The sequence below is a fragment of the Phyllostomus discolor genome, chromosome 2 (genome assembly GCF_004126475.2).
Source record: "Phyllostomus discolor isolate MPI-MPIP mPhyDis1 chromosome 2, mPhyDis1.pri.v3, whole genome shotgun sequence".
NCBI classification, from domain to species: Eukaryota; Metazoa; Chordata; class Mammalia; order Chiroptera; family Phyllostomidae; genus Phyllostomus; species Phyllostomus discolor.
In genome coordinates, this window is record NC_040904.2 from 152,019,480 (window position 1) to 152,091,568 (window position 72,089).

General features: G+C 41.1%; 1 protein-coding gene across 1 annotated transcript; it reads right to left on the reverse strand.

The window, feature by feature from the left end:
* Window positions 1–14,280: 14,280 nt before the first annotated feature.
* Window positions 14,281–26,258, reverse strand: DYRK2 (dual specificity tyrosine phosphorylation regulated kinase 2). The gene is given in 4 exon segments (XM_028532969.2): window positions 14,281–16,490; window positions 16,492–17,550; window positions 25,112–25,260; window positions 25,829–26,258. Coding segments are annotated over 4 exon segments (1,806 nt in total). The 5' UTR covers window positions 25,878–26,258; the 3' UTR covers window positions 14,281–15,941.
* Window positions 26,259–72,089: the final 45,831 nt, after the last annotated feature.

Sequence of the window (72,089 nt, forward strand, 5' to 3'; positions counted from 1 at the left end):
AACTCCGAGCTAGACCAAGAACACAGGACATTGATAACAAAGGTTTCCAAAAAAAACAACATTATGAGAGCAATAATTATTTTATTTAAGAACTTAATTTCTTTCAAGTTTTCACCCATGCCTTAAACATACTACAAACATTCATTAACCCCTCCCGACACCCTCTGTGGCAGGTCGGTGGTGCTAGCATGACTCAGTTGTCCCAGTTTCCAGGGCTGTGTGCAGAAGTCCTTCAACATCAGTGTAGTACCATGACGCTGGCTGTGTTTCTGATAGGAGGAAGTAGATGAGAAATATGAGGTACTCATAAACAGTCCAGAAAGTTTCATATTTTGGTCTAGTTTTCACTGTTTTGAGAAATTTTGGAACTGCTCATGCCTTACTCAATCAACTATTTGTAAACATTGTGGTTAAAAGCATAGAATCTGGAGTGTGAAACCTGGGTACAAATTCCAGCTCTGCCACTTACTGGCTCTGAGGCCTTGGGTGAGTCATTTCCTCTGTCTGTGCTTTAACTTCCCCATCTGTAAAATGGGGACAATGAGTAGTGACCATAGGGTTGCTATAGGGAGCAGTGCCCTGCGCATAATTATTGTTCCTAATTATTGGTAACTGTTAGTGTTAACTTTTATTCCTATGCTGGACACTGAGACACAGTGGTGAACAGGGCACTCAATAAATATTTAGTGGATGAATATGCAAAGCCATAATAGAGTGAAGCTATAAATATAATTTCAGATACCCAGGTGGTTTCCATGAATGGCTGATGTCAGAAAATAAAAACTTAAACATTCGCATGATTAAGTCTCAGCAACATGCTCATTTGCCCAAGAGCAGAAATAGCTCATGAAATAGAAATGAAATTATACACCTGATGTCACAAAAGACAGGCAAATGAGAATAAGCCTGCAGCTCTGTGCACAAGTGTTTCTTTTTTAAGTTGGCTATAATATGAATATTTTTAAATAAGCCTATAAACCTTGTTTAATTGCTAGCCAAAACACTGACTCTCCAATGAGGTCATGTTTGGAAATATATGTACCAACATTTAAACAACTCAAAACCATAAGAAAATCTTAATTACTTGAGCCAAAGTTGGTCTCAATATTGAAATGTGAGATGTAAAAATTAGGGGATGGCATATTCTCAATTGGATCTTTGTTTTATGCTACCCTTTATATATGAGTACGGAGTGGAGGCATTTCAGGATGTCATTATTAAATCTGTTTGCAGCGTGAACCAGTTCTAACCACTGCTAAAATTTCTAGTGCTGCTTAAAATGTTCAACAGAGCAGAACTACAATATTTACATCAGCCTACAAGCACATAGTCATTTTAAGTCTCAATTTTAAATACTGATATTTTCTTTCAAAATTCTTCAAAATGTATGTCCTGTGAAAAGGGGAATCTAAGAAGCATGATCTAAAGCTGCAGGGGAGATTGAGCTATTAATGAAGGTGCTGAAGGAGTGAATGCAAGCAATTGACACAAATCAAAATGGAACAGAGGGCCAAAACCAGGGGGGCGGGGGGGGGGGGGGGGGGGGGGGGAGGGGCGGGGCAGAATTACCACCTTCCCACTGAGAGGGGCATGTGCGTTTACATGACTAAGTACTTTCTTTTCTTATTTTCCAAGAGATGATCAAACAATAGGGACCGTGAGTACTGAGAAAGTTGACCTTTTTGGGAATCAGCGTAGATATAAGGGTTGGTTTCTTTGACAACTAATAAAAATGACAAAAGAGAATAGAAAACCAGAAAGAATGGTGAAGCCATTCTTCAAAATACAGTAATGGGAAGCCACCTTCATTGCTGGGCATCCTGAAACCACAAATAATCCCCAAAAATCTCTCTCTCTCACACACACACTGAAAAGTAATGATTGATAAAGGAGAGAATTAATTATTATTTAAAAACTCCTTTTCAGGCAGGCATTATGTCTCCTAAAATTTTGCTCCATTTAAATAGTGAATTACATTTAAATACAGAGTCCTTAAATATTTTGACCTATTATGAGTCTTAGTTTGGGCCAGGCAAACAAAATAAAGTGGAAGTTAGATACTCTTTGGTTCCATTTACCTAGTGTTCTCCTAGCAGCCGCTTTTTGGGGGTATAGACAGAACACGTTTTGTCATCTTATGCTGCTCTACAGTTTTTCTTTTAGGGGATAATGAATTCCAAATATATGTGTATATCCAAAATATAATTTTAAAAGTACACAGATATTATGCCTTAACATGCTTGTATTGATCTTTTCTTGGTATTATAACAAATTACCATGAACTCTATGGCTTAAAACAACAGGAATTTATTATCTTACAGTTCGGTAGGTTGAACATTTGACATAGGCCTCACTGGGGCTAAAGTCAAAGTGCTGGCAGGGCTGTGTTACTTGTTGGAGGTTCTAGAAGAGAATGCATTTCTCTGCCTTTTCCAGTTTCTAGAGGCTGCCTGCATTGCTTGGCTCATGGATCCCTTCCTCCGACTTCAAAGCCAGCCACCCTTGTCTCTCTCTAAACCAAAAGACAATGATTATAGTATCTCACTCCGAATCTCTATTCCTGCCTCCCTCTCTGGTGTTTGAGGACCCCTGAGGTTACACACAGAGTGTCTGGAAAATCCACAATAATCTCTCCATCTCAAAATCAGTTAACAGGCTTCATTCCAACTGCAAATTTAATCCTCTTTTGTCATGGGTATTAGTTTGTTAGAGCTGCCATAACAAACTACCACAGTCTGGGTGGCTTAAACAACAGAAATTCATTTTCTCACAGTTCTGGAAGTTCAAGGCTGGAAGTCCAAGCTCAAGTTACCAGCCAGGTTAGTGTCTGGTGATACCTCTCTCCTTGGTTTGCAAACAGCTGCCTTCCCGCTGGGTCCTCACGTGGCCTTCCCTCCCAGTGAGCAGAGAGAGGCAACTCTGGTATCACTTCCTTTTCTTATAAGGACAGCCGCCTTATGGGATTAGGACTCCTCCTTATGACCTCATTTGATCTTCATTACTTCCTTCAAAGCCCTGTCTCCAAATTCAGTCACATTAGGGTTTACTAGAGGAAAGTGTTTCTGCACTTACAACACTTCTCACACCAAAAGTTGGGGGTTTTCCTCACCGACAATCAATCCTTGTACTTTCCAGATACCAACTAGCTGTCCTACAATTTAATTTAATTCTGATCACATAGGTTAAGGGCTGAGTCCCACAAGACTGCTCCCATTTCTGACACCTGTCGTAAGTCCCAGGTTGTTGTCTGTACTTGTGACTAACCAGCTATAAATCAAATGTTCCCACAGTGCCCCTCCTCCAATTCAATAATTAGTTATAAAGGCTTACAGAACTCAGGGAAACTCTTTACTTAAATTTATCAGTTTATTATAAAGAATATGGTAAAGAACACAAATGGACACCAGGTGAAGAGATCCAGAGGGTAAGGTCCAGAAGGGTCCTGAGCACAGAAGCTTCTGTTCCTATAGAGTAAAGGCACTCCAAGCATCCTATACATGGATGTACGTACTGCCCCAGAAGCACTCTGAACCCTGTAGTTTAGGGATTTTAATGGAGGCTTCATCATGTAGGCATGATTGATTGCTAACTTAATCTCCAGCCCCTCTCTCCTCCCCTGAGGTCAAAGGGATAAAACCTGAAAGTTCATGTCTTGGTCTTCCCATGGACCAGCCTCTATCCTGACACTCAGTCAGGGGCCCTTAGTCACCATCCACTTCATCAACATACAAAAAGACATTTTTATCACTATGGGGATTCCACAGGTCTTAGAAGCTCTTGTGTCAGGAACTGGGGACTAAGACCAAATATTACAACAAAAGATGTTACTGTCACCCCTATCACTCAGGAAATTACAGCAGCTTTAGGAGCTCTGTGCCAGGAACCAGGGACAAGTATCAAGCATATATTTCTTATTATATCATAAGGTCACAAGCTTCAACATTTGAATTATAGGGGGAATACAATTCAGCCCACACATCGTGTGACCTATCAGTCTGAGGTTCTGGGAATTAGGACATGGACATCTTTGGTAGAGCCATTCTTTTGCCTGCCACAGTGCTTTACTTTGTACTGCAGACTCACCACAGTATATGCATGCTCCTGAGGTCAAATGAGGGAACAACGTGAGCCTGACTGATCACACATCAGGCCTGGGGTTGGAAAGACTGCCTAGGACAGTGACTCTCTGGCATTTTTTTTCCCAAAGTGGTTGTAATTGATGCTTGGACCACTTCCAAACAGAGAACCAGCCTTCCTGCCTCGCTGGCACTGATGCAGGGGAAGATCAATGTGAGTACTTACTCAGAGTAAAAGGTGGAAGTGTCAGTGGTGTCAGGCTCTCCAAACCTCAGGGCTGTAGCAGCTGCACACTGTGGTGACTCACAGGTGCCCAGAGGTTAATCTGAATACTGTTAAATGGTGTGCACTGAGCAGATCCTGGCAAAGGACCCATAGGCTGGGTTTTAAAATCCACATTTTAAGATAGCATAATGCATTAGAGAGACAAGAAATAAGCACAGCACTAGATGTTATAAAGTATGCCTCTGCAAAGTGCAGAGAGAATCTGATTCCCAGAGCAGGCAAAAGCTCACATCTTTATACTCTCCTTTTATCATTCATGAAGGTCACTGGGTTAATCAGCCCCATTATTCATCATTTGTGTGTCAGGATACACAGGGATGTGACCATCTTGATAAAAGGTCTTACTGTTCTCAAGAGGAAATAATTAGTCCAGGGAGTAGGAGACTTGCAGATTCCACCCCTAAAAGGAGACAGCAAGTATCTGCAGAAGGAAAACAACTGTAGCTTCCCCCTACCTCATTATCTCTACTCACCACCTCTTACTGCTGGCCAGAAGCTTGTTAATGAATTTTTTACCCAGAATTAGCTACCATTCTGATAACACCCAAAAGATCAAGCAATGAAAGTATAAGAGAAACAAGGTTAAGATGACAAGGAAATAACTTTCTTGACCTTCTTCCATCCCATTGAACATACGCACTCACATACCCACATGATAAAGAACACATTAGTAACCCATGCTGATATGAAGATCATTTATGCTTTCCATATGATGATAGTTCCTAAAGACAAAAAAATCACCTATATGTTAACTCATACCTAGTCTCAGTCACATCCTGGACACAACATCCTTGTGTCAAGACAAGAGTCGAAGCAATGCACACTGGAATACAGAAAAGTCTGTGCAACCACTTAACCACCCCTTCCTACGCCCATGGCAAGCACTGCTGATCAGTCACAGCATTATTTCCTATTGAACCAGAGGAAACTTGATAATCCCAAGACAGGGCTCCAGGTAGCCCCTCTAAAGCTTTCAGGGCTGGCAGTAGAAATGATGCCCATTTGTCTTCCTGACATATAATATTTCTCCCTCTCTACCAGCTTCTTCCTCGCCTCCTTCAAACATAGATAGGCTGTACTGTCAACCACAAATATTTGTGGAGTACCTACTGTATGCCAAGCACTCTTTACTGCCCACGTGGAACACAAAGGCTAATAATCACACAGGAAACCTCCCCTGGAGGACTTCAGTGAGTCTGAGGAAGGCTGAGTGAGGTGGCAGAGAGGAAGGGTGAATAAGCACTGACTCCCTGAGACCTAGGACAGTGGGAATTAGCCAGGACAAGAAGAGAAAGAAAACCACAGGCTAGATGGTGGAAACTGGAAGTGACAAAGAGCACAGCAAGCGGCAGGAGCAAACATGGTTCGGCAATGGGTCAGTGAGACAAGGAGTAGATTTCCTCCTCAGTATGAAAGTGCTCTACTCATTTGGTCCACAGGGGTCTTCTTTTCGTTTTTCTTCTTCCCTTCCAAATACTTTTCTTCTTAATAATGTTTTGGTACTAAAAAAAATTTATTAAAATGTGAATGCTCATTGTGAAAGTTGATGAAAAATAGACAGAGAATTGAAATTAAAATCAGCTCCCTCTTAACACGCTGGTCTGTTTTCTTCTGATAGTTTTTTCTATGCTACCTCTCTGCCTTGGCCTCATTTGGAGGGAGGGCATTCAGTTTTGTTGTCTATTTTGTTGGGGGAGGGGTACTCTTTTTGCTTAACATTTACTGTGCACATTTTGTTCATCAAAACATAAATTTATCATAATTTATTAAGCAATCTTCTATAGGTGGCTACAAGTTTTTTTCTAAGTTTGTGCTATTCAATATGATTATTATCCTCGTCCATAAATCTTTGTTCACATCATGGGTGTTCTGGGAGAGATTCCTGGAAGGAGAATTGTCAGATAATAAAATAAAATGAGCATTTCTAAAGTTCTTAGCCAGACTGCCAGGTTGCCCTTCAGAAAGGGTTTCTGCTCATTACACCCTAGCAACAGCTGATGAGTGTTGTGCGCCACCTCACACCCCTGCTGTAGCAGGAAGCTTTTATTCATGGTCCACATACGAGCTAAGATAAACTCATTGCTTAATTTGCATTACTTTGATTCACAATTTTAAACGGTTTTGGGGGGTCCATTTATGTTTCTCATACAAATTTTAAACATGCCGTTTGTTCCTTTATTCCACTGCTTTATTAATGGTTTTCTTACTGACTTAAAAGCCCTTAATAGGTTCATTGATCCTGTGGATCTTGAGATGTTGGAGACCAATAGTCCTCTCAAACTTGTCAGTTAAAAACATTGCAGGCTTGTTTGTAATTTTTATATAGTCACACTTTAAACACACACACACACACACACACACACACAATTTTTTCCACCGGTGCCACTTTAGTTACAAAAATCACCACACAAACGGCATCCGGAGCCCTGCGAGGTCTCGGCCCCACCGCTCCCCTCTCCCCAAAGGGAACCCCGGGCGGGCGGGAGACCCTTGTTATTAATCCCACACAGTTCTCGCCGCCTGGCTTCCCTCGGGCGGTTAGGCCTCCTCCGCCTCGGGGTCTCACCAGTGCTGCTTGGCTCCCCGCCAGGGCTTCTCCACAGGAAACCAGAATGACCTTTTAAAAAATCTTCTCTAAACGCCTCAAGCGCTTCCTGGTGTAATCAGAACAAATTCCCAGCTCCTCCACTCCTCCTGCCGTCTGGCTTCCCGCTCCCCTCCGCTCCGCTCCCCCGCGCCCTCCCGGCCCCGGCCCACCACACCCCAGCCCGCCCGCCTTCCGACGTCGCGTCCCGGAGCCGGGCTCCGAGCGCTGCTCCCCCGGCTGCTGCGGTAGTGCCGCGCTCGGCCCCCAGGCGCCACGGGCGTGCCGCCACGGTGGGGGGGGGGGGGGCTGCGCTCACTGCCCAGTCCAGTACTCTTTCTCCGAAGAACTGGCTGCTCCTCCCTCGTGGCACTTCTCAGAACTCACAGCTAACATTTTTGTGATTATCTGTGGAAGATCTCCCTCCGCAGTGAAAGGTCCTCTCCAGACACCGCACCCATTTTGTTTGCGGCCCAAGCCCAGAAGGGGAAGACGGACGGAGGGAAGCGGGGGCAAAGGGCTCCACCGCTGTCCTCAACTCAGTTCCACTCAGCTTCTAGCTGGCAGCGATTCCTCCCAGACCCCAACGGAAAGGTGCCAGTGTCAGCTTTTGGCCGACTTCACGCGAAGGAGATGCTTGGTCGAGGACGCGGCGTCCGGGACGTGACAGAGACGGGGGCTGACGGCGCACGTGCGCAGTGGCCGGCTGCGAGCGGAGAACCCGGCGCCTCGGGGGAAGCCGCAAGCCGACCACGAGGCTGCACCTTTCCGAAGGACGTGTCCTCCACGCCGCGGAAAGCCCAGCCTCTCTGCCACCCCTGGCATTGTGCCAAAAATTGTGTGCCTAGGAGCCCAGTTCGTGTCGGGCCACCAGATGAATGAACGACACACAGCATGCCTCCCGGACAGCAACTCTCTTCTCCGTGGGGTGCCTTCCCTGTCCGCCTAACCTCCAGCGAGAGCTGCTTAGAGACCCACTTCCCTGAAGCTTTTCTTATCCGACGGCAGCACAGACGACCTTCACTGACACGGAATTTTACCTTTGACTTTTCTCAGACTGTTTGTTTTCTGTCTAATCTGATCTTTCCAATTAAACTTCTAGTCCTCAAAAGCAGGACTCCTCCTTCCCGTTCTCTTCCTTTCGCTTATTTAGTTTTGTTTTGGTACTCCAAATATCCTGTAGAGTAGGTGTTTAATTTCTATGAAAAGGGGAGGAAATCTAACTAAGAAGATAGCTCACTTAGGGGAGAACTTGGTTTCACTGACCTCTACAATCCCACTCCTCCATCCTTTTTAAAAAATAATCTCTTTTAAATCTAAAATGTCCTGGAAACGATTTAACTGAATTAATAAGATTTTACTCCAAGGCTTCACATTTCAGCAAAAGATAAATAAATAGTTTACTAGGACTTCATAAGAGTACACAAAGGCACTAATTCTCACCACTTTCTTTTCTCCAATGGATCAGATACTCTGACTCCCTTAGGTGTGACGTAGCAAATCAGACACTGAAATCACGCCAGCTACTTTTCATACACAAACAAACACTACTGTCGTTTCTATCTTAATATTTCTGGATCTTAAAGAGCCTTCAAATCTATCCTCTTCTTTCAATCTCCACCCCTGCTTTCTGGTCTAATCTGCTGTCTCTTGCAAACACTCCCAGTTGGTTGGTCTTCCTTAATCTACTATTAACTCTTCTCAGCACATTCTACTAAAGACAGCCAGGGTCTGAGCTACTCATGGCATTTTCCTCCTTAAAATCCCTTGGCTGCTGCCCTTGTGCATTAATGAAGAAGCTTGGCACTGTCTGGGGCCAACCATGTTGCATTTCACCCCAACCTCTCTTTCTTGTGGTTCCTATGGGCTCTGGCCACAGGACCTTCCTTTCATTGCTCACACATACCTTGCTTCCTCTAGCTCCAGGGCTTCTGTTCATGCTCCCTTCCTTAGCCCCAAAGCTACGTATTTCCTAGGGAAGCCATTCCTGAGCCATACAAGACAACACAACCTCCCCCCTCCATTATATACACACACACTCAGCACCACATGCTTTTCCTTCACAGTACTTATTACATTTGCTATTATGAATTTGTTCATTTAACACCTTGCCCTCCCAAACCAATCTAAAAACTGTAAGGATTGAAACTATGTTCACCTTTGTTCCCTTAGTGCCTAAATAGTACCTGGCATGTAGCAGATATTTAATAACTATCTGACAAATGAGTGCCATCTGCAATAGATATTAATAAGATGGATGTCTTTTTTTTTCTTTTTAATCTAAGTCTATCCAAGCCAATATTTCAATGAATTGAATTTGAGGGAAAGAGGAAATTAGATTGGATATTCCTCTTCAAATAAAAGAATGATAAATCAGCCCAAAGTTACCCATGCACTTATTTCCTGTAAGTCTACATAAATTGCTTGCACACTAATCACATTTCCCCCCAGACAACTGAGAGCAATTCAATAAGCTTTTGCTCAAAGGATCTGGGCCTGCTCATGGATTTTTGTTTTGTAAATAACACAAAACAAATGAATTTACTTCATTTTTACAAGTGAAGAAATAGTCTAGATATTTAAAACTCCTCAAACACAGGAGGGGAAGTAATTTGGGATAAAAAGGAAGGAAAGACACAATATTTTAGTTTGTAAAATTGGTTTATTTACAATTTGGTATTTTAAAATTGTATTTGGAATTTTAAGTTTGATATATTTCCTTGGCAGTCATTCTGTTTTCTTAAATATGAAGGCAAAGGGTAGGACACCTGAGTAAGTTTGAATTTAATTACCTGCTGCTACAGTCAGTAAAATTTAACTTTTAATCCCTGAGAATTAGTAGTAAAAATATTCTCACATTCAAATGTAAAAAGTGTATTTTAAGAAAAGAAAGAAAGCTACTGTAATTGCCCTCCCCCCGCATATGGCAATATGAGAAGTCCCTCTTTCACAAATTAACTGAGGGGTGTGTGCATTTTAGTTTTGGGGTATACCTAAAGAGACTAAAATGGTCTAGTCCTGTTTTTCTGTAGTTTCTCCTCTTTTGAAAAATATTCCTGGAAATGGATACACAATTCATTCAAATAAAAGTAATGCCCACTGCTAGCTCAAATTTACTCCCTTTCTAAATGTGTAGAGAAATTTTCCTTCACTGTCCAAGACCCATATTCTCTATCTGATTGCCACCCGAAGTCCAGTTTTTGCAAAGTCACTTAGGAGCGAGTCACTTTAGTTTCCTCCCATATCAACTGAGGATAATTACAGTTCACAGGGATGTATGAAACTGAGCTCACATTCATACAACACCATGGGATCTGCGCGGCTCTCTTAAGGAGCAGCGCTCTGGAACACGGGATAGTTATAATGCATCCTGCTGCTCCTTATTAATACCCCTCCAATGTCAGCTTTCTTTAGTGGAGTAAATACTAATTCATTCGTTTGCTCATTAAACTTCCTTGAGATGTAAAGGAATGGTAGTTAGGCCCCCCTGCCCTCATATAAAATGTAGCACAGATATAAAGGATGTGACCACAGTGAAACAGTAAGTCAAACCAAATAAACCAAAGAATCTGCAGCAATATGCAATTTTCTTATGTGGGTGCAACACACTAGCAGTCATTTTCCATTTTGGGCAGTGTTAAGTATCACTAATGACAAGTGTTTATTTGCCTAATTGCCCCAAGGAAATGCAGGGCAATTCACTTTTTAAAAACAATGAAACAAAGCCACAAATGCCCCTTCTTCAAATGTCTCTTCATGTTCTGTGTCCAAAACAGAACACAGTCAAGCTAATCTCCCTTTTTCTAAAAGACCAATACTGATGCCAGCTAGAAACATTCTCAAGTGCTAGTTTAAAGGCAATCTTTAAGTTCCAAGAATATTCGTTTGTATGTTGTTGATTCCAAAAGGGAAAAGATTACAGACATTCAAACAGAATGTAGTATTAATCAACTTTCTTAAGAGAGCTTTGCAAAAAAGAGAAGAGTGGGAACTATTATCTGACCTGAAGGAAGTCAGAGCTGGACAATCTAATTTGCTGTTTTAACATCAACTTTCAATGTTATACCTAATGTGCCTTTCTTAAAAATATATTTCTAAGTATATAGGGTTTCCTGGTTGGTGTTTTTTTTACTGGGTAAGAACTCTGAGTAGCAAGAGCAGCAGTAATGGAAGTCTATCACATAGACTCTGATGAGACCGCCTGTGGGTTTGGAAATTCCTACAGCATGCTCTCGTTTTAGCAAATCCCACTTCTGCTGCAGGAAGCCACACTAAGTCATTCTTCAGCCATTGCTGGCGGGAGGGGTATAAATAAAAATGTGAGGTAGTTCTTTCCACAAGAAGGAAATATTTGTCTACATAATATCCTTGCAATGTCTGACAAATTACTAGAGCATCTGCTTGCTGTCTATTTGTTAAGTAAACTCTTAGCTTGGCATTAACTGAACTTGACAAATCATGAGCTAGATGCAGTTCACAGGCCTTATTTTCTGGTCCAGCCATGACAGACAGAGACACTAAAACCCCCAAAAATGGGAACCATAGAGACCACCAAAAGTATAAGAACTGCAGAAGCATAAGCATGAAAACGCATATGGGGCAGCTGGCAAAAGCATGTAACTTAACCAGAACTGTGTATAGAAAAGAATGAAGACTGGTGGGGATTAATTTAAAGACTCTGCTCCTACAGCTTAACTGTCACTTTGAAGGCAAAAAACAACAACAACAATAACAAAACAACAAGATTTGAAGTTCTAGCAACACAGAGAACATGGCAGAGACTATATGAAGGAAAATTTACATAGTAACATTAGGAATAAAGGAACAGAATATCCTGAGAAAAGCAAGAGTTGCCTATGAAAACTTCAGTCTTTCCTACTTGGAATTTGCTCATTTGTATGGAATAAGAAATCAAGTACTGCTGAAAATATTTGCATTTTAAACTATGTCTAGGCTACTAGCCCAAGAATACCAGAAATAGATCAGGAGTAAAATTATAGTTAGAAAAGGGAAGAAAAAGTAAGGTAGGACATTAAAATTTTATTCTGAAATTATCTCTGGCCACGACAATAAAATTTAACAAATATTCACTGAACAGTCTTACTCCTGCCATCAGCTGTACAATACATACAGTATCATAGAACTGGCCACTAGGCTTAACATCCACTAGAACATATTTCATGTTAAGTGGCGACAGCAGCATCTCACAGAAATTTTTACATACATATATACACAGTCCACATTCAACCATTTTCACATATCTTCAGTACACACAGTTGCAGCATATTACAGTCACGTGTCTAAGTTGTTGCTCGATAAAAACTCAAGCCACTGCCTAGACATAACTGTAGCAGTTGAGCTGAGTATAATTACAATTCATTTTATATATGTCCATAGCAGAGAGATGTACAAGCCCCTAAGAAACAGAGTTCACAAATACTGTTTTTAAAATGCTACCACAGCATTATGTTGGGCAATATTAAAACCTTTACCAACCAAATCAGTTTTTTTTAAAAAGTCTTTTGCTTACCAGAAATATTCTTGATGAAAAAAATTACAAAAATGAATGTCCTCTTTAAAAGAATTCACACTGTTAAGATTCCAATATGGCCCAATGCTACTGATGCCTAAAGTGTTCCTAACATTCTGACGGAGTCCTTTAACATGACTCCAAACCATCCAGTAAGTTTAAAAGTGGCTTAAGTGCCTTGCACCCAAATTGTAAAAATCCCTGGCCATCCTTACTAGAGCCAGGCACATAGAAAAGGAATGCACTTTGGTTCATACCAAATGCCCTGGGATTAATCACACTATAAAATTAAATGGTTTGAGGTAAATTTTTACAAATACAGTTGATTTTTGTCTAGTGTTAGCATAACAAAAGAAAATATCATTTAAAAAATCAGTCTGATGTTAAGATACAACAAAGACCATCTTTAAACCCTTACACATAGGAATTCCCTGTGTAACTAAGCAATGGTTACTGTTTTCAGTGCCTGGTGATGATTCACGCCTTATGGTTTCTATTAAGGCCTATAAGTAACTGGATATTTAAGACAGATGTATCTTTGCAGAGGTGTGTTCCATCCTTACTGCCCAGTATTCAAAGAGTTAAAGAGGCCAAAAAATGCATGCCCTACAACATGGCATTCAGAACAAAAGGCACATTGTTAACACTAAGGGCACAATTTCTCCTCTACTGTTAATCTACACTGTCTTGCATCACTGTTGTTCCACTGCTGTAGCAATACACTTATGTGTGCTAATGCACACTCTGGTGGTGCAAGAAACGGAGCCAGTTGAGACTGCAACCAAAGACAAGACAACACTGTGCTATTCCTAAATCTGAAAACAGCTCAGACATCCCTAGACAATGGTAACCTGTGAGACCAAGGACTGTTTCCAAGCCAACTCCTAGTAGCCTATCAGAGCCCTTCATTTATTTATGTTTTAAAATCACAAAGATGCAACATTGTTCTTTTTGACATTATAATTAAGCTAGAATTTTTGATAAGCAGCTCTATCACTAAACACTGAATGGGGTGGCTCTTGTGAGTAAATTCCACTGTATTGGGGGAGGGGGAGCCCCATAGTGCTGCACATTATAGTTTGGCTTAAAAGTTTCCGGTTACATTTGTGAGTAGACATAGTCACAAATGTTTTGTTGGCATCTTAAGAACCAGTTTTCAGTGGTGGGGGAAAGTCAAACAGTACTAGTCCATCTATAAATTTTCACATGTATAATTGTTTCAGAGGGAAATTCATATTAATGGCAGGCTCAGGTTCATATAGTTCAACCTAAATGTGAAAATGAGACTGAATATGGAAGAGGAGCATTGCAAGGGGAAAAGAGCCTTTATGTTTTTGTTTATTATGATGACCTAAAAAAGCTAACCATCATTAAGAGGCTTGTGGTTTTACAAAGCCATCACACCAAGTCTTAACATTTCTTATGCCTTTAAGCCAAAATTTAATAATAAATACATAATCCTTAAATTCTGTAAGCCAGTGATTGGGGGTATCATCACATAAGCATCATTTAAAAAGCAATTTACTAACACATTGCGCTTCCACAGATTACACAGAAATGTGTACAATATGATAAAGAATTTGCCTAAGGAGAAGAAGGTATAATTTTTAAATACAGAAGTACAAATTAATTTATCAGTAACACCCTTAAATAGAAAGCAAACATCAACATCACTATCTTATTAATAAGCTAATCTTATTACTGTTTTTTGGCAAATCTCTGTAATATTTCCTGAGCATTTTTCTCCACCATTAACTGACAAAGCCTCAAGATAAGTGTTTTGTTCAAAACTAGCTTTTTTAAAAAAGTAAGAAAAACTGTAGGATTAATATTAAAAAAAAAAAAAAAAAAACTTAAACCGGAAACTTTCTTGGCCTCACTGGGGACCATGCTTTAAGTACTTGTAAATCAATTTACAGGCAATACAATAATATCTGTGCATATAAAAGAGTATTTATCTTAACTTACACTACCCAAACCTATTTCCAAACAGGCAGAAATCTTTCTATATTAAATTGCACATACTAAAAATTTTTTTCACGTGCCTTGCAATTGATATATACCACTGCTCATACATTAGTGATAAAATACTGAAATTTCCACTGTGAAAATAATTATCATTCAGAGAAGAAAATAGTCATTTACTTTTAACTCTCAGTTACTTTTCCAGGTAAAGTGTCATTCTCACAAAAACAGTCAGTGCAATCCAAAAGAAAGTGAAATAGAGGAATGCAATTTCTGTGGTTCTTCTAATGATACAAAGAATAAATCAAACCATTTAACTTGAGGTTGAACTTTTCCTCCTTTAAATTTGCTGTTAAAATTGGCCTTATAGAACAGCTACAATGACTTCTGCTCATCAAGAGGATTTTCAACCCTCTTCTTCTTATTTTTTTTAAAGAAAACATGTTGATACTTCCCAGGCTAAGAGAACCTTACAGTGGTACCTAGAAAGTGGGAACTCATGCTAATCTATTAACCCTTCTTTGGAACTGTGAAATCCCCACCTTCAGTAGCTAGGCTGCTGTTCTTTTTTAAATTGGAATATGAAACGGTGGTCATAATCACAGCTGAAATGTCTCTTTTCTGTATTAACAGTCTAGGATATCTGTTTGAAGGAAGAAAAAAATCTTAATGCAAGCAACGGATGTGTGGTAAAAGAGTAACGAAGAAGAAAAGCAAAGAGAAGGGAGGAACATATCATGGAATACATTTCTAAATTTAGGTGCAAGACCAATTCTGTAACATGAGGCCTCTTTAGAAAACAGCTAGCCGATCATTTTAGAAGGTTTGGAGGAACACACACTTCTCTATTTACCCACCAGGTCTGGCTGGCCAGCTCTGAGAAGGTCAGAATGCTAACTGATCATTTCCACCATGAGGATTTTATTTTGTTTGAGCATGACTTCAGAAAAAAATCTCTAAGGTGCAGTTTTTCTTGAAATCTCATTTTTGTCCTGACCACTCCCCTCCCACCATTAACGACTACCCAGATAACCTATGGACAACAGAGGCAGGAGAGGCTACAACCTGCACCTGGACCCGGAGCATGGAGAGAGAAGGGGGGCCTTTGGGGGCAATCAATCACCTTGGGGAGAATAAACTAGGAACCATACGAACATAGTGAATGTCTCTGACACCAGTCTGTAAATGCGTGGCAGTCATGAAGTATCAATGGCCTGCCACTGATGTTTATTACTCTGCCACACTAAGTACAGTAAGGCTCATCGTACGTTTAGAACACAAAACCAGTTTCAGAAAGTATAAAAACTTAAAGCATTGTCCCCATGTATTTTATAAAAACAAAACAAACAACTTTCTTACATTAAAATAAGTGCTGGAGAGATACAAATGAGTTGAGTTATTGAGCAAATAAAAACAGGTCTGAGCTACTCCTTTCCAACCCAGTAAGGCTCAGCAACATTGTATTGTATCTTTCAGATTACCAGCATCGGGGGACTCAGCTCAGCTAACAAGTTTTGGCAAGACTGTCCTCTGCTGAATATTCCCATTGGCATCTGTCATCTGTGCCAAATTAGTCCTCAGTTTGGAAGCAGAGCTGGAAGGTGGAGGTAACTTGGAAATGGAAGTGATAGCACCAGTGCTCTCGGTTATCCTTTTCACTGCCGTCTTCTCCCCCGCTGGAGGCTTTGGCAACCGCCTCCTCAGCCAGGGATGCCGTAAAGCCTGGCCGGGGGTCATGCGGACCACAGGATCCCATTCTAAACACTGTTTCAAGAAGTCAAGGAAAAGGGGATCATCGCAGCCCTTCAGAGCATTCCCCCACTCCCTGCTCTCCGGCGGGCCCCTCAGTTTTCCCCTCCGGGAACGGCCTCCATTGAGAACCACAGAGCCGTCTGAGAGAGTCGTGACAGTGCAGTAACGGGGATAACCCTTGGAGCTCACGAAATTTTTGGCTCGTTTAGAGGCATCCAGCAGTTTCTGGGAGGGCATGCCCAACAGTTCGATCATACAGGCCAGCTGGTCTCCTTCATCTTCCCCAGGTAAGAGGGGGGTACCCGGTCAGGAGCTCCGCTAAAATACAGCCCAGGCTCCACATATCAATGGGCATGCCGTACCTGGCGCCAAGGATCACTTCCGGAGCCCGGTAAAAACGGGACTGAATGTACGTGTAGACACGCTGATGCTCGTAACAACTGGAGCCGAAATCGATCACTTTAATACCACTCCTACCCTGCTGCTTTAATAAAATGTTCTCGGGCTTAAGGTCACAGTGAATTATTCTGTTTTTGTGCAAAGCATCCAAGCACTGCAGAATGGAGTGGGCAAACTTGCGAACCAAAGGCAGGCTGAAGCCCTGAAATTTATTCTTCTTGATGAGCTCATAGAGGTTCATGCTCAGCAGCTCGAACGTCATGCAGATATGGTTGCGGAAGGTGAAATTCTCCAGCATGTGGATGACATTCATGGTGTTGTCTTTGTCCTGCTTCCGCAGGTGTTCCAGGATTCGAATCTCCTCCGCAGCCTGCCGGTGAAAGCGCTTCTCATTCCGCACCATCTTCAGGGCCACGTGCTGGTGGACTTTGTGGTCATAGGCCTTGACCACCTGCCCGAAGCTTCCCTTCCCAATGACCTTGAGGACCTCGTACCTGTAAGCCACATGATCGTGGGGCACCTGCACGTATGATCCCTGGTCATCGTCATAGCCACCATTGTTGGGCCCACCTGTCATGCCCTGGCGCTTCTTTGCATTTGGACCCAGGAAGTATATTTCAGGGTAGCTGAAAATCTCATGGTGTTCAAAGGTGGTTAGTTTTTGCATGTATTGCTTCATTGCTTGTTCCGGTGTCATGGGGGCGGCTTTCACCTTCCCCATGCCTTCCACCGACTTCAGAGAGGTGGAGCTCCCCTGCCGCCGATGGATGCTCTCCAGCTGCCGCTCCGGTACCACCGGCAATCCTGTTTTGCCCACTGTTGTAAGCCCATTTGGTTGTGTCGTGAGCACTGTCCGCTTGTTACTGTTATCCTCAAACAGCTGCTGCACCTGGATCTGTCCATGGCTGTGGCTGCCGACATGGAGGTGGTCATTCATGGTGTGCTTACTGCCACTAATCTGGAATGCAGAAAGGGGACATGAATACAATGGAAGAGGTCTGTCTATTCCAGTGGGATGTTATAAGTCCACTTCCGCCCCCGCCCCCACCATTACCAAATCCAATTTGGTTTGAATTCACAGTCAGCATGGGGTTTACTAAACAGAAAGCTGTGTGCCCAAGAGGGACCACCACATGAACACCCAGACAGGGAGAGTGGATACGATGCCGACAGCCTCGGATAAAATAAAGGAAAAAGAACCTGGCTAGCGTAGCTCAGTGGATTGAGCCTGGGCTGTGAACCAAAGCATCGCAGGTTTGATTCCCAGTCAGGGCACGTGCTTGGGTTGCAGGCCACGGCCCCCAGCGACCGCACATTGATGTCTCTCTCTCTCTCTCTCTTTCTCCCTCCCTTCCCTATCTAAAAATAAATAAATAAAATCTTAAAAAAAGAAATACCACAGTGCATTAAAAAAAAAAAAAAAAAGGAAAAAGAGGTTAGTTGGCTTCATGAGACTACAAAACTTAGGATCCTGAAAAAAGGACCCCAAAAATGTTACAGCTTACAGATGAGCAGTTTGCTGTGCATGTTAAGGGTCCTTAGAGTAAGTTCCCTATGGAGACAGACAATATCATTTCTGTTACTCATTCTATACCTAATGCTGAGCACAGGGCCTGGCACATCATAGGTATTCCTCTTGATCCATACTTGATAGCAAAATGAAATAGGATACAGAAAAAGCACAAGCACATCAACACTCTGCTGGCTCCCGCTCCCCCAGCTAATAGCTCCCTTGCTACCATAAGGCAGGAGCCATGTCTGTCTCATTCACTTCTCTTTCTCCAATGTTTAGCTCGCTCTATTCTCAAAACACCAGTATCTTCATTCTCAGTCTCCACTACCTGGAAATCCAACTGCTTACACGTAAGAAAATGCATTATCCACTAGCAAAGAAAACTGCACTTTTAGGCTCGGCAGATTCCAGTGTAGATATGCACTGCAGCATCTTGTAAACCCCCAACCTATTTTTAAAAGTTTCCGGGCTTCACTGACTGGGATGACCATTTAAGGCTATTCAGCCCAACAATCCACCCTCTCTTTTGGGCCTTCCTTTGGTCAATGGCTCAGCTCCCTTAAGACATGTATTTCTCTGGGCTGCTGGGATACTCAGCTTTCCAACAAGGAATACAAAGTAGCGATTTCTATTTTCAGGCACACATGCCATCCCTGAACATTCCTGTCTAAACAAAACTAATGGTCTAAGCCAATGCCCCTCCCCCCTATACTACTGAGAATCTATGTGAGATTTCTTTCTTTTTGCATTATTATTGCAAAGAGGTGAGGGGTGGGACAGGACTGACAGCCAGGATACCCCCTCCCAGTTAGGAATTCTTGCCATCTTAAGACAACCAACCACAAGTCTTAGAGCAGCCTGGTAAATTTTCATATGAAATCTTAAAGATCCATTTGTCACTCACATTCCATCTCATTCATTCCACCACCGTTAGCTGAGGTTTAGCCACACGAGCAGCAGAGTCCCTGCCTTCTAGCAGTTCACAAGCAACTAGCGGAAGCCCTTTACCATCAGCATTTTTTTCTGCTATCTCCTCCTAAGTCCTACCTTTTGGGCTTTATATACCACTGTAAGCACAGAAGTGCTCTGCACATGTAGTATAATAATTCAGGCGATGGTTTGGGACCACCTAGATTATAAAATGAAATTCCAAGCCCTTCTTAGTAAAGAACCAAGACCTTCACATTTTCCTTAGCTGACACATGGCATGCACAGTGGCGGTCTGAGGAGTGAGATTTCTCTCTCTGCATTCTTGTAAAATGAAGTAGAATATAGTATAGTATTTGGGCATGTCTTAAGTGTGATTTCATAGACTGAGGGATTTTATTTCTCAGACAGATTTCTGGAAGACTTCTAGTTGAACCCTTTTACTAAACACAGAGATTATATCCCAAGCAAAGTGAACTTATCTTCTCTAAGGGTAGCTGGACAAGTTACTTTATCCTTGTTCTATGCCATAAAAATGAACTGGGAAAATCTTGAGTATATACAAAGGTAGTACAGGTTTGCTCATTGCTTTCGTTCCCAAGCCTCACTCTCTGCACCCCTCCTCCCCACTGTGGTCTTTCAAGAACCAGGAAATAAAATGACCTGAAATTAGAACTATGCCTCTCCAGAGAACTACTCCCCTTCAGACAGCACAGAGAGTTTTTATGAGAAGAATCTACATTACCAGTCTAGTACATACTACAAAAAGCATGATGTTTCATTAGGAACAAAATCAACCTTGGGGCTTCAGAAACTCCTAAAAGATAGCAAAGTAAAACTTTTTGAGCATTTAAAACTGACTTCCGTTTTTATAAAAGCAATTTCAATGTTCTACATAATTTAAAATGCAATCACAAAAGTTTAGCGACTAGCACTAAAGACAGCTTGCCAATTAACTCGATCACTTCCCATCTTTCCAAGAGTCTTCTCTTGGTCTCCTCCACAATATTAACTATTATTCACCTGCCCATAGGTCGGTTCATGGGTTCCACAGGGTTCAAGCCTCAACTCTTATGACTTTTCAGGCCTGTAACTTTCTCTGGTTGATGGTGACCACAATCTACACCCCTAGCTCAGACCTGGCCAAGCTCTGCCTCCTGAGCTGAAGACCCACGCATTCAACTACAAATCAGCTGCCCACAGGCAAATCAAACTCCACTCATGACTTTTCTACAGAAACCAATTCCTCCTTCTTTAACCCTAACTTCTGATAAACAAAAGGATTCACTTCCACATAGTCACTCATGCTTATACCTGGAGATCCTCCTCCAAGTCCCCTTCACCTTCCCAAGTCATCACTAAGCCTCATTATTTATATCTACCCCACCCACACTGCCTCACCTCACACTCCCGTTGTCTTTCATTGGGACAACTAAAGCAGCCTCCTCACACGACCCCTTGCCTCTAAGTCTAGAATTCCTCAAATTTCTTCTCTCCATAGCATTTCTAGAGTTGTTATTCAAAAGCATCATGCTGACACTGCCCTCGCTTTTGCTCATGGCCCACGACTGCACCCATCTTCACAGATAACAGCAAGAACTCACAGGCAAGAACACAAGATTCTAAAATGTAGCGCCTAAATGACCCTAGTCCTTCCAATGTTATCTACAATTCTCACTATTCTCTCCAAGGGTGAAAAAGCTGGATTCCCCAAGACCTATGGAAACACCATTGTTTTTATGCTCCTCTGCTTCTGGTGAGGTCATTTTCATAATGGTTAGGAGTCTGGGATTTTCAGTTAGACACCTGGGAAATGAATCCCAGCTCCACCACTGATTAACTGCTGGGGTAAGGTATTTAATCTCTCTGAACCACATCGTCCTTAAACCAAAAAGAAGGTAACAAAGATACCTCATTAGGGTTCTTAGGAGAATTACTGTATTTTGCCTTGTATAACACACACCCACATTTTTGGTCTAAACTTTCAGGAAAAAAATCTTTCATTTTAATTTTTGATTCAATTTTTTATTTACTTATATTTAGAAACAAAACCAATTATTGTATTCCAGAGTATTACTTTGCATATGGATATTGTTATTGCTTTCTAGAGTTACACTTTTAATGCATAAGCATAAATTAAAGAATTAAAAACATTTATATAGATACGGAATTAGTACTACCCATGTATAACATGCATCCCTATTTTTCCCTCAAAAATTTGGGCAAAAGTTCACATTATACACGGCAAAACATGGTAAATGAGGCAAAAATGTATAAAGTGCTTCATATAGTACTGAGTAAAGAACTGTTATTATCATCCTTTCCTTCCTAACCACATCTAAGCAGTAAATTTCTAATCAACCTTCAATGTCCAGTTCAATTCTCAACCTCCTCTGTGGAACGCCCCTTCCCTTCTACTTCACGGGCAATATTATAACACATTTTATTTGACTGTAATTGTGTCTGTAAGGTACGATGTACCCATCTGGCTATGAGCAATGTCTGGGCAGGGCACCTCTTATCTTTTTTAAGTTCCTATTAATATAAACCCAAACATACAGTAAGCACTGATAACATCTGTTCAATGGAAAAATGTCAATAAAGCTTGTTAACTCTCATGTCTTGAGTTATCCCTGAGAAGTACCTTTGTACCTTCATAAGAAAACATGAAGTGAGCACCCAGGGAATGAGGAATTGTCCCTGGTGAGCCAAGTCACAAGGTGTTAGGCAATGCGTCAGCGGGGAGTTGGAGGCAAATGGCAGCATCTGAAACGTACCTGTAGCAGATACATCAGCTAAACACCTAAAAGCGACGTATGGCACCTTAAAAACTTTCCAGGTCTTAAGGAGATTCATGTGAGAGGTTCTAGTAAAGGAGGACTTGGAGTCACAAACATGGTAAAACTCTAAAAATCAAAACCAAACTTGGAAGCACAATTAACTGTCCTACAAACGGCAGGGGGACCCTAGAAAAGTCAAAACATTTCCGATACATAAGCTCAAATCACCGCCTGAAGGATACCAAAAACCTCTCACTCTCCCTCAGCCTCCTGAAGCTTGAGACTGTGGCTTATTCCTGTTTGCCAATCCTTTCCCAGCACAGTGCCTGTCCCACTTAAAAATACAGGGGTGGGCAAAAGTAGGCTTACAGTGGTGAGGACATGAAACAGAGAGTTTATTTTTGTATTACTTATTTGCATTATGTAAACCGACTTTTGTCCACCTCTTTATACACTGAAGGAATGCAACTGTGGGATACCTACAAGGCATGAGTTAAAATGGAGAGCGACAATAGCCTTTTCTGACCACAAAATAATTTAGTATTAAAAATTATGTAAGAAGAACAGTCTAACCAGTTTAGTAGTTTTAATCTCTTCCAATGATAAAATGAAAAACAGCAGATATTTCACTGTGCTAACACTTCTGGGCGTTTTAAAACTTCTATGATGTCATCTTAGAAATGTTGTACAGTGTCATGGGAATAAAATGAGCCCAAAAGGACTGGAATTTTAGCTCCTCCTCAAACAACTGATGGTCTATGTGGCCCTGAGTCAAATGTCTACTTCCTTTTCTTCTTCAAAATATTGTTTTTAATAGGAATATTCATTCTTCTTAATTCCAATTACTTCATTAAGGTAAAACTGGTAACTGGAAAGTGCTGTAAACATTAAAACACTTATAAAAGTGACACCATACTAATACTTGGGAATTAAAAAAATAAGTATATTGCTATAACCCACACACTACATTGAAAGAAAAAAACTAGTAGGAAACAAGGTAGTTATTGGATACACTTTTATGACAGAGATAAACCAAATGACTAAGTGTACAAATAGTATATCCATGGAGATAGAGAAAAAAGAGTAATTCATAATCTTTATAGTCTTATATTTGTCTACCTGCTGTATCATTTACAAGGGAAAATATGGGCAGGCTCCCATGATAAGATCATTTTCCTCTTATTAATGCCCTCCTCCCCATGCATACACACACTCATTTTAAAATAGCTCTTCTCAGGTGCAACTGCTGTGGAATTAAAAACTTACAAAAACTGGAAAGCCATATGGGAATATGGATCTGCAAAGGTTCTTGCATTCATAATGAAATTAATACAATTTTCTAGAATCAGCAGTGCCAACCAGTATGCTACAGCCAGACTCAGGAGGGCCTGGGCTTTAGCTGCAGCCTTGATAAGAATTGACTAGGGAATCTTGACCAAACCAGCTGACTCGCCAGTCTTCTCACCTGTAAAATGAAGGAGTGGAACCTGATAAATGCTGTGGTCCTTTTATACTTCCCTATTCTATGGAATCTGCAGTGCTGTGCAAATAAAACAAAAACTAAACAACAAAACCCCAAATCACACTTTTTCAAAACCAAGCCTCCAATGATAAACAGCATGCTGAACTTTACAGATAAGTCAAAAACAGGTAAATCAGTATCACAGCAAAATGTAAGCATCCCTCATTAGGCGTCCTAAGAACCACCCTCACATTTTTTCATTTTCGGTCCACCACAGGCTATTCTTCTAGTGGGTGCCTTTAGTTTTCTCTAATCCTATTACATATTTCAATTGCAAAAAGGCTCTGATCAAGCAAAGCCGACCCTTATGAAACTGGAATCCAGATGCAAACCCAATTATTTTTCCCCCGGGTCACACCAAGTCATGTGATTACATTCACTCATGGGGAAAAATGGATGCTATATTTTCCAAATTGTCAGGTAATTCCAAACAGACAAATAAACCCAAACCCTTTAAAACAATGGCAAGTCCTCAATTAAAATGTCACTGTGACAAGACCATTCAACCATGAGAAATCACCTGGCCAACTGACAGATTCTCTTCTACCATCAACAGTACAACACAGATTGGATAAAGTTCTGTGGAGTGAATTCTTAGCCCCTGGGTGTAGCTGTGTCAGAAAAGATAGTGGGAGAGAGAAGAAAGAGTGAAACAACAACCAAATGTTTTCCTATGAAACTTGCACGCATCTGTTCAGGTCTCAGAGGAGATACTCCACTCTACACTCTAGCCATCCTCTCACAAATTCTCCCCTAATAAACAAGTTTCCCGGTAACACATTACCCTCAGAGCTGCTCCTCTGGTAACCTAGAAGTGCCCTTTCCTACAAAACTCAACTTTCATTTAATAAAGCTAAATCCTTAGCAAGCATGCCTCACACAGAACCATCTTAGGCAGTTCCTCTGGAAAATCCAATTGGATGTAAGACCTCGGAAACCTTCGCCTCCTCCAAGTGTACACCTCTTTGAGGCTGGCAGTCACCACCGAAGGGCCATCCCTGGGAGCTAAGAAAACGTACACACTGAAGTCAAATCCAGCTGGTCAATCTCTGCAGCCACCAATCCTGCTGGACTCCCCCCTGCTCTCCACCCTCAGAGGGACCTTGGCATCTCTCAGGTGCCCTTCCCTTCCACCTCCAAAGCAAAGCTAGCCCTTTGCTTTTGAATGATATCCAACTGCAGAATCCTACAGGGTGGCTTGTTGTTCTGACAGCCGCTGTGGCTCTTAGTTTTGTTAATGTTAATTACAATTTCTGCTGTGTTCAAACCTGTAGCACTCATAAAACATGCTTCCACACGCTGAGGACAATTGGTGGTGTTCCCTGCTGGCTGGAGCCAGGCCTGGGAGGCTCTTTGAGGGATCGATTTTCCGGACAGGATGGCCTGGCTGTCCCCTAACATACATCTATAAATACCCACTATCCAACGTGGGGCGGGGGGGGATGTTTACCCGGTCTGGGAAAGCAGCACTGGGAAGCAAGAAAGAAAAAAGGAGGAAAGAGATGGAAAGAACAAGGAGGGAAGTTCTAAGGAATAGGAGTGCAGGGGTGGGCGGGCTCCGGAGGGGAAGTGAGGGGCCCGTGCCACGAATCTTCCTTTGTGGCTGCAGCTTTGGGCTCGCCCAAGTTACAGAGGGTGGCGTCTAGCAGAAGCCACTGGACAGGGGCGTCACACACTTCGACCTCCCTTTTCCGAGCGCCAGAACCCGCAAGTCCGGGTTTGTGCCCTGCCCCCTCCCACACCCCGTACCCCCGGATGCCCTCAAACTAGGTCTCACCGTGTGGGCTGCGGCGGCAGCGTTGCTGGCCCGCAGGGGCGGCAAGGCGATGGGGGAGGGCGGGCCGGTCCCCACTCCGCTCCGGGGGGGCCCCACTCCAAGCCCAGGGGAAGCCTGAAGCTGACGAAGAGCGCTGTCCCCTCCTCGGCCTGGGAACCACGCGCAGGAGGAGACAAAAGAGGGTCAGGGGGGGAGAAAGTCACCCAGACCCGATGGCCCCACCCCACCCCTCAGGGCAGCGAACCCTGTTCTCCTTGGGGGAGACACGGGGACCTTCAAAACAGGCGTCCAGGACACGGATACCCGGTGCGCACCAAGGCAGGGGCTAAGGCAGCTGCAAAGTTAAGTCGGCCCCCGGGTGCTCGAGTTCGCGACCCCGCAGGTTGACGCGTTGGGCCGAGACTGGGCGGCCCGCTTTGCTGGCGGCCACAGGCCCAGAGTGGGGTTGGACTGTTGGCCAGGGCGCCACCGCCTCACCAAGTCCGGGGCTGGGGAAGACCCAGGACAAGCCCTGCCTGGCAGGGTCGGAGGGCTCCACTCAGAGCAGCCACCGGCCCGCGTGCAACAATGAGCAGAGCTGAGGCCAGGGCACACCGTCAGCCCGGGATCCCCGCCGCCGCGCAGACTTTGTTCGAGGTACCGCAGGCAGCGAGCGCCCGCGCCACGAGGGCTGGCCCAGACCGTGAGGGGCCGGCAGGGTGGCGCGGCCCTCCTTACCGGTAGGGTAGGCGGCGGGAGCGGCGGCCGAAGGTTTCCTGGTTAACATGGCCGCTGGAGAGGAAAATGCATTTCAGGGCTGCCGTCTCCACCGCCTCCCGTCCTGCTGCTACTTCTGGCGGCCGCCGCCGCCGCCTCCTCCTGGTCGCCCTTCTAGCAGATCTCCGGCGCTTCTTCGCCGTCTCGTGTCAGCTACTGCCAGACACACACAGTCCGCTGCATCCCCTCGGCCCGGGCCCACCGCCCCGAGTCCCCCGCTCTCCTCACCGCCGCCTTCCTCTCCCTCGGGCGGCTGCAGCACCCCCTTGCCCGTGCACATGCCTCGCCCTCCCCTGCGCCGCTGGCCTCCCCGGGTCCCTCACATAGGGCGCGGGGAGCGGGCTGAGCCGCGAGGACCGACTAGCTCTGGAGCCTGCTGCCCAGCTCGTGAGCGCGCTCCCGCGGACACTCGCCCAGGCGCCCGCTCGCGGTTAGGCTGGGGAGGGCAGCCCCGCCCCTGCTCCCCGTTGCCGTGGGTGCAGGCCCCGCCCCGGACTCCCCCTAGCCCAGCCACACACACTCACGCACACCCCACCCCCACACTGCCACCCACAGGAGTCCCTCCCCTAACTCATCTGCATGGCCACCCCTCCACTCCTCGGAAAACTCTGCGGCCTCTGCTTGCCCTCCGCCTCCCCCTTCGGCCATCTGCACCGTTCCCCTCACCTCCCCTACTGACGACCTTTTCCCCACCCTGTCCTCTCCAGCCCATGCAGCACCCTCTCCTTCCCCACAGTGCAACCTACCGCTGCATCCCTCCCACCTAAATCGCTGCAGAGACCCCTTCCCTGCCATGCGCGCCCCCAAATACAAACGCATTTTCAGCTTGCGAATCAAATGGCTGCTCACACACAATACTGTCCCCCTCCCTTGTCCCTTTGGCTTAACCACCCCTCTCCCCAATTTTTCATGTAAATAACTTAGTTGTGCGAGGGTCACCTCTGTAAGTCTAGCCCTGTGGAGGGCCGCAGATTAGCCTGGTGGACCCTCGAGCGTGAGCAAAGGAGGGGGCTGCCCTCCCACCTCCACCACACGCACCCTCCCGATTTACTGACGCCAGATGACCGCTCTCCAGTCGCTAGGACAAGGGGAGGCAGAAAGGCGCGTGTGGACGGCTGCTGGGGAAGCAGTCGGCTGTGGGTTGCTAGGCAAAAATAAACATCAGACACACCTCGCATTTCCTTACAACTTGGAGCCTTTCCCCAGCGCGGCCACTGGGAGAGAGACACACCTTCATTTAAGCTTGCTGCCTTGAGGATGTGACACCTTCAATTCCTCTGATCCCCAGACACTAGTCTCTCTCCCCTTCTCTTCCAAGACACATAGAGAATCCCCCTGCCCCTTGAATTTGCTACCTACAAACGTCGCGCTTCTTTGCAGGACTGAAAATCTGTCTGCCCATCTCACAACCTGCGGACCAGTCTAGTCTGAGCATATGCCTCTGTCCAAAGGTCACAGAGGCGAAGCTGGGCGATTCCTGATGACTTAGCTAAACACTGTGTACTGGCACTTCCTTCCCGAGGCGCGCCAAGTTTCTGAAGTTCTCCTGGGGGCCTTTGTCCATTACACTCTGGCCTCGGGTATCTCCCAGCCCCCGGAGGACCAAGTTTGCAGGCCTGAACTAGTGCAGATTCAAATCAGAAGAAGGCCACTTCTTGCGGCGGTCCAATCGTCCCCGCTGTTTGCAAATTGTCATAGGCAACCTCCCAGAGTGATCACCCTCAGCTTTGTACACAAACCCAAAACAGAGTATTTCAAAGGTAAAGTGTGACCCCTCCAGGTCTCCAGGGCTCCTACAGGGACATTAAGGATAGGGGTATTGGCAAAAGGAGCAGGTGGCAAAGAATACAATTTTGTCTAGTAATACGTACCTCCCCAAAAATCCTCTTGTGGGTTTCTAATAACATAGAACCACACTGAAATAATCAATCCAATAATATATCTTGAGAAGAACGATGATCCTGATTCAGCCCCAGAAAGAATATTCATCAGCGACTACCCCATGCAAATTCCACTTGGGGAACATATTTAGTGTTCAGAATTAACTAAATAAAAATGTGCTGCTCAGTAGCAAATATGAAGTGAGAACCCATTTCCTGACTCGCAGTGTAATTTCACTATGCTTTCTAATACACTGCCTTGGATTTTAAAGACCTCACACCACTTTTTCTACTTTCCTATTCAAAACAATTATGTTCATACTATTTTCATTTTTTTTAAATGAGTATTTCACACAAATGATGTTCAAATAAAAAAACTGAAGTAAAAATTTAATTGCAATATAACTGATGCCTCTTCTCACTTAGTCTTACAATGCTTCAACAGAAGCTAAATATGCTACGCTGCTTTTTTTGTGAATAAGAAAACTGCCTAACTACTGGAAATCATAGTTTGTGAAATCCAAATTAGTTGTCTTAATCTGTACATTATACATGAGGACAAGGAACACCATTTTTGTTTTTACAAAGGGACACCGAAAATTATTAACTTTAGTCAAAGAAAAAGAAACACATGGTTAAGGAACTTTCCTACTATATTATTTTAAGACAGATAAGTACAATTTCTAAATATATATAGTTATGCCCTGGCTGGCGTAGCTCAGTGGATTGAGCTCAGGCTGTGATCCAGGCATCACAGGTTCGATTCCCAGTCAGGGCACATGCCTAGGTTGCAGGCCACAGCCCCTAGCAACTGCACATTGATGTTTCTCTCTCTCTCTCTCTTTCTCCTTCCCTTCCCTCTCTAAAAATAAATAAATAAAATCTTTAAAAAAAAAGAAGAATCTTAAAAATATATATATGTTTATATATATATATAGTATATATTTATATATATATATAGTTTCTGACCTTAAGGGAAATTTTCAATTAGTCTAATTTTGAACTATTTTAATTATAAATGGTATATACCTCTCAAGATGATATTCTTACTGACAAGTAGATTAGTATTGCAATTATTTGGATTTCTCTCACTCTAAAAATAGTGATGACTCATCCTAAATTAATGTCAAATAAAAAGATATACAACTGTGCTCCCTGACCTTCCAAAGAGGATGAACTGGGTAAACTCTAAGAACTATTACACTCAAACTTTATTATTCTCATGCATTATTAATTCATACTGTACATTTACCTCTTTATAAACCCCTTTCACCAATAGCATCATGTATAATCTTTTCAACACATAACTGGACCAAGCTGTATTGAAGTAAAATAGTAACCTCCTCAGTGTGCTCCATTCGGTTAGGAAGAGTCTGCTCTTCAGTTCTCGCCTGTTGTAAAAACTCCATCTGTTGTATATATTTATAAAATCCAGATTCAGATAACAAGTGGTTAGGCAGGGTGTGGCAGAACTGGAGATAAAGAAACTTTGAGGAACTCAGAATGGGGGCTTGTGGAAGTTGATTTTTCACTGGGAAAACTACTGATCACAGAAAAAAAGAACTGGAAATAAACAAGAAAATTGCGGGTCTCAAAACACACTCAGTCATTTAATTTCTTTATCCCAGACACATTTACACAGAATTTAGTATGCACTAGGCCTAGGGGATATGATGAATCATCTGATGTAGTGGGCTAGGCTTCAGTCTGCCAATCTATTAGCACCTCATTCCTCAATTAAGCAATAAATAGTAAGCACTTAACATATTTTTGACATTATTAGTACTGGGGCTACACAGTTAAATAAATAATTCCTGACTCTGGTCATTGTTATTAGAATTGACAATCAAGGAAAGGAGACAAGACATTTAATGGTGCGATGGGGCTGAAATCAAGGAACAAGAGGGACTAGTGAACCCTACTTAAGTGGTGCCTGACATCAAAGGTACTGTGGTTTTAAAAATGCCTGACTGTTTGCCAGTCAGACAAGCCAGGCTAGGACATTCTAGGCAGAAGAGGATGAGCAGAAGCACCATAGTACAAGAAAGCACATTGTATTCTGGGAGAAGTATAAGAAACTCAGAAGAGAGGAAACCTGAAGTGGGAGGGAGAGGTGTGGTACTACTATTTTTACAAGGTTAGGGTTATGGATGATAGCTTAAGAATTATTCGAAACCTTACCAGCTGTGGAAATGTAAAAATAAGGCAAAAGTTCTCTTAAAGCAACTAGGAAAATTACTAAGAAACTGACTCATTTTGGATAACATAGACTAATGGGTAAGTTGTTCCTAATTTCCCTTAGGAGAATATTATTTACTGATGGTATATTCCATGTGTCCATCACCAAGGTCCAAAACCACCTGGAGAAGACCATGAACCCAATGGCATGAAGTCCGTGAATATAACCTCCTCAGATGTAGGGGGCATGCATGTCATAACCAAATGGCCACTAGGTATTGCATCTGCCTCTGTGGCCACTGCTGGTATGGAAATCAGGAAAGATTTCCATAGCACTAGAAAGTTGGTGACCAGAAGTGTCTGGACCTGTTGGTCATGTTTTGGTCAAGGTACTTACCAAGCCAATTTCCTTAATCCTAGGTGAGGGAGAGTGCATTTATCCCCTAAGATAAGTGTGGAAACTGGAAAGATTAGGGATATTGTCCAGCATTTCTTGGGGACAGTTCATCCAGTTTTTCCAGCTGCGTCCTAAGGACAGAGTTAATGTTGAAAACCAATAAGTACAGAAAAGAGAAAGCTAAATCCTGGAGGTGGTGAGTGCTGTGATAAAGAGCCCAGCTGGGGCTGGGACTCAAACACTACCTTTGATACTGCCAGGACAAATATGAGCATGGTGCCCGGTGTGTCCAGGAGCTTCAGAGGAACAGGAGTGTCATGACTAGGTGAGGTCCCCAGGGGCTGACGCCCAGACCGGCAATCCCATGGTAGTGGACACACCATTGGCACAACTCATAGAACAGTTGCCAGTGGTGTCAGCCTCCAGGAAATAGGCTCACGAGGCTGCAACAGGAGCAAGTAGCCAGGAATAGGCTGATTCCCAGGCACCTGAAATCATCCTGGGTCCCACACCTGGTGAGGAGTGAACACATAAAAGTGATAACAAACTCTGAGAGCAACTCTCTACTAGGAAGTTTGCTGTTAATAGAAACTGTGGTGCAATTGTGCACACAGAAAAGAGTAGGGGGGAAGGGAACGTGACAGGTCTGAAGAATTCTGATGCCACTCTAACCAATACTAATGCTATCTAGTAGCTAAGAAGGGGCAAATGGGAAGGAGAAGGTGTGAGCACCGAGGGCTGCACTGGGCACTGCTGCTGGTGTGCCTTAGCACAGATGCAATAAAAACTTGCTGCATGAAACTGAATTTATTTTAGCCAAAAATGGGCTAAGGGCAAACATCCACATCAAACTGTCAGGACTTCCCATAAACAATGAAAAGGGACTCAACTTCACTTTATAAATTTTATGTTACAGATCTCAATTCTATATTATTTTACATAGAACACATTTTATTTCTTTCCATATAAATATAGATGTATAATAAATTATCAAGTTCCTTCTATGTGTCAGACACTGACCTAGATATTTGGAACAAAGCAGATGAAGTCCTTGTTCCATGGATGTTTGTATTCTAGCATGAGAAGAATAACAAATAATGTTATCACATGCGGTGGAAGTACTATAGGGAAAATGAAGTGATGTTGGAGGATAGGGAGAGATAGAAGACAATATTAAATATATTACTTTGGGTCATTAGCGAAGGCCTCCCTAATGAAGTAACATTTTAGCAGACTTGAAAGAAGTGAAAAACATGTGGAAATCTTCAGGCAGAGGGCCCAAAAAATGCAAAGGCCTTGAAATGAAAACATATTTGGGGCAAGAAAAACAGGTGGTTGGAGCAGTAAGTAGGCAAGAGGGAATGGGCTGGAGATGAGATCAGAGAGATAGCTAGGATCCAGGCCATGTTAAAGACTTTGGATTTTACTTTGAGTTGGGAAACCACAGCTTAGAAGTTTGAAGATACCAAACCAAGAGTGGGAAGTTACAACTAACTCTTTAAAAAAAAATCTTTAACGTATGAAGGCTCACCTCCCCTCCACCCGCCCCCCCAGGCCCCGCAAAAGGGATTATCTTCTGGAGGGCAAGCCCCTTGCAGTACAGGCTTTCTCTACTAGGTAAGTGTTCTGGGATCCCATCTGTATCTGTGTACCAGCTGGTGTTGTTGTGAGAGGCTGTATTCAGCTTCAGTGAATTTTTTTTGAAGACTCAACGTGTTTACATATTTTATGATGGGTGATTTACAAATGCACCTGCCCACACTGCACTGAGTGTTCAGAAGTTTTTGACTAAAAAACAGCATGACCCCCATGTCCCACCCTCCCTATTCACCCAAACTTGCCCTGAATGACTTTTTCCCCTCTAGATGGAAAATCCGGAGGAGGTTTACCAATGTGGAAAAGGTGAAACAAAAAATAACAGAGGCACTAAAAGGCATCAAAATTGATGAGCTCCAAACTGTTTTGAGCAGTAGAAAAAAATGTCTCCATAGGTATATTGCATTAAATGGAGACTACTTTGAGGATGACTGGGTTTTGTTTGTTTTTTTTTTTTTTTTGTAGGATGTGCAATTTATTCCAAGCCTTTTTAAAAATATACCTGTAGCTTAAACATGTAAGAATCAATACACAATTTTTTATAAATAAATTCCAAGTTTTGGGGGTTCCCCATCATATAAGCATTTTTAGACATTTTTAACTCATATTATACTAAGCACTGTGGAAAATAAGAAGCAAGCACAAGCCATGGTCTCAATTCTCAAAGGAGCTTTCAGTCCAGCTTGGGAGAAAGCTCATACCCTGGGAAACATTTCCACCGCACAGTAAAGAGCGTGTGTAGCCTGTCTTCCTGTTGCTCCCTCAGATCACACTGGAAATCCCGCTCTGTGCCACAGAGGCTTTACAGACGACATCAGTGGGCTCCCCTACCCACTAGCTGCTAGCTGGATTTAGCCAACAAAAGGTCCTGGCAAGAGACTTAAGGGCTCAAAGACAGTAAGATCAGGCTATTTTTATCTGTGGCTCCCCCCATGCCAGCTTGCCACAGATTGTCTATGTCCTTTCACTGAAGACCTCAGCTCCTGTCAGGGAGGCCTGTCCTGCAGCTACGGCTACTCTCTTGGAGTTCTGGACACCATTCAGTCCCCTTGTTCCTTCAGGTCTAGAGGTGGTAAGGGTTTCTTGCTGTTGCTAGTTCTATGGTGCTTCATTTTCCTTGCTGATTTCTCATTACCGTACCCATACTCTTGTACACAGTCCTTGAGTAAAACTCTGTGCCATGTTTTTGCTGCCAGATACTGACTGATACAGAGGAACATATATTTATATATAAGTGTAGGTTATGGAATTTAAATACCATATAACTCTAGAGGGCTAAGAGAATCTGTGTGTGTTGGAAGGATCAGAATGGGGTTCCTGGAAAAAGGTAGAATTTAATCTAGGCCTCAAAAAATGAACAGACTTCTTTTAAGCCAAAGAAAGGCACTCAGGCTGAGGGAACGATATGTGTAAAGGCAGAGAAGTGGGAATAAGCAGCAGCAGCCCCTAGACTAGCGATGGGACCTCAGGAGGACTAGAAAACAGGGTGGTGGGGAGTGGAGTGGGTTGCTAGGTCATGCAGTGCAATGAAAGCCAGAGAGAGGAGTTTCTACTCTGTGTGGATGGAAACAGTGACCAGTGGAGATTTCTGAGCACTGAGTTGACCTCAGGAAAGTGCTAAGAAGGAACGTAGATCAATTTAGCTGCAGAGTGTTAGAGAGAGAGCAGTGGGAAGGAGCAGGGGCAGAAAAGACTGGTTTGGAGGTGGTTTCCAGAAGCAGCAGAGGGTGGCACCACAGGGAGGCAGGGGTACAAACTGCTTATCTTGATGTTCTCTCTAGAGACAAAGAGAGGAACCTCTGAAGTAAGGAGAGGTCAGAAATAATGGAAGGGCCAGATGTATTTCTTGCTACCTTTGGGTTTCAGAAGTATACACAATTCTTAAAGCTGCTTATCTAGGCATTTTGCAATAAAGCTCATTAAAATAATCAGCTAAAATGAGACATAATTAAAAGATAACGACAGGTCATGAAAACTTGGAATCCAAAAAGTTCCCCTATCAGGTCTTTCCCCAGTGGTCTGTAGACAGGATTTATCAGTCACGCAGGGAGAAAATTAGGTATTAAAAATGAATTAAGTAGTGCACACTGGAGCCCAGTTTCATTAACTGAGGTTTCATCTATGGAGAGGACTGGTGCACTGGCTTCTGACTGCTGTTGTGTACAGAATGTTTTAAATTTAAACTAAAGGGTCTGGGACATTAAATGAAAATGCAAATATCTGAAGATGCCCTCCCTTTATTATCTTACTTTTATTTGTTTATTTTAGATTTTATTTATTTATTTTTAGAGAGAGGGGAGAAGAGGGAGAGAAACATCGGTGTATGAGAGAAACATCTATTGGCTGTCTTTCATATGTATCCCACCTGGGAACCAAACCTGCAGCCCAGGCATGTGCCCTGACAAGGAATCGAACCAGTGACCTGTCACTTGTGGGACAACACCCAATCTACTGAGCCACACTGTCAGGGCTCATTATCTTGCTTTTAAAGAGGTATTGTAAAGCAGTGAAGGAGAGGCACACTGAGGCACATCAACAGGATCTGAAATGATCCATGCTTCAGTTCCCTGGGCAGCCCTGAGCACTGAGGTCCCAAACAACTTGGAGGTATGAGCCAGTCCTGTATCTTTGTGCTCTCTGGCACCAAGTCCAGGCCAAGTATTGGCTCCCTAGGCCAAGTTCACACATGCAACGTTTGGTCTTGCACAGACATGGGTTTGATATAAGGAAAGTTCAGAAGAGTCTGGTACAATATAGCACTGCTCAGCAGGGAAACCCTAAGATGCTAAACTGACTCTGGTTCTGAGGGCTTCAGAGCCCCAGCTTAGATGGAAAGAATGCAGCAGGGGTGAAAGGCTAGGGAACACTCCCAAAGAGTAATGATGGCCTTGGTAACACCTTAGCTGTCTGAGTAACCTCAAAAAAGAGCTACTTCTTATATAAGGCACTTATATATCTAGGTAGTAGTCTGAGAAGTTTGTCCATGTAAACCAATGCAATTTTCACAGTGTTCCTGGGACTATTAGTCCCATTTTAGAGATGAGGAAACTGAAGCATAAAGAGGTTAACTAACCTGTGGAAGGTCACACCACCGAGACATGCCAAACCAAGTACTCTGGCTCTTGAGTCTGAGCAGTGGCTGCTTTCAGCACTAGGTAAGAGATTCCACCACTTCACTACCAAGATCATCTCAGTCTCATTATTACCATCAATAATGTTTCATGTCACAAAATGAATTTTCAGAAAAGCCTTTCATGTTTATAAGATTGCTCAGCTCCCTGGTTATCCTCAGTAACCTAATACCAGGGAGAACTTAGTTCATGAGATAAAAAGGGCTAAGTAGCCCTGACTGGTGTGGCTCAGTGGATTGAGTGCCAGCCTGCAAACCAAATGGTCACTGGTTCAATTCCCAGTCAGGACACATGCCTGGGTTGCAGACCAGATCCCCAGTAGGGGGTGCACAAGAGGCAACTACACACTGATGTTTCTCTCCCTTTCTCCCTCCCTTCCCCTCTGTCTAAAATATATATATATATATATAATTTTTTTTAAGGGCTAAATGCTACCATGGCCAGAGCTCAGAATCCAGATTTTTCAACTGTTAACAAATTTTCTGTTTCCCCCTCCCAAATCAAATTGTTATAAAATTTCCTCCATTTCAGAGATGGAGGGATGAAAGAATAGGTATTTCTAAAAGCACATGCCACATAATGGGGAAGTTTTGACATGTTGGGACTTAGGGGATAGTTCTTACTGTGGCTTTCCAAGGTGACTTGACTGGTCTTCACTAAAGACCAGAATTGAACTTATCAAGATTTTTAAAAGTACAAACACAAATTATTTCTCCTCTATCCTGTGAGCCCTTAGGACTAAGAAGGGTTCTTGGCGGCTACTTGGAAGAGTCACCCTAAGACCGCCTGCTTCTCTACTGCTAAACTGCCTTTCTGCACTGTCATCTGGGCCAGCCTTTATAAAGGACTTCCTGAAGTTCCCTTATACGACGGATAAGACTGAGCCTTTTCTCATCCAATGGGAGCTGTGCAGCTCTGACCAATCACTGTTGCTCTGTTCTGACCAATCAGGGACCAGGGACAGGACTTGCTCTCTATAGAAGCCAGCTCCCCACTGACTGGAAGAGCTCCCTTTCCACCTGATTCCGGAGGCCGCGTTTTCCCAGCTAGAGCTGAAACACCCAAGAGATCTCACAGGAGCAGAATGGAGCAGACTAGTGCAGACTAGCGGGGCAGAGCAGGGCAGAGCAGGGCAGAGCGGACCATCACCAGTGGAGCTGTCAAGTTGAAGAGGGACGTGGTACCTGGGAAACTTCACAGCCCTGCTGTTTTCATAACAGCAGCAGCAGCAGTTCTGTAGCATGACAGAGCTGTTCCACAGCAGTGCTCTTTTCACAGCCATGCTGTACTACTGTCAAACTGCACTAAATAAACTTTCCTTCACTGCATCCCATATTGGGGATTCCTTTTGGTTTTCCAATTGGCACCAATGATCATCAGTTGACAATCCTATTCTAGTAAATCGGCCACTCTGACTCAAGCAAATGGAAAAGAGGAGGAACCTATGGCAGTAGAAGTAGGTCCTCTCAACCAACATGGCCAACCCATGGTGGTACCTTGACCACCCTAGATCCTTAAGGAACTGATTTCCATTAAATCTTGCATTTATGCATAACTACACTCTTAGCTTGCAGTCCAGGTTGACAATGAGCTGGGTTGACTATCATTCAGATAGTGTAAATCATCAGTAGAAAATCTAAGGGTGAAACCTCCTGTTGTCTTCAATTGGCTTGGCAAAAGCAAGAGAAATCATTTTTGGTAATTGAATACTTTTGGATATTGTTGTTAAATAGTCCTGAACAATTTTGAACACTTTTGTATTCCAAAATATCTGAATGAGGAAAGGATGTTTTAAATATCATTGTATTAGTTATCTCACATAAGATGATACTGGACAGGCCCACTATTCACACAGCAATGTTCTCTAGTAAAGGTTTTCAAACACAAAAACTCTAAAGGCCTGTAAGCTCACACTGATATTTAGCTCATATGCAGGTGATCTCCTGATTGGCATCTCCAACTGGCACAAATAATAAAAATTAGCCAAAGAAATTAACTACCAGTGGGCAGATAGTAACAGATGTAAAGAAGAGACTTATAATTTGTTACGTGGTTAGTAAAAAGAGGGTTGATTTTGAAGAGGGAAAAAATAGTCTTCTTATGATCTGAAGGGACAAAAATAAAGTATTTGGCAGGCTAGAGAGAACAATGCTTTAAAAGAATAGCAAAAGAGGAGCCAATCATAGTGCAGGTAAGAATGAAGAGAAAGAAAATGGGGGTGGAGAGAGAGTGAGAATAAAGGAGGAGGAGAGGCATGTGCATGGGGAACATGCGCATAGGCATAAGGAAGGGGAGGGACATGATGAAGAGGAGGGGTGGCGCTAAACATGGGATAAAGGTGAGAAAACAAAACACAGGTGTAGGGCTAGAATGCTAGAATGGAATGTTCTTACAATACTCATGATTTTGCCTGGCACTTACCTTACCTAAGACTTCTTTCTTCTTCTTTGCCTCTTTCCATGTAGATCTCTTTGTGTTCTCGCTCCCATTAGGATGATCCATTCCAGTCAGTTTTCCCTTCTTCCTCCTCTCTTACCAGTGTTCTACTATCCTTTCTTCTTTGCCTAATCCACAGTCAATGAGGAACCTGCCAAACATTTCTATAATACACACTTCAGAAAAAAGAATTTCTTGATTGTTTTATCCTTGACCTATATTCCAAGCTCTGTGCTAACTGTTTTGTTTGATACACTTCCTTGAATCCTCATACAAGCCAATGAGACAGGTATGTTATCATCCTGATTTTAGAGACAAGGAAACGGTGCCTCTGAATGATTAAGTGACTTGTTGGTTATGGGCAGTGACAAGGAAATCTGGCATCAAAGCTCACTCTTACCCATCCAGAACAGATTGTGCATTGCTGTGGGCATGGGGAATGCCCAAATAGTGCCATCTACCTACCAGTAGCACCTTCAGTTTCTGTGGTGGTACATCTGCATTCCCCTCATTGGCTGGGCAGTGGAAAGGAAGAGGGATCTCTTCCATGGAAGTCCTCCCATCAGCAGGCTCAATTTGAACCAAGTCAAGGATCTCTTCTTCTTTTGCTCTATGTCTGTTTCCATGGTTCTACTTTTCAGCTGGGCCCTTATTTTGCCTTCCCTCATATGTGCCTATCTTTGTTGAACAGAATTGCTTCCTCTAACTACTGAGCTATTAAGACAACATCTTGGGGGTGGGGAGAAGCAAGACCCAGGGCATTTATGCAAAGAAATGCTCTATCAAGTACGTGAACTGGTAGCGAACTACACATTTCTGGTGTGCTTCACATCATGTTTGTAAATGGGAATGTTGGCTGATAATCTAACTTGATAGAGAAGGATTATCCAACACCAAGAAATTATTGTCTATTTCAGATCTTTGAAACAAACAAAATATGTACAACATGGGATTTGGTGAGTCTTTCCTTCCTAAGCTATAAAAAATGAACATAATATTTTAATGAAAGCACTCCTTTACCTAGAACTGTTGTGAGTTGAGAACACAGATCCCATTAGATGACTGAATATTCAAAACCCACAGCACAAAGCAAGAAAAAAAATACAGTGACCCTCTCAAAGAAATATTTTATAACCTGATAAGGCAATTAACAAGAAAAAGGCAACTCTCTCCTACTTAAAAAAATAATTAAAGGAATTTCAAATGGAGCTAACTTATGGGAAAGTGTCTGAAGGGACTGTACATGAAGAGTAAGTCAGAGAGAAACAATATCCTGAAATAGAACATAGTTTTACTAAGTGCCAAGTAAGTCACTGAGAAGCCACAGGGCTAGCTGGCACCTACACCACAGCAGAGTAAGAACTTCCCTATTTATGTGAAGAGCCAAATTTTCACCAGCAGCTTTCAACCTCAGGCTTATCCCTTCTAGTCCTATGTCAGCAAATCTCCCAGAATTTTGCAAAGTAAGACCTGCAGAATTTATGGATAAGTGACCAAAAAACATTTGTCAGCTTTCCCTTGAGCCAAGCTCATCCCACCTCACTTTTCCCTTCAAACCTTTTGACACATCTTTCCCCTAAGTCATTAAATGTTTTCCTGAAAGGATTTGGAATTATCTATAAAATGGGGGTGTGGGTACAGTTAACTAAAATGGTTCTTCCTCTATAAATTCAGTCATTTTCTATTTTCATCTCAAGTAATAGATGATTTTTGAAATTCCCTAGGAGGAAAAAAAACCCTGAGGACTTTTTAATTTGTCACTAGTGGGACCATATGAAAAGTCATTTCAAGACTTTATCTGCAACTCTCACTGACCTGGGAAATGGAGGTAGCCCTTGGCAGAACTGAGTGACACTCTCACCCCTCTAGGTCATCCCTTTTCCAGATTTCTGAAAAATCCTGCCATTGCTTTATGGTCTCGCTGTTTCAGCTCCCTGCTCTTGTTAGGAAAAAAAAAGTCACTCTTCCACCCATGGTGCTAATTAATAAGAGTTTTAAGATATTGCCCCACTCTAGGAATATCTGTTGTCTCAATTATTTTAGAAAACAAAATTATGGGGAGATCCAAGATGGTAGAAGAGTGAGTGGAAGTTACACTAACCTCCTCCCAGGACCAATCTGGAATTACAACTAAATCATGGGGAAATCATCCAGAGCAAACAACTAAACAATAGTGAGAGAGAAGACTTATAACCGTGGACAGACAGAAGAAACAGCTTCAGCATAACCTGACTGGACAGGAGTGTTGTGGAGACATGAGAGGGATGGCTGGGTGCCCACAGGAGGCAGCTGAAATGCCACAGGGATATTTAAGCAGCAGGTTGGACCCCCTGAGAAGTGTGGGATCTAAACCCTGAGCTGGGATCTCCAGCCTAGAGCACCAGAGCCTGTAAAGTACACAGATAACATTCAGCTGCAGAAAAGGGGGAGGGTTTCTCTTCGCCAGAGACTGAGACTGGAGACACAAAGGGCCATTTAAAGGGCCAACACACACATTTTCATTTGCAGCCACTTACCCTGGACTCCGGCAAAAGGGGGGAGGAACAGAGTGGACTAGAGACACTTGAGGAGAGACTGGGGATGGAGGCTTTGGGGAGAGAACTAAGAGAGTAGCCCCCAGGATCCCACTGCTGAGTTATCCCCCATACTGCAGCAGCCATCTTGCTTAGGCAGACCACTCCCCTCCCCTTCAAGTGACAGCAGCCTGAGGAGAAGCAATAGCCCCACCCCCAGGGGGGACTCTGCCCCACCCTGTGATGCTTAAGCTTGACTGCTGAGTGCAGAGTGACTAGATTAACAACTGAAGGAGTCAGCTACAGACGGTAGATCTCTGGAATTCTCCAACAGGCTGCCTAAGGCCAGACTGGGACATCTGACATCACCAGAGATGGCTTCAGAAAGAAAAAAACAGTGGTAAATACTACAGGCTACCGAGATGAAATCCACTGTGGTCTTCTCCATAATTTGCAATATTTTCTTTCCTGCATAGCTTGTTAACACTTATTTTTTGTCCTTCAAGTTTGTGCATATTAAGACACTAGATTTTGTAGTTTATTTCAATTCGTATACTTTGCTCCTGTCTTCTCTTATTCCATTTTACCTTCTTCCCTCATATTATTCTTGTTTTCTCTCTTGATACAACTTGCTTCCATCCCACACTCTTACTATTTCTCCCCCATCCAGCCTCTCAAAACCAATTTTCTTGTCAATGGTCATCTCACATTCTTTTTCCTGCTCTTAAAATACCCACATTGTCTCTCCACCATTAGCAATCTTTGCTCATTGGTTGTGGATAGGGTAGTTATTGTTGCATCATTTCAATTTTATTTCTAGGTCTTCACTAATTTTGTATTTCAAATCTCAAATTTTACCATTCCACTCTCCTACTCTTTTTTTACCTCAAATTTTAATTTTTCCCTGTCTCAGCTGGTTTTTGTTCCTCACTCTTAGTATTCCATCTCCTGCTATCATCTCAAAATCACTCCCCTTTCCTATAGACATCTCTTAAGCTTTTTTTCTTTCCTTCTTTCTTTCTTTGTTTCTTTCTTTCTTTCTTTTTTCCCTCTTATTCCCATCCCACCTATATAAAATTTAGCTCATTTGTTGTTGCTAGCACTGTGGTGGATCTTTTTCTCCAATTTGATTCCTATCTTTTTATTATTTATTTACTTTTTACCCTTTTTTTCTCTATCTCACTTTATTTTAGTTTTTAAATTTCTAGCCCTGGCTGGCATAGCTCAGTGGATTGAGCATGGGCCGCGAACCAAAATGTCGCAGGTTCGATTCCCAGCCAGGGTACATGCCTGGGTTGCAGGCTATAACCCCCAGCAACCGCACATTGATGTTTCTCTCTCTCTCTGTCTTCCTCCCTTCCCTCTCTAAAAATAAATAAATAAAATCTTTAAAAAAATTCTGTTTAAGCCTAATACTATATTTTTACCTTCTCTTACTTCATTCTACTTTTTTCATTCCCTTATTTATGATGTAAATTTTACTTTCTCTCTTCTCATTTCTCTGATTCCATACTCTTATTAGTGCTTCTACCTCTACCCTCTCAAAATCATTTTTATTTCAGTAGGTCATCTCATATTCACTCTCCTTTCTTACAATAGTCTTAATCTCTTTACACCCTTATTAACACAGGTTCATTTGCTGCTGATAGTGGGATTGCTGGGGTAGAGTTATTTTTGCAGGTGTGGGCTTACTTTCTGGGCTTTGTGGTTTTGTTCTGGTAGCACCTGAACAACAGTGTACAAGAAGTGGTGGGTGGAGTGACCTTCAGTCAACCAACTGGAGGGAAGGACCCACCAAAGAATCACCCAACAATAATCAAAACCCAATTACATTCAGAGAGCCATCACAAAAAGCATAAAGGGCATCCCAAGACCATCAAGTTCAGGAGCTTAAGGAGACTATATCGCTGAATCATATAGATCTCCTACGACAGAAGTTCACACCACAAAGACAGGGAGTCAAAGAAGATCAATTTAAGAAGCAGAAATAAACAAGAAGAATCTCCCCTAAAATGGGGAAACAAACAACCCTCAATCAAAAGGAAAGGAGGAATCCCCAGAAAGAGTGCTAAATGAAGTATAGGGAAGTAAACTATCAGATATTGAGTTCAAAACAATGGTTATAAGGAAGCTCAATGAGCTCAGTGAGAACTACAAAAAATACAGGAAGCTACAAGGAACTTACTGAGAACTGCATCAGCATGAAAAAGGACATAGAAACTATCAATATGAACCAGGAGGAAATGAAGAATACAATTTCTGAATTGGAGAACACAGTAGAAGGAATCAAAAGCAGGCTAGATGAAGCAAATAATTGAATCAGTGAGCTGCAGAATAAGGTAGAAAAAAAATTTCCAGAAAGAGCAAGAAAAGGAAAATAGACTCAGAAAGAACAAAGAGGAGTTAAGGGAACTGCAAGACAACATGAAACATAATAATATCCATATAATAGGGATACCAGAAGGAGAAGAAGAAGAGCAAAGGATAGAAAACTTGTTTGAAAAAGTAATGATGAAAACTTCCCCAATTTAATGAGAGAAAAAGTCACACAAGTCCAGGAAGCATAGAGGGTCTCAATTAAGATGAACCCAAAGAGGCCCACTCCAAGACACATCATAATTAAAACAGCAAAATTCAAAGACAAAGAAAGAACCTTAAAGGCAGCAAGGGAGAAACAAGAAGTATTAACATACAAGGGATTTCTGATAAGGCTAGCAGCTGATTTCTCAATGGAAATGCTCCAAGACAGAAGGGAATGGCAAGAAATATTCCAAGTAATGAAAACCAAGGATCTGCAACCAAGATTACTACCCAGCAATGGTAGTAATCATTTACAATGGGAGGTGAAATAAGTCTTTTCCCAGACAAAAGAAGGCTAAAAGAATACACCTCCACCAAACCAGCATTGCAAGACATGCTAAAGGGACTGGTTTAAGAAGATAAAGAAAAAGAGTGAGAGAGAGAGGAGCATAGGTACAAAGGGGGAAACTGGCAATGAATACAATTAGAAATGAAAGGAGAGAAATTAAAATGGATACCACAGAAATACAAAGGATTGTAAGAAATTACTACAAACAACTATATACCAAGAAATTTGAAAACCTGGGTGAAATGGACAACTTTCTAGAAACATATAATCTTCAAAACTGAATCAAAAAGAGGCAGAAAGCCTGAACAGACCAATAAAAGCTAGTGAAATTGAAGCAGCAATCAAAAAAATTTCAGCACACAAAAGCCCTGGACTGGGCAGTTTCACAGGAGAATTTTATAACACATTTAAAGAAGATCTAACCCCTATCCTTCTCAAACTGTTCCAAAAAATCCAAGAAGAAGGAAGACTCTCAAACTCTTGATGAGGCCAGCATCATCCTAATCCCAACAAAATTAAAGGCACAACAAACAAAGACATCTACAGAGGCAATATCACTGATGAACATAGACAATAAAATGCTCAACAAAATATTGTCAAACTGAATGCAGCAATACATTAGTAAGATCATACACAATAATCAAGTGGGATTTGTCCTAGGGATCCAAGTATGGTACAATATTTGCAAATCAATAAAAGTAACACATCATATAAACACAAGGAAAGAGAAAAATCATATGATGATATCAACAGATGCAGAAAAAGCATTTGATAAGGTACAGCACCCATTTATGACAAAAAACATTTAGCAAAGTGGGAGTAGAGGGAGCATACCTCAACATAGTAAAGGCTGTGTATGAGAAACCTACAGCCAACATTATAGTCAATGGGCAAAAACTAAGAGCTTTCCCACTAAGATCAGGAACAAGGCAAGGGTGTCCACTTCCCTCACTTCTACTCAACATAGTACTGGAAGTTCTAGCCACAATGATCAGACAAGAAAAAGGAATAAAAGGCATCCAAATTGGAAAGGAGGATGCAAAACTTTCATTGTTTGCAGATAACATGCTAGTGTACATAGAAAACTCTATAGACTTCACCAAAAATCCACTTGACTTAGTAAGTAAATTTGGCAAAACAGTGGGATACAAAGTCAATATTCAGACATCAAAGGCATTATTGTACACCAAAATTGTTTGTACACCAACAATGAAATATCAGAAACAGAAGTTAAGGGGAAAAATCCCATTCGATATAGCAACAAAAAATAAAGTAACTAGAAATAAACCTAACCAAAGAGGTAAAAGACCTGTACTCAGAAAACTACACAACACTGAAGAAAGAAATTAAGGAAGACACAAACAAATGGAAGCATGTAGAATGTTCATGGAATGGAAGAATCAACATCATCAAAATGTCCATACTACCCAAAGCAATTTACAGATTCAACACAATCCCTATTAAAATACTTAAGACATATTTCACAGATATAGAACAAACACTTCAAAAATTTATATGGAAACTTAAATGACCCTGAATAGCTTCACCAATGTTGAGAAAGAAAAACAAAGTAGGAGGGATCATAGTACCTGATATCAAACTATCAGATATCAGGTACTTGTAATATCAAACTATTACAAGGCCACTGTAATCAAAAGAGTTTGTTTGGTACTGGCATAAGAACAGACACACATATCAATGGAACAAAATAGAGAGCCCAGAAATAAACCCATGTCTATATGGTCAATTAATATTTGACAAAGGGAGCAGGAAGACAAAATGGAGTAAAAATGACCTCTTCAACAAATGGTGTTGGAAGATCTGGACAGCTACATGCAAAAAAAATGAAACTCGATCACCAACTTACACCATACACAAAAATAAACTCAAGATGTATAAAAGACTTAAATAGAAGTCATGATACCATAAAAGTCCTAGAGGAAAATATAGGAAGGAAAATTTCATATACTCCATGCAGCAATATTTTCACTGATATGTCCCCTAGAGCAAAGAATAAACAAATGGGACTACACCATATTAAAAAGCTTCTGCATGGCTAAAGAAAACACCAGCAAAATGAATAGGGAACAAATCATATGGGAAAAGGTATTCACCAATGATACCTCAAACAAGTGTTTGATCTCCAAAATATATAAAGAACTCACATGACTCCATACCAGGAAGACAAATAATCCAATGAAAAAAAATGAGCAAAGGACCTGAACAGACTTGAACTTCTCCAAGGAGGACATACAGAGGGCCCAGAGACATATGAAAGGATGCTCAGCATCACTAGCCATCAGAGAGATGCAAATTAAAACCACAAAGAGATACCACCTCATACCAATCAGAATGATCGTCATAAACAAATCAACAAACAAGTACTAACAAAGTTGTGGAGAAATGGGAACTCTAGTACACTGTTGGTGGGAATGCAGACTGGTGCAGCCACTGTGGAAAACAGTATGGAATTTCCTCAAAAAACTAAGAATGGAACTGTCTTTTGATCCAGTGATTCCACTGCTAGGATTATACCCTAAAAATTCTGAAACACCAATTCAAAAGAACCTATGCACTCCAATGTTCCTAGCAGCATTATTTACAATGGCCAAGTGCTGGAAACAGCCTAAGTGCTCATCAGTAAAGAAGTGGATCAAAAAACTGTGGTACATTTACACAATGGAATACTAGGCAGCAGAAAGAAGCAACTCCTACCCTTCTCAACAGCATGGATGGAACTAGAGAGTACTATGCAAAGTGAAATAAGCCAGGCAGTGAAAGGCAAATACCATGATCTCATCTGTAAGTGGAACCTAATCAACAAAACAAACAAGTGAGCAAAATAGAACCAGAGACATGGATATTAAGAACAAAGTGATAGTGGCCAGAAAGGAGGGGGGAGGAAGAAAACAGGGAAAGAAGGGAAGGGTCAATCAAGGAACATATATAAAGGACTATGGACAAAGACAACAGGGAGTGGGGGAGGTTGAATATAAGAGGTAGGGGTTGGTAGGGCAGGGGAGAGTAATGGGGGGAAATTGGGACAACTATAATTAACAACAATAAAAAAATCAAAATTATGAAGACCTTCCCCTCTCTCCCAGATCTATCTGTGTAAGTAGAAATGAAGCCATCATAGGGCAAGAGTCTCTTAGAAAATTTCCTTGGAAGATGGAACTCTTCCCTGACTCCTCTCAAATCAGAGCAGCCTATCTTAGAGGTTATCACAAGAGCCTAATAAATTGAGTTTAAGCATTTCCCCAGACTTATCCAATCATCCAGGACCCTTGCCTTTCAATGAAGATTTCTTTATAGGATGACGGAGAAAATGACTTACAGAAAAGACTATGAAGACTAGCCTTAATCATAATGAAAATCTGTCCTTCCACTTGTTTGTTCTCATCAAGACTAGTCCTTCCCCACCAGCTTGTATATTTTCTGAAGCTGAACATCCTTTAAAAAATTCCAGAAGAATCTTGCAAAATGTCAATCTATTTTGGAAGCAGCAGAGCCTGACTGCCTTATTCTGCATCACAGTTAGTTTAATGTAGATTTAACTTTAATTTGAGATTTATGAAAAATAGTAACATAAGTCAGTAACCTTTATTGTTTTAAATCCTGAAAAGATAAGCCATTCTTTTTATTGTTATTATTCTGTTTTCACTCTTTTATATTTGAATATTAGGACTTCATATTGAAACAGAAAATTCAAGTCATGTACACAAAAGAATGGTTTCTACTGTGTAGGATAAATAATTGTCGTAACTAGGCAGGCATTTAATGGTTCAGTTTAGTCAATAATTAAAACTATTTGTATGTAAATGGCAAAGTTGGAAGTTCAGAAGTGGGGTCCTACATACCAAAAGCTTATGTTCCAGATATGTTTTGTTTGGCTTACATAGTGATTTTTGAAAATGAGAGCTAAATACCAATGTTTAAAATTCAGATTTCAGATAACTATATAGATTTCTAGTTTTTCTGGAAACAAGGCAAGATCTGGCTGTACGGTGCTGCTCGTCATGCCTGACAAGGAAGGACCCCGACTCCCTTTGGGAGGAAACCTATGCCCTGCCCATCACGGATCACCGCAGTCCCCACCACTTCCTGTTATTGTGCCTGTGTGAGAGAGGCTGGCTTTGCTCATGAACATTTACCTGCCCTTCTCCAGCAGGCATTTGGATTTTTATCCTCGATTTTGAGTTTTGTATTTCCTGAAATTTCCTCATGCCATTTCTGTTGCTCCAAATTTATCCCTACACTTCTTCCTTTTCATTTTCATGCTCCACTTCTTGGTGCCACTGCCATGCGTGCCAAGGTCAGTTGCAATGTTGGCATTCATGCTGAGGTCTTTCAAGCTAGTTTTGTTCAAACATATGTATCTGGAGCAAGAAACATTGTTTTCCCTTGTGCTTGAAAATGAAACCAGTTTTCACTTATTACCAAAAAGTGTGAAGCCCCTAAAAACCACTGCTATTTGAGACCTGACTGCAGTCAAACTTGCACAGTTTTGCTCTTTGATGACCTGTGCAGCTGCTATAGACACAGTCAGCTCTATTTTAGGACTCTTTCTATAAGCATACAAATTCTATTTTTACTTTTATTAGTGTGCTTTCTCTAGAAGCAGTGCTAAGGTTCTGAACTTCCTATAGAAGTCCATAAACATGTTTTACACTAAGTAGCAATTCAAATGTGTCATTACTATAAAAAGCACTTAGCTGTCAGGAAGGTATTCAGGACATAGAAGAATCATAAAGCAAACTGCTTATTCAACATTACTGCTTAAATATCTAAAAAATAGGTATCTCGAACTTAGCATGTCTAATATTGCCGGTCTGAGCTCTACCTCTCCAAACCTTTATTTCTTTAAATCTCATCATGTCCCCTGTCTCAGCAAATGGCAACTCCAGCCTTTCAATTGCTCAGGCTAAAACCTTGGAGTCATTCTTCATTTCTATCTTGCCCTTACACCTCACATTCCATCTATCTGCAAATTCTGTTGGTTATACATTTAAAAAAGGCCAGAATCTATCCAGTTCTCACTACTACCACTAATATCAACATAATCAAAGGCATCGTGATCTCTCACCTGAATTACAGACATAGACTCTTACCTGGTCTCCCTTGCCCTCTTTAGTCGACATAGTAGTGATACTATTCTCTTTCAAAGGTAAGTAAGATCATGTCACTCCTCAAAACTCCCCCAAATTCCCCACTAGGCAGAGTAAAAGCTGAAATCCTTGGAATAGTGAAGAGTTTCCATATGATTTGCATGCTTCCCATCATGTCCTTAACGTCTCTAAACTAATGTCCGGTCTCACCTGCCTTGCTCACTTGACTCCAGCCGCACTGGCACTATTGCTGTTCCTCAACTATGTCACGCATGCCCCTCAGAGCTTTTGCATCTCTTGGATCCTCTGCCTAAAATGCTCTTCCCGTAGAAAGTCCTAATCTCCTTGGGGTCTTTACTAAACCTGCTTAGTGAGGCCTGCCCTGACTATCCTATTTACAGAGTTTTCTCTTTGCCATATTATGTATTCTATTCAGTTGTTATCTCTTAGTTCCCTCTGCAGTGTGTATGCTCCACAACATGTGCTTTATGAGGGCAGGGACTTTTGTCATTCTTTTTCCCATTGCTGTTTTTCAGTACCTAGAACAACACCTGAGACATAATTCCTCAGTAAATATTTGATGAACGAAGCAGGTAGAAATGGCATCAGTCTAAACTTTTCTCTTTCTAGCATTAGAGTCTGCAAAGAAGAATGCAAGCTTCCAATCATGAGCATATGCATATGATCTTTAAAAGGACAGAAGCCAAAATAGAAGTTTTCTTACATTTTCTAGACATGACAAGCAACTCCTGGTTTATCAAAGCAAATCCTTACTGCTGAATTCCAAACATGTGAACCTTAATCATATCTGTATGATTAATGGGAAAAAGTTACCATTTCAAGTTAAGTCCCGCTAAGACTAAATATGGTTGCTTGCTCTTGTCAACTGCAGGGAGTACTCCAATGCATCTTAAGTAAGGCCTTTGGGGAGGCCTGTTTAGAGGCCTGTTTCTGGATCTGAGTTCCACTGTTCATTTAGTGACAGCATTGACTTCTGCATTTGCTTTGTTAAATTACTTAAACAAGGAACCCATTAGATGGAGGTGTCCCGAATACCTTAGTAGCCTGCATATATAAACAAGCCAAAATCTTACCCTATAAATCCATCCAGGTTAAGAAATCGAACCTAAGGACACCTAACCACAAATAGCCAAATAGGCTTTCCCAAATGAAGTAAATACTTAAGTTATAGCCAGTCAGATAATTTTCTTGCTTTTCTTCTGTATTTTTTTACTAAAAGTCTTTCCCAAGCTCCCGTCAGTGTGGGTATGTTACTGGACTGGGGTCTGGCCCTGCGTGGCTCTGCCTAAGGCCGGCTGTAGTGTGTGGGTTCTTGACTTCATGTAGGAAAGATTTCACAACGTGAGTCCAGGTGAATATGAGGGTACCTTTATTAAACCTGGGGACAATGAAACAAGGAAGGGCTTAGCATAGAGGAAGAGCCTAGGCTGGGCTGCCATAGCTCACTGGGAGGTCAGAGGAAAGGTGGCTCTGGGGAGAGGCTCAGAGGATTAGCCTGGGACAAGCTGCCAACTGCCCATTGCCTTCAAGTTTAGGAGATGGTGGGGGTGAGGGAAGAAGAGAGGAAAGAGAGCTGCTCCCCAAAGGGAGAGCAGAGGCTGGGTCCTTTGTCTTGAGGCTTTTCTCTCTCTCTTGCAGGTGGGAACCTTAGGGGAGGTCTCAGGGGAGGGTCTCAGCAGAATAACTGTCAGTTCTCCAGGTGCCCTTTCAGGGTCATGGTCTCCTCTGATTGGTCAGTGGCAGGGCAGAGGTGTTTGGTCATTGCAGTTGGTTCTGGTGTCACCCACCTGGTTTTGCTGCTTTTCTGGGCCTGCAGCTGAAATATAACTGAGGCCCAGATGTTTTCTCCAGGGAGGAAGGTCCAGGGGAGGAGAAGTTCCCCTGGGGGCAAGGTCCCTGTTTCCCCAGTTTTGCTCCTGTCAGGCCTTCCACCCTGGTGACCATCTGCACCTGGCTGTAAATTGCTTGGTCATTTGTGTTCAGCTGTCTGTCTCAGTTTTCCTCTTCTATTTGCCAGGAAATTTTTCTAGCTTCTAACTCCCCTGTCTCAAGTGGAGCATTTCCAACCATTTCCAATTTGGCCCTGCCTGATTCAACTTTCCTTTATGCCTCAGTTTATCTTTTAACCATTCTAACACCTTAATATGGATTAAGATGCTACAACGCTTAGACCTGTATTATTTAAATATAGTGTAATCATTCTGAACTTGAAAAAATATATAACAGCAGGAAAAAAGACAAAAAAAAAAAACCCAAAACCCCAAAATCTGCTACTATAGTAGAAACAATTACAAAACAATACCAAATGGATACTATTTGGACCATTTTAAAGTTTCTGTTAACTGTTGATTTGTTAGGGTTAATTTAGACATGAGTGTGATCATCATTCATCATATATGCCATCAAAAAATTGATATGGAATTTGATCAATTGTCCAATGCAATTATTAATTCTGGAGTTGGTGTTCATTATTTCAGAGAATTTTTAATGCTTATTTTCCTTCAGAGCACTATGAGACAAGTGAAACCCGGGGCTGGCGATTAAGCTCTTAGTCTGTGGAATCTGGCACTATCTCCTGGTATATATACTGTGAGAATTACATTAAATTTGTAGGACACCCAATAATAATAGCTAATATTTACAAAGCTCTCACCCTGTACAGGCATGGTTCCAAGGGATTTACATATATTAACTAACTATAATGCTATGAAGAGGAGACTGTTCTACATGAAGAAAAAGTGTTTCTCTACCCATTTAGGGTTCCTGGCTGGGTCGGAAATTTCACTTACAAAGACATTCACAAGAGAAAAACATACAAATTATATTAACATTTTACATGTTCATGGGAGACTTCTCAAGAAAATGAAGACCTGAAGAAGTGACCAAAACAGGAAGCTTTTATACCTTTTAGACAAAGAAACAATAAATTTGTGAAGAATTGACAAGACAAATGGGTTTTTACTATGGGTAGTATGTGGTGAAGATGTAACTTGGAAAATAAGGGTTAGTTTGACAAGGTTTGCTTGTACAGGTTTCTCGTCCCCAAACCTCCCATCTCTGGTGATTAAGAATGTGTCCTTTCCTCCTGGTACAAGGAGGGAATCTTTCACATGGGAGTTTTAGGACCCGTTTCAGGGAAGACGGATGAGGAGGGTGAGGTCAGAGTGACCTTTTTGCTTCTGCCATCTTTTTAAATTCTTTCAGCTTAAGATATTTAATATACTAAGGTGCCATATTTTGGGGTGCGGTGTCTTGAACCCCATTACTGTTTTTATCTCCATTTTACAGAAAAGGAAACAGGTAAAATGAGGTAAAGTAACTGATGTAAGGTCATAGATCCGATTAGTTGCCACACCTGGTTTGGACCTAGGTAGTCTGGCTCTAAAGTCTATGCCCTTAGCCATTGCTATATTTTTTAAAAAGAGAATAATTGTGTGGTGTAATAAGAAATATGTTGGTCTTTGTGTCTGGTTTCTGGGAGAGCTCCTAAAATCCTTGGAATTTCTTGTGAGATAGGAGTGCCTTGTTATTCCTAAGGAGCCCCTTTGGAGCACACCTGAGCTTATGCTAATGAGGTGGTTTAGAGTGATCAGAAAGGGGAAAGACCTTCTGGAAATTAAGCTGGTCACCTCTGGGATCTGACACAACCTCCAGGTAATGTCATAGTGTCAGAAATGAGTTAAATTTGTACGATACCCTGTAAGTATCTGCTGAGAATTAGAGAATTTCTTGGTGGTGTTGGAAAGCACCCCAGAAATATAAAAAAGACCTCAAATAATTAAGTTATTTAGTCTTGCTGGAGATACACAATAAAATCAATCTCTTGCAGAATCAAAAGCACTGTTTTGAATTTGACAGCCTTTGAACAGATAGATTCAATCAAGAATATAAAAATCTAACTTCAAGGAACAAAACCTCTTATGGAAATGCCTTTCATCTCCTCACAATCTCTAACTCTCTGATATGAAATCCCAGAAGTGACTAAATACCACACAACATCAGAAAAGTGGTAAAAGTGCATAGCAGAATATTCTGCCCTAGAGATTTTTTTATTGAGGCTGCTACCTGGACTCTCATGGCACCCTTGGTTAGACACATGGAAAGTACAGCCTGTGGTAGGCATTCATCCACAGCCACCCCCAGGACAGTGTAGGACACCAACAACCCAGTGACGGTTGGTTATCCTTCCCAGGGAGAGAAAGCCAGGAGTTTGTAAAAAAACATAGTTGCCTCTTTGTACATTAGAGTCACACATATGGAACATGCTTTCAGAACCTACACCAACTTGCTTCTGCTGCACGTTTCTGACACAACAACAGTATCCCAACATTGAGAACTATAAATGTATTCCCTTACCTTCCCAGCCAGCTTTTTGAACATTTTTTAGTTTTTAATTTTAGGAACTAAATAAATTGAATTTCTTTAAATTATTCGATTTAATGATTTAGAAAAAATAATTTTAAAAAGAAAAATAAATCATTAAATTTAAAAAGATTTCCATATCTTTTTCAATGTAAACATGGCAGTAGCCTTTGGAAAAACACTTTTAGTGCTTCTTATTCTTATGCTTAAAACATAGTTTACCAATACAGTTAATTACTTTTTTCCCAGACATACCATTCTACTGTTCCTCAAAGCACAAAAGAAAAACATTTTTAGTGTGCATTCATTAAATGCTTGTTTAACACACCTTGAGAATCAGAGGACAATAGTAGTCTTTCTAAGATGTAAATCTTTCTGTGTTATACTTCATTCAGTGTTTCCACGACTCCCTACTGATTTAGGATAAAGTCCAAATTCCTTAGCATAGTATTTAGGGTAAGCAGGAGCCACAGCCTGCAGAATTTTGAACATGCTGGAATGCTTCCCGCAGTCTCCCCACGCCCTTCCTCTGGCCGCTGCCTGCTTTGGATCTGTGTTTGGCATTCTCAGTCTTTCCTGACCAGTAAGGAAGACCTGGTTCATTGCCCTCCTACATGCTGCTAGTTTACACATTCATTGCAGATAGAGACTATATTTTTGCCCTCATATCTCAGTGTCTAGCACAGTGTTGATACATAGTCTATGGCTGATAAGTGTTTGCCCAATCAAGGAGTAAATAGTGATCTATATTATCAAAAATTCACACAAGATGAAATTAGGTCATATATTTCTTCTACAGACTAGTCAAATGCCATCCAAGGCACACTCTTCATCTGTATTTTTCTTTTGAGATACTTTTAATTCATCCCACAAATATTTTTTGAATGTTTACTATTTTGTCAGGTACTCTTCTAGGTCTTTGGGATACTTGAAAGTGACAAAGATTGCTGCCCTATTGGAGTGTATATTCTAAGAAGGAGACTGACAATAAACATAATAAATAAATAATTACCTATGGTGTTAAGCGATCATTATTATGAGGAGAAAAAGTGGAGTCAAGGAAGAGGGATCAGAAATGTGGGAGGACAGGGTCCAGGTTGCAATTTTAAATAAGGATGTTAGGTGGGCCTCAGTGAAAGGGAAACATTTGAACAAGGATTTACAGAGGTAATCAAGTGTTCCTCCCATAGATGTCTAGGGGGAGAATGCCCAGCCAGAGAACAAGTAATACAAAGGCTAGATCATAGGTAAGAGTTTGCTGAGCTTGTTCCAGGAACAGCTCAGGGGCCAGGGTGGTTGGAGCAGAGTGAATGAAGGGACAGAGGGAAAGGTGGAGGCAGAAAGGAGATGTCTGCTGTCAACATGGTGGGCCAAGAGGTGCAGGGCCTACGTTCTACTCCAAGTAAAGTGGAGAGCCTGGGAGAGGAACACCATGATTTGGCTCACATTTTTAATATATAAGCTCCATGTGGGGAACAAGCACTGTTTTAGTAAACAAGAAAATGGCCTTTCTTTGACCAGTTTCTTGTGCAGCCAATTCCGTGCCAAGGGAAAAGTCGCATCCTATGCATCTGAACCTCATCCAGGATTTCTAGGCCAAGTTACCTTGGCTCACAGGAACATTATGACCTGTGGCTAGGTTTTTCCCAATATTCATGGTCAAGTTGATGTTTAAGACACTATCTTAAGATGGAATATAGAAAAATGTAATTTTAATTTCGATTTTAAAATATTATTTCAAAACAAGTAGTGGTAAGAATTCTTATAACAAGGGACACAAGATGAATGATGCAGTGTATGAATTTAAAGTTGCAGCAGCTATGCAATTGTCCTGCTGAATACTACAGTCTTGTTGAATTAAATGCTCATGTGGACCTTTAGAACAAGGGTAATGTTAGAGAAATCATCACTTTTAACTGTTGTCAATTTTTACTATATCTAAAGAGAATGTATACATTTACCCAAACTGGTTGGTCCTAGAGACGTTTTGACATCAGCCAAAAGGAAAAGTTGCAAAAAGTCTATTTCAAAAATAAACTATTTTTTAAAATATTTTACATAAGAAGACTAAAAATTGCTAATAAACCTGACCAAAAAATGTTTAACCACCTCAGTGACCAAAGAAATGCAAAGGAATCATGAGGTACTGAAAATGAATTTTAAGAAGAAAAAAAAGGAAAACATAAAAGAGAGACAATATTCAAATATTTGGGTGAGAATACAAGAATTTAGTGAAACACTCTCATATTGCTAGGGAGTGAGAACAACGGTATTCTCACACTGCTCATGAACAGAAAGCAATGTCATACTGTGGGTTATGAGTCTGAAAAAAGATCACATCCTTGAGGCTTTTACTTTTACTCCTGGGAAAGCTTGTTTAGGAAATGATACCAAAAACAATTTTTTAATTACATCATTATTTGAGAGAGAAATTATACATCTTCCAATAAAGGGAGGGTTAAATAAAATATTTTAAGTCCATACTGAGAAATGTTGTACAACTTTAAATAATTTATAAAAAATGAATGAAGTGGGAAAATATGTATAGCAATAAGTTTGATGTAGAATGAAATGAGGTTCAGACACATGGTCTCAGCACATACAAATATATGATGAAAATAAAAACTGGGTTGAAATCCACTAAATTTTTAACAGTAGTTATCTTTGAATGGTGATATCATAGGGAGTTTTATTTTCTCTTATATTTTCGTACACAGTGTTTATAATAAATAAGCCTGTGTATTTCTAATGCTTTTCTATTTAATATAAACTTTGTGTTTTAATATGTAAATCTAGTTAAAATTTCTCTATGTAAACATAAGATTATATTTAAATAAAATAAAAATATATTCAGGAAATAGCTAAACAGTAAAAAAAGTGAAATATTTCAACCTAGTCAACGGCATGAAGTGAATACGGGAAAATTGTACAGATCAGAACATCTTAATTGAAGACAATTATGAATTCTCTAAGTGCCAAACCACTGCCATTAGGTCTCTATCGATTTGAGTAAAATGAGTTAGTAACAGTCTATTTGGTGCTAACTGTAGGGTGTTTTAACATTGACCAAATTATTCATGAAACGGATTTATGGAGTTCCGCAAGATGGTCCAAGCCTGAAAAGCGCTGTCCTTAGTGCGACTGCTGGATCGAAAGGCAGTTCCATCCTCAGTTTTCTGAGGCAATTCCATACCATTGAACCTAATTAACAAAACAAACAAATGAACAAAATAGAACCAGAGACTTGGAAACAAAGAACAAACTGACAGTGACCAGGGAGGAGGGGGAGTGGGGATGGGGGACGGGGGAAGGGGGGAAGAGCCCCCCAAGGAATGCAAATAGAGGGTTGACTGTGGGGTCAGGGGAGGAATGAGAAGGGGAGAGCAATGGGGGAAAAGGCAGGACAACTGTAACTGAACAACAATAAAAAACTTAAAAATGAAAAAAGTGCTTGTCATTAAGGCACAGATACACAGGACAGATGTTTCATGTAAAAATCAATACGGAAAAGGAATGTTTGTAAGAGAATCTAAACCCTAAATACCTACAAGTGTCCTCAACTAGGATGTGTGGAAGAGAAATGATGCTAGTTTACAACTCTTGATGAACCTGTTCAAAATCCTCCACATTGGCATTGCTGAGGAAAACATCACTGTTCTCCAGTCTGGTATTCCACTCTTCTGGTGATTTTGTTCAAAGATACGCTGTCTTATTGACAGGCTTGAAACAAATAAAGAAGTAACAGCTTCTCTTTTTCTGGGAGGCTTTTAGCCTTTTAAAGGCAAGCCATTTAATTTTGTTACTAGTAAAAACAGGTATTGATTCTTTAAAGAACACATGCTTTTTCTTTTTCTCCCGAGTTAAGTCTTTGCTCAGGACCTTTGGAAAATCAACCTTTTCAGAGCTGCACTTCATTATGAGGTAGCTGTCTTCAATGAGTTCAAAGCATCCCCAAGAGGTCTTCCTTCTCCTGGGAGCTCTCATCCACCAGCTAGATTATCCAGGTGTCCAACCTTTTGGTGTCTCTGGGCCACACTGGAAGAAGAAGCGTTGTCTTAGGCCACACATTAAATACATTACAACATGCAATAACAAGAAAAATCTCATAATGTTTTAAATAAATTTATGATTTTGTGTTGGGCTACATTCAGAGCCATCCTGGGCCACATGCAGTCCATTGGCCACAGACTGGACACTGCTGCCACCTTGGTGGCCCAAACTGTCCCAAGGCTACTTCAAAAGCAAGCTAAGTACATGGGCATTCAAATTGCTGTTCAGAGTGTATTTTTCCCTACAGATAGATTCAAAGCCTGGTGATTAGTATAATGATGGAGATTCTAAGCAATCTCCTTAAACAAAGCCACATGAATATTTCCAGGACTTCTGCTTTGCTCTCTGGAAAGGTAATTTCCTAGAAGTGCTGTCCTAGTTCATCCAGGTGAGCAGTTCCTTCCTGAAGAAATTTTCGCCCTGCACCACGCATGCTTTGATGCTTTTAAGTATTTTGTTGAAACCCACCTCTCCAAGCAGTTGGTCACACACACATTTAGGCTTCTTCCTTCAAGCAAGGAAGGACAAAGTACGAATCCCATGCACATTCCAGCAAGACATTTTGCATTTTGGAGAACTCCTAAGTCATTAAAAAAAAAAAAGACATAATGCTATCCCAAGTATAATACTCAAAAGCGGTGGTGTGGGGGCACCATTTTTCTGTTAAATTAAATTCCTCACTTTTACCTTTCTACATTTCTTTTAAGTCAGTTCATACTGAACTTGCTGAAATATGAGCCAGCTTCCCTGGGAGGGAGCTTGGGGGTGAATCATTTAGCCCTAGTTAAGCCTCAGATGACTGCAGCCTTATATGACGCCAAGATTACTGCTTAGTTACACACTTACATACTACATTGTTTTTTAGAATTGCCAGGTCTGGATTCAAGGGGACAACTTCATGTCACCGTGGCTACCTTGACCTCCTACAGAGAGCAGCTTGCCTTGGGAAACCAATATGGAAATATTGGTTTCCCAATATTTCCCAGTAAAACTTACCTGTCCATTTAGCCACAGGGAAGATGTAGGGGAGACTTTAGCTTTAAACTTTAAATGTTCAAGACCAGTTAACTTCAACGTCACTTCTAAATCTCATCAAATGTTCAGTGTTCTGTGCCTGGAATGTTTACAGTTCAGATCATCTTGCAATGTCTCTTGATTATGTTGTCCTTTGTTTTTGTCTATTTTTTATTTGGTGGTGAATCAAGGTATGCAGAATGATTGAGTTACTCAGTTTACTGAAATGAATGGTTTTGCTTTCTATTCACAGGTGTTCTGATTGTGTTCACTTGATGTTCCTTCCAGCTATTCCAGAGATACCGTTATTTTCAGATTCTTTGTATTATGTGCCACAGACACTTCAGATATCTTAATAGTGTCAACAAAAGCTCACTGCTACCACTCTAATGTCAGCAGAAATCCCCAATCTGGGGTGTGGTATGGGAAAAAAGAAACCTTATTCAGGTGAACAGTTTGTAAACCAGGGAAACACAGCCCCCACGGGAAACCAGAAGTGCACTAACCTGAGACAAAGGGGAAGCTCACTTACACAGAGGAAGTGCTTGCACTGGCCCCTGATAGATCCATTTCCATGCAAATGAGGAGTACACATTTCCACAATTTGGTCCAAATAGCACTGTCATGATTTGTTGGAATCACATGTCCTGATTAGTAAATACGGAGCCGCTGTGATTTGTTGATAAAGATGTAAACGAGGATATAGCTGCATAGCTGTGAATGGATGAGATAGGTCTCAGCCCACTGAGACCATAATTCGCACTATGGTCGAAATATGATTCCAGAACTCTTTTATAAAGTTTGGCTCAGGTGGCAGGGACATAGTGCAAGAGGCCTGATGGGTCATTCTGTGGCTTTTCCAGGAAATAGAGTGTGTGAGAGGCATCTGCGAACAATGGCCACTGGACTCTGATTATGACTTTGGGCCCAGTTAACCACAAGGAGTCCTGTTTGGCAGGTATACCCCTTCTCAGGGTCAACAATACGAAGAGTGTAAGGGTATTTTTACAAATCTTTACGGCCATTTTGTAGGAATCTGATAAAAGTTGGATAAGGAACCATAATGGTGTGTATGAGATAAAGAAGATATTTGGGGGAAAGAGCTGGTCTTCAGCAAATCTCTGAGATAGGCCAAAGGTCTCTTCTGAGGGTGAACAATCTGCCTTCCCCTTCTCCGCCTTTTCTCTGGGTGCTCGTGACGGATCGTTACACCAGGTTCACTGGACTAGCAAATTCATCTGAAAGCTCTGGGATTTAGGTAAGATAAGTTACTAATATCCCTCCCTCTTATAGATAAGCAAACTGAAACTTAAAGTAAGGTGTCTAGCTTAGAGTCATACAACATGTTTGTGGCAAACACAGAACTTGAAAACATGGTTTTGGGTTTTTTTTTTTGGCTTAAAATTCAGTACTTTTTCATATGCAAGTAATGCCTGAACTAACATGGTTTTATTTTTTTTTTGTCTATAAATGACCTGTACATAATGAATAATTGACTTTTGCATCTTTTTAAAACTGAATATGTTTATGGCTCCTACTAATTGCATGAGAGCCTAACGACCTGCTTTACAGGGTTGCTGTGAAGCTAGAGTGTGATGAGACCCACGAAGCACTCAGCAGGGTGTCTGGGCGGCAAGGGCCGCTGCACACGCTATCCTTTCCCTCGGGCGCTAGCTGCGGGAGCTGGGACCCAGAGGTCTCTCACTGGGATTTCAGGACAAAATGTTATCACCCTTTTATTTTAGTGTAACGCTAAGCAAAAACTAAGGAGTTTTTTTAAAATGTGAAGATCTTTGCTAGTGAATGTACAATTTGTGTGTGTGTGTTTTAAAGATTTTATTTATTTATTTTTAGAGAGGGAAGGGAGGGAGATAGAGAGAGAGAGAAACAACAATGTGCGGTTGCTGGGGGTCATGGCCTGCAACCCAGGCATGTACCCTGACTGGGAATCGAACCTGCGACACTTTGGTTCTCAGCCCATGCTCAATCCACTGAGCTACACCAGCCCGGGCTACAATTTGTGTTTTAATACCAGAACTAGTTTACTCACATCTTCTCTGTCACTAATCACCTGGCTGCATTATCCTTGGACCTTAAGCAATCTGTAACCCAAAGTTGTGAACTCTGACAGCATATCTATTCTTTTCTGTTAAGTTGGAATACTCTAGTCTCTTCTGAGAAAAGAAAGAGTATATAATTAGCTGACTATTAAGACTACAGTCTTAATAATTAATATGCCATCTTTTCCTTGGATATATTTTCCTTTTAAAAAGAACAACCAAGTCTGACCAGTGTGGCTCAGTGGATTGGGTGTCATCCTGCAAAGCAAAAGTTTGCCAATTCAATTCCTAGTCAGGGCACATACTTGGGTTGAGGGTTTGGTCCCCAGTTGGGGTGTGTACAAGAGGCAACTGATCAATGTTTCTCTCTCACATCGATGTTTCTCTCCCTCTTTTTCTCTTTCTCTTCCCCTCTCTCTAAAAATAAATACAATCTTTTTTCAAAAGAACCAAGGAAAAGAAATACTTAAAGCAAAGGCTTGAATATCTCATGGTGGAATTTCTAATAACATACATGAATAACACTTTGGTACAGTAGATTGGGGGAAAGGAGAGTATTTTAGAAAAGAGGAAGGTTTCCCTCAAATTACCCTCAGAAGGGCTAACATTTTTGCGTTGTGTACAAATGATGTTTTTAATAATCATTTGAATGGTTTCAGGGAATGAGTTAGAACCTCATCTTTTCTCCTCTGTTTGAATGGTTGACCAGAGCCAACAAACTAAAACTACGAAAGCATCATAATGAGAAACCAAGGTTTTGGGGGTCAGACAAATCTAGATTCAGATCCTTAGCCACAGGCTAGCTGTGTGTCCTATGAAACATCACAAACTGACCTTCAGGTTTTGTTCTGAAAACAGAGGTAACCCCTTGGTTGTGGTAAAGCATCAACACTAGCCCAACGTGTTCTATACATGACTTCTACTACGTCTTTGTTTTAAGCGCAACTCAGCATAGATACCTTTCCTTCTCTTCTCCAGATAAAGGCATGATTTCTTGGATTTGTATCTTAAAACCAGGAAAATGTTTAGGAATTGGCAGCAGTTTGGAACATGGAGAATGATTTAGCATCTCCTCTGGGAAGTCAGGGCAAGCAACTCCACAGTAGAGATATTCTTCTTGTGCATCCTCAAGATTTTATTTACTATTCAAAATACTGCACAAGTTAAAAAAGAGGAAGATTAACTAGATCCAAATCCCTGCTCTCCTTTTCTAAGATCTAAATTAAAAGTCATCATGAGATACCTGTGTGCTGCACAAGCTGCTAAACTTTGAAACTTACAGCCCTCTTGACTCTGTGTCTTAGGAAATTTGATTTTGAGAACTAATTTTAGAATAACAGTCCTACACAGAGTCCCAAATGTTCCTAGCTCCCTAGGACTTATAATTTCAGAGCTCCTCAGCGAAAATCCTAACATACAATTTTTCTCTTTTTTTGATAAATCACATAATATATAAATTCTGTGGAAGTCAGCATTAGAATCCTATGTATAACTATCACTTAAGTCTCCGATAAGGCAGAATTTACAGTAAGTACCCTAGCAGATCTCAATAAATTTGCCAAAGACCAAAATGTCTACAAAATATGTATGCACAAAGACACATTTTTTTTTCATTTTAAACTGGCCTAAAACAAAATTGTTCCCCTTATCTGAACTCTTCACAGAACCCACACTCGCATTCTAAGGCCAGCAACCACCTGAATGATCACGCTCAGCTCTACGCTCTGCTCAGAAGGTAGCCCAACATTGGACACAGGTAAACCCTTAAAGCATTCTTACACATCGTTTCATCTTTTCCCTTACTTTCAGCTCAAAATGAGATCTTATTAAACGGTTTTGGCATCATCGGCCCTTTACTTTGGGATTAAAAAAAAATCCAGGTTGAACAGAAGTCACAAACTATGCCTCAAAGTCAGCCAAAGTCCATATACTTTGGTAGAATTCCTGATATTCAAATACTTAAAAACTTTCAGATTTGTTGATAGAACTTCTATTTTGTTTCCTCCTAACTTGTCATAGAACTTACATTCTGTGCCATGAAATTAAGTTCTATACCATTTTGTTTTCTGTTGTCACTCATTTCACAAGTAGTCCTCTTGCCTCTGCAATAAGATTTAAACTTTTTGAAGGAGGAATTCATGGTGTCCTAATGCGTTCTTGAACCCCTGCTATGTCTAACACTGAGTTTGATAATTAATAACTCGTCAACAAATATTAAATTAATTAAAATTAATACCTGACATTTGCAGATGTTATCATATATCTCCCTTTAACTAAGAGACTCAGTTTAAACAGATGCTTTTTCAAAACTTTTTTATTGTGGAAAATTTAGAGAAAATGTGTATAATGAACCACACGTACCCATCATCAGTTTCAACAATTATCAACTCATGGATGCACTTGCTTCATACAAGCAGAGTATTTCTGTAATTAATAGGTTACTTTTCAAAGCAGTTTTGGGTTTACAGGCTAGTTAAGTGGAAAGTACAACTTCCGTATACTTCTTTGTTTCTCCCTCCAGTTTTCCCTATTACTATTAATATTTTGCATTAATGCGGTACATTTATTATAATTGATTGGCCAATATCCTTACATTATTATTAACTAAAGTCCATAGCTCATTTTAGGGTCCACTCTTTGTATATTGTAATATAGTGACTTATAATAAGATATACATACTGTACAGTATTTGGTCTTTGTCCACTATTGCTGACACGAAGGTCTCAAATCCCATGGAATTTCCCAAGTGTTGAGAATGATTTCATTGTCTTTTGTTATATTAATGGAGTGACTTTTGGGAAGCACCCAAGGCTGGGAGATGGTTACCAAGGAAATGAATCATGTGATTAGAGGTTTGAAACTTTCAGCCTCACCCCTGACCCCTAAAGAGGGGAAAGGGGCTGAAGGTTGAATCAATGGCCAATGGCCAATGAGTCAATCATATATGCCTATATAATGAAGCTTCTAGAAAACTCCAAAAGGGTGGGGTTCAGGCAGCTTCCAAGTTGGTAAACCCATGAAAGTGTGAAGAGTGGCATTCCTGGAAAGGGCATGGAAGCCTCACACTCTTGCCCCATACTTCACCTTATGCATCTCTTCCATCTGACTGTTTCTGAGTTATTTTCTTTTGTAAGGAACCAGTGAGTGACTAATGAGAAAGACATTTCTCCAAGTTCTGTGTGCCACTCTAGCAAACTAATCAAATCAGAGGAGGACTTAATGGCAGCCTCCCAGCTATAGCCCATCAGTCAGAAGCACAGGTAAAAACCAGGGCTTGCAAGTGGTGTCTGAAGAAGAGAGGTGGTCTTATAAGACTGAACCCTTAACCTGTGGAACCTGATGCCATCTCTGGGTAGACAGTGTCAGGGTTGAGTTGAACTGTAAGACACTGAGCTGGTGTCTGGAGCATTGTGGGGAAACCACCTTCCACATATTGGAAGTCAGGTCCAGGAACCTAAATATACAATCTGTGGCATTAACAAATATACTGTATATGTATCTACCATTACCATACCATAGAGAATAGTTTTACCAAATAGTTTTTAATATTAAGAAAATAGTAGTAACTAACTCCTAATTACTTCAGGGTAAATTATATTCAACTATTAAAGATATTTCTATTCAAATTCATATTTTATGCCTATTATGATGATTTCACACACATTGTGTTACTCAATTCACAGCAACACTCTGAAGTAGGCATTTTTATCCCCATTTTCTAAATAAAGATATTGAAGCTCTGAAAGGTTAAATTACTTTCCAAAGTTCAAATAGCTAGTAAGTGACAAAGCAAGAATTCCAATCCAGACTAAGTGAGATTAACTCATGCTGCAAAATTTATGACTTGGTAAATGAGAGAAATGCTAAAATTAGTCTTTTCTACCATTTGTGGAACAATTAAGGATGCAATTGAAAGCAGATCCAGATGGCAGAAGCCTTCCCAGGAGCCAGGTTTCTTCCACTATGGCAGAGGAGTGATGATCTGGAAGTGGCCCTGGGGGAGTACTTGGTGTCCTGACCCACCTCCCCTGGGTGTGTGTTGTGTGTGGGAATGAATAACTGCAAGAGATGTGTCGGGTCCAGGGAGAGCTGAGTTTCAATCAGGCTCTGAAGCTGGAGGTAGGAAGTATATTTGCCATGGTGTAGAGGTTCTGTGTGGTACAGAGGAAATGGATGACGGAAAAAGGAGCAATGGAAGGTTATACAGGGAAGAGGAAGGAAAAAGCAAGGTGAGGATGAGTACAGAAGCCAGAGAGGTTTCTGTCTCAGCTAGTAGTTAATTAAGGGTAAGAAGAATGCAAGGTTTGATGGGCTTAACTGACCACAACATTTTCAGAAGGATCCCCCTTTTAAGCTCTCAGTAAGTGTTGGAATTGGCAATCTCCAGTCCATATCTGGAAAATCTGCAGTCAACTATCTGCTCTCTCGTTGCTCAGCACCACACTCCAGTCTGATACCCAGCAGCCTGGCCTGAGGCACACAAGGCAGTTCTACCAAGTCCTTCTGGGTGGTGGCCTGGTTTATGGGTACTGAGCACAGCCTGGTTGATGCACAGGTAGGACATCCACTTGAGTACTGGGCTGTGGACTTGGTTTTGATGGGGTGATCACTAGGAAAGAACATAAGTGTTTATGAGCAGGACAATGACAGTAAAAATAGCTTTTCAGAAGAATTCGGCCTTCTCCGGCTGCAGTGTTGGGCCAGTTCTTGGAAAAATTGCATCATAGGAGAAGTATACCCTTGAGTTTCCGAACTATGCTCTTTCTTCCACTTTGGTGGCTTCCTCTCCACTCTCTTGCATGACTCCACCATCCATGCTCCCATGGCCCACCACTAGAGTTTCTGAGCTGGGTGTGCAAGCATTTTGTCTCTCTGTTTTCCATAAGAATGCATCCATTTTATGTCTAATCTTATACTAATAGACCCTATTTCTATAATCACGAAATATACATGTTATAAATCTCCTCAAACTTCTCATCCTATGATTGAATGCCCACATAATACCTCCACCAAATGGTTATGACATCTATGTTTGAATACATTCAGGGACAGAAAACTTACTACCTTAAAGTGTAGCCTAGGACTTCTGGTTAAGATGGAGGTGTAAATAAACACAGCTTACCTCCTTGCACAACCACAGCAACAATTACAACTAAAATACAAAACAACTATCTGAAAGAATTGTCAGAAAATCAAGCTATATGGAAGTTTGACGAACAAGAAATTGAAGAAGTCACATTCATCCACGTGGGTAGGAGGGGTAGAGACTCAGAGTGGCTAAACAGGTAGTCTCACAGGTAGTCTAAACAGGTAGTCTTATCTTCTGGTAGTGCCAGAAGATAAGGCCGTATAACTTCTGGCTGTAAAAACCAGTAGAGGTTGGGACAGAGGGGGAAACTGTGGGATTCTCAGGCATCTACTTTTAAAGAGCTTGTAACAGACTTAGGATTTCCACAGACTCACTCCCTCTGGGCTCCAGCACTGGGACAGCAGGTGGAAGGGCACCAGTAGTATACGGGGAGACACTGAAGTGTCTGGTATCAGAGCAAATGCCAGAGGGCAGCTTCCTCCCAAACAAATCTCGAGAGGCTAGGCAGCAGCCATTGTCCCTTTCTGAGCTCTCCCCACACAGAGTCACAGAGCGGTGACACCATATCTGAGATTCCATCAACCTGGTTCACATGGGTTGCCCCACCCTGGCGATTACTGAAGGCTCCACCCCATCCAACTTACCGGAGTGCTTTTCAACAGTAGACCATAATACTAAGACAGAGAGTCAAAGTACCTCTATCTAATACACAGAAACAAACACAGGGAGTCAGCCAAAATGAGGAGACAAAGAAATATGGCCCAAATGAAAGCACAGAATAAGACTGTCAGCTGATTTCTCAAAAGAAACTTTGCAGGCTAGAAGGGATTGGCAAAAAGTATTCAACATGATGAAAAGCAAGGACCTACAACATAGATCACTTTATCCATCAGAGCTATCATTTAGAATGGAAGGGCAGATAAAGTGTTTCTCAGACAAAGTAAAGCTAAAGGAGTTCATCATCACCAAGCCATTATTATATGAAATGTTAAAGGGACTTATTAAAGAAAAAGATCAAAGTGATGAACATTAAAATGGCAATAAATTCACAACTATCAACAATTGAATGTCAAACTAAGCAAACAAGCAGAACAGAAACAGAAGCATAGAAATGATTGGAGGGTTATCAGCTGGGAGCAGGTAGGGGAGGATGGGGGGAAGGGGTTCAGGAATTAAGAAGTACAAATTGGTAGGTACAAAATAGACAGGTGGATGTTAAGAACAGTGTAGGAAATGGAGTAGCCAAAGAACATGTATGCATGACCCATGGTCATGAACTAAGTGGGGGATTGCTGGAGGGAATGGAGGGTGCTCAGTGGAGGGGAGCAAAGGGGAATCATTGGGGCAACTATAATCACATAATCAATAAAATATATTTTTTAAATGTAGCCTAGCTCTGAATAGGTCTGAGTGATAGAAAATTCTCCTTATTGAGTTAAAATCCTTACATGCCCCTCAGAGTATAACTTATCTTCTGCAGGCCATCCCCTCCAATATCTAACCCTAGGTTGATCTGACTGGTGCAGGTGCTAAATCCTGTGTCCTTCTAACATTACATGCCAATGGAGAAGGTGAGATCACAGTTCCAGATAAGGAATCTGCCTCTTCACTTCTTTTTAAACCATATTGCACACTTACTCCATGGCAGACTGTGCTAATTGTGAAGATTAGCTTAATTAGATTAATCCTCCCAGCAACCCCAGAAGGGAAGTATTGTCTTCTTTCTGCAAATGAGTAAACAAGGCTTAAAGAAAAACATGATTCTCCTTTTCAGGTCCTGCTGTGTTTTTTTTTAGACAGAGCCACACATGAAAACTGGGTCTTCTGACATTAAGGCCTGTCCTTCTGTTACAACATGACTGAGAGTAACCCTCCCCAACAATGAATGTCCAATGGAGCAATCAAATATTGGAAGTCTAGACAGAATTGAAAGCCTGGAGGCTAAGAGATCATTTGAAGCATTTTTAAAAAACATTTCTAAAAAGCAAAATTTATAGGTTGATTATTATCTTTGTTACTTTCAAAGCCAAGGTTAGTGTTATGAGATGGTGTCTCAGTTATGGTAAGAGACACTAGCTGCTGTGAGAGCGAACCCTAAATCTTGGTGGCATAACATGAAAGTCTTTTACACAAAGTCTAAAGCTGGTGTTCCTCTTTGGCAGGTGGCATTCTATGCGACCTGTAATGGGTTGGAGAAAAATCATGTGTTGAAGTCCTAAGCTCCAGTATCTCAGAACATAACTTTGGGAATAGGGCTGTTGCAAATATAATTAGATAAAATTACCAAGGTGGGCCTCTAATCCAATAGGACTGACGTCTTTATAAAAGATGCCACACATGCAGGGAGGGTATCAGGGGAACATGAAGGCAACCATCTACAAGCCAGAAGAAAATCATAGAACAGATCCTTCCCTCACAGCCTTCTAAAGATATTATTCTTGTCAACACCTTGATCACAGGCTCTGGCCTCTAGAGCTGAGATGGTTAATTTCTGTTGTTTAAGCTCTCAGTTTGTGGTACTTGGTTACAGCAGCCCTAGCAAACTAACAGGCGGTCCCCTGGGATCGTTTTTCCATCCTGAGGCTTTACATTCCTCTAGAGCCTCACTGTTCTTTATTGAAGCCTTGGTGTTTTGCCTGTGGAAAAAGGAGTAGAGTGTGTGGAGGATCACATAGGAATTCCATGGGCAGGCATGGAAGGGGTAGGTATGGCTTCTATGTGCATTTCATTCACAAGAATTCAGGCACATGGCCAAACGTAACTGCAAGAGAGGCTGGGAAATGAAGGCTAGCTATGTATCAGTGAGCTGGAATAAACAGATACCAATAAGCATATAGCAATCCTTACGGCAGGCAAGGAAGAGTAAAAAGATACTGGAGGAAAGGGATCACTTCTAGGAGCCTGAACAGGAATCATCTCTCACCCACTCATTCCCTCACCTGCTCATCAAGTGTTTTATTTTAGTGAGTGCTTACTATTTTCCAGCAATGAACTTGGTACTAGGGCAGAACAGAAAACAAAAGAGACAGATTTCCTGCCTTCCAAGAACTTGCACTATGATAAGCTATAAATATAAAAGTGTAGGCTGACTTTTTAAATGTAATCCAAAGAAGGCTTCTTAGAGGAGGAGACATTTTAGTAGAAATAAGAATAAGCAATACTGATCAACAATCCCTTCTCTGTAACTCCAAAATCCAACAAACTCTTAAAATTAAGGCTTTAAAATGATAATTTGGTGATAAAACCTGACCCAATCTTGACACATTTGATGGAAAAGCCTGATCTGAATGGACCGGAGGTTACTTGTCATCATTAGCTATTGTATTTGGCGTGAATACATACAGATGTTGCTAAGGAACTATAGATATGTTTGATTGCCAAATCAGGAGTAGTATTGCTAAGATGCAGTGCAGGGTTACCAGGGAACTGAAACAAAGGGACAAATTTTGATTAGAACAAAAGATGCCATAAATAGTCCTCAGAATATATTCCAGCTATTCAGGTTCATGGGCATCTTTAATATTCATTCTTCCAGTAGTTCCAGTAACTGAATTATTTCCATATGTCTGACATCAAAGAGGAATCATTAGTAATTCATGCAATATCTGGGGCTGTAGAAACAGGTGGTGAGCAATGCTGGGAGCAGCAGCAAGAGTAGTACCTTCAGTGACCATCAGTCTGGATCTGTCAGCCACACTAACACAGAGTGAGTGGACTTGGGACCAAGGTTTCTCTTGGCTGAGGATTTGCAGATAATTATTAGGGCCTTGTGACATAAAATTGCCTTCTCAATAACTATGGCATGCGGAAAATAATGACAGCATTGGTGTTTCCAGAGATGTTCTGCTTGCTTACCTTTCCCCAGACAACATCCAGACCCCAACACACAAGGAAACATTAATCCCAATCACTCATTTACAAGACTCATACGTACAAATGAGCAATGAAGAAGTCAGAGCTACGTTATGCTTCAAATCAAGAAATCTGGGCAGTGATTGATATAAAGCAGCATTGTCCAACAGATTCCTCTCTGTGTTCATGAAAATGAAACAGAAAATGAAAGTGTACTGTGGTCACCAAAATGTACTGTGCTCTCCAACATGGAAGTCACAAGCTCCATGTGCTATTGAGCACTTGAAATGTGAATAGTGTGATAGAGGAACTGCATTTATAATTTGTTTAAACTTAAAATTAAATGGACATGTATCTAATATCTACAATATTGGAAATTCAGATATAAAGAGTTATCCCTTTTTATACAAAAATTCCAGCACAGTTGGAACACAGGGCTATGAACCCTGTTTCCTAGCTTTTGTTTCCTTGTCAGTCAAACACACACACCAACTGTGGCACATTCTTGAAAGCACATTGATACTAAATTTTATGTCTACATCCTTTTTTCCTCTAGGAGAAGGTTCTAACCTGGAAAACTCTCGTTGCTCTAAAGTCTCTGCTCTCAATTACTTACCTCTACACCTGTAGTCTACTATCTGGATTCCCAGATGCTATTTAAGCAACAGAAAAAGTTTTCTGTTCAAATCATTCCCTGTAATCACCTATCATAAACACGTATTTCACCAATTAAGAAAAAGTCTAATATCCTTTAAGCTACATAATCAATCCTCTGGGGACATATTCAGATGGTAATATTTGAAGTATTTGCAATTGGAGTGTAGACTTATCATTACGACCCTTCCAATTTTAACTAACTATTTCTGATTAGAGCAGCTTCAGATCTAACTTAACTGTGAATACAGAGGTTTCCCAATAAATCACAGGCAACAGAGGACAGTGGTTGAGAGAATGAAGGCTGGAGCTGTGCAATCAACAGCTGTCAAAGACCTGACTTGCAGATTTGAGAATTTGTATTCTATTGTCCATCTAACTCTGTCTTTTTAGGGTCCTCTTCTCTACCATTCTCTCTCATCTACCTTCACCCCAGATCACTTCTGAGAAAATAAGAGAGAGCTTCTGAAATCAGACTGCCTCAGTTAGATGCCTGGCTCTGCCACTTACTCTGTCATGGTCTGTCTTCACTGTGACTTCGTTTCCTTACATGCAAAATAAGGACTATAATATGCCTATGCTATTAAGTCATTCTGAGGGTATGAAGTAACTAAAATAATAACTGCAACACCATGCCTCACACCTAGCAGTATCCAATGAACATTTAAAGAAAAACAAACTATGCCTACAATGAGGGGATTGTTTCAGGCAGAACTGTATAGGATAAAGCCATGGTTCCTCATCGCTACGAGCTCAGGACCCAGTGGGAGAGACAGAAAAGGAAACAGTCAGTAGCAATGTGGTTGATCAGTGATGAGTTCTATGCAAAATGTATGCAAAGTGCAGTACCTGGAGTAAACTGCCAGCCTAATATATATATATCAAAGGCCACCAGAAAATTTCAGTATTTAAGATGAATAAAGAAAAATAAATATATATATTTTTATAAATATATTAATGGTGATATACAGAGCAAATTTTGGCATAAAATATAAAACAACTGATACATTGGAAAATGTTTTATTTTAAATTTCCACATTAAAAAATTATCTTTGTTGGAAAACATTTTCCAGTTATAAATGAGACTAATATAAAAAGTCCAACAATTAACTACATATAGTTGGCCTTTTTGAGCTAAAATACAGTTATTGAATGCAAATCTAGAACTTTAAAAACTAGCCACAAAAACAAGGCTGAATCATATTAGGAAACATAAGGACTTCAGAAAGAGCAGGAAGTTCATCTCTTGCATTTCTTTGCCTATTCCTTATTGTAATAGGCCTCTACCTTTTCATAGCAAAGCTCAATATTGCCATTTGCTTTGCCAAACAGAGATATGAACTGAGACTTCAATGTGTAAATGTGAACCACTTCATAAGAAAGGACAAAATGACCAATTTAATAAATCCTAGATAATAGCTAGAGTTTGTTTTTGAATAGAAATGGAAGATTAGATATTTACCTGCTGATCTGCAGAAGCCTTAAATGTCTCTGACTAGTCAAGTTCATGACAAGTCTTGACACATTGTTTTATATTTTGTCATGGCAAGAAAAACTATACATAGCCATCACATTTGTGAAACATGATGGATTGTACCAAATATTTGAGTTACAAGTACTGTATAAGATTATTTTTCTTACATGCCTTTGGCTATTCAAAGTGTGGAAAATCAAAAGCAGTAACAAAAAGTCAAATGAGTACTCACCATCATATCTTAATTTTAGGGTTAGTTTTGTTTGATTTTGTTTTACATAATACATGGATAAGTTTAAAGCCTAGAGGAAGAAAATTAATTTTGAAAGCATAAGAAATGTGTGATTTTTGGTTTATACGATTCTTCACAATGTAATAATTCAAATCAGTATACTCTTTTTAACTAGATCTTCAAAACATTACTAGCATGTGACTGAGTTCAACAGGAAAACTTTTTAAATACTAAACAGTGAGGAGTGGGGTGAGATTTACATGAGGAATGAAAGAAGGTGAAGATATGCCAAGATAAAGAGCTTAATAGAAGTTGAAATTAAAAACCCAGTTATCTTTTTCATTTGAATTCAAAAGTGTTACTATGTCCATGAAGGTAAGAAAAGAAATTCAGTTCTAGTTCTAGTCATTTAAGGCCAAAAAAACCACAATTGATTTTCATTTTTAAAAACTTCATTAGGCACATAAATATGGGTCATTAATACCCAGATTTTATACCTGCCTGACTACAGTGGCTCTCATTAGCTATTTCATTTTCAGAGATTCACAAAGAATAAAATTATAACTCTACTCTTTTGCAAAGTTAGTTCTTACGCATTTCTCCCATTTATTTTACCTGAGAAGTTAGCTTTACAGAGGAATTAAAACGTTACCAAAAAGATCAAATACAAAGGTGAGTTTGTAATTTTCTGTTTTAATATTCAGTAGTATATTAATTTAGTTTTATATTCAGCAGTATATTAACCATTTTGGAAATAAATTCTTCATCAGTTCCTTTGAAAAGTAACACACAGGCCATGATCCCTTTCTAAATCACCACCCACTTGGCCTCAGTTTCCCCCAAAGCTTCTTGTTGCAACTCCTATGCACACATTATCACAGGCACGCGTGATAGTTAACCAATCTAGTCCACTGCAAGGATATACATTTTTACGTTATATTCTAAATTAATTTTAAAATAAACTTGAGTATCCACCTGCCAAATAAGCAGGAAGCTCGGCCTCTTATTCTTGAGACTACTCCTTCTTTTTCATTATCTAAGATCTCTAAGGGCATACATAGTTTAATGGAGAAATTCAGTCTGACTTCCCTATCCAAGCAGAGCTCAGCCATTTACTGTCACAATTCTTATCAACACATGATGTGACTAAAGAAGTCCCATAAAGTCCAAAAGCCAAGGACTATTTCTGACCCTGGTCTCTCGGGGTGGATAGGAGCAGGAGTCATACCTTTGAGGAAGCTGGCTCTACTGTTCTGGATCTTTAAACAAAGCCAAGTCCCTTCCTCAGAACAAAGTTTGGTCAAGG